Below are 72,089 nucleotides of genomic sequence, written 5' to 3'. Positions count from 1 at the left end.
TATATCAACATACAAAGACCACACCCCTAAAGTGTATGCATAGGGAACATTTATTATTAGTCAAAGGCGGTGTTTCAGTAAATGTGTCTTATTTAAAATGGGTATGAGGCATCAATCTTGAGGGTATTAAATTTGTTGGACGATTTTGCACCAAATGGTCACATTCTTTCCTTACTTTCTACACAAGCTATCATATTTTGGACCAAGTTTTTCAAGAGTTTTGTTGGGGCGGCATAGTAACTGAATAAATTCATAGCCTCATTTTCAATAGTAGTAGTACCACTCCATGCCAAAACAGCCGGTGGCAAGAGTTTTCAGTGGGGAAAGGGTCAGCATAGGGCCTTTGAGGAATTAAAAAATACGAACAATCGAGCATATATTCTAGCATTAAAATACTTGTAGCAATCATTCAAAGTGGAGACAAATGTGAGTGGTCACGCTATGGGAGCAGTCTTGATGCAAGAAGGATGGCATGTATGCTACCATTCTGAAGAATTTCATGGGGAATTTCTCAACTACCCTACCTATGACAAGGAGCTCTATGTCATAGTGCAAACTTTGAAGAAGTGGAAACATTGTCTAATGGAAAAAGAGATAGTAATCCACACAAATCACCAACCACTACAATACATACATGCCCAGAGAAAGCTAACGCAAACCATGCATTATAAGTACATGGGGGTTTATAACAGTTTCATTTAGTGATCAAGTAAAAAAAGACAACACAAACAAGTTGGTCAACATGCTTTCAAGGCCACCCATATCAAAGATCGTAGCATTCAGAACTCTTATGCACATGGGGTCTTTCATTCATGATGCATGCAAGGAGGCATATATAGAGGATGAGAACTTCAAGGAGGTGTTTCGGCAGTTGCAAAGCCAAAGTCATGTGCATGATGGTAATAGCATATTTAACTACCATCTCTAGAGTGGGTTATTCTACAAGCTAGACAAGATATGTGTTCCTAAAGGTAAGCAACTACATTTGATCAAAGATGCTCACACTTCCATGGCTGCAAGGATATCTGGTGTAGTGGAGACAGTGGCCAACTTGCAGAAGTATGTGTAATGGCATAGGATGCAAGAAGTGGTAGTTATTCATAAGAGAATGCATGTTTTGTTGTACCAACAAGCCTAGTAACAGGGAACAAGGTCTATACCATCCCTTGCTTATACCCACTCGTCTTTGGAAAAGGATTTCCATGGACTTTGTGGGAGTTTTACCAACAACCAGGTAGTGGCATAACTACATGTTCGTGGTAGTTGGCAATTTATACAAGATGTGTGTTATAATGCCCTATAAAAAGACTATCAACGAGAAAGAAAAAAAAAATGTTCTTTATACACATCTAGTTGCACTTTGGGATACCAAGGAGCATCATTTCCAATAGGGACAAAATTTCTCAACACATTTTGGACTACATTGTGGGAGAAGATAGATACAATGTTGAAGAGGTCTACAGCATTCCATCCACAAATAGACGCATAAATAGAAGCAATGGGACCAACTTTTGAGGGGTTACAACTGAAAGCATTTGAAGAATTGGGATGGAATTTTTCTTTATATACAAAACTCTTACAACGAAGTAGTCCACACTTCTAGTGGTAAGTCCCCATTTGAAACTTATTTTGAATATTTTCCACTTTCACCTTTAGATATTGCATATGGACAACAAAGAAAACTGAGGAAGGATCTTACAAGGGATGCCTTAGGAGTAGAAAAAATTGTTGACAAGATCAAGAAAATCCATTTATAGGTACAAAAGACGTTCAATAGAAGTCACAAGAGAAATATGAAGCCAGGCATGATCAACATAAAACAAAAAAGTCATTTATAGTGGAAGATCGAGTATGGTTTACAATTGAACAAGGAGAGTACGCGATCTTGGTAAGAAAAACAAGACTCTGCAATAGTCTCTTTGACATAATGGAAAAGGTTGGAGAGAACACTTATAGACTCAATCTACCACATACATGCACATTTACTCAGTGGTGAATGTATAAAATTTGAAACTCTATGAGCCTTCCATGCTAAATCAATAAGAGGAACAGACCCTACTTTCTATAAAGGCTTTGGCACCAGATGCTCAGGTAAAGTTGAGAGAGCATTAGGGGAATTTTGAGGCCTAAAATGGGTCTCTTAAGAAAAATGTACAAAATAAAATTTATAACAACCAATAGGATTCAAGATGATGATGTCAACCATGGGGAATGATTCACCATTTTTGGAGTAAAAAGGTAAAAAGATTAAAAAATAATAAAATAATAAAACTATTTTTTCAACTCGTATTTTCAACTTATCTCCCTAAGTTTTTACTCAAATTTCGAGCGGGAGAAATCGTTGGATGCAAAATTTAATTCCTCACCCAAAGAGTACCCATATTGCATGCTTTCGATGGACTCTGCTACACGAAAAATGAAAAAAACATTATTGCAATCACGTTTTTCATGTATTTCTCATTTTTCAAGCAACAGGGTCCATCGAAAGTATGCAACATGGGTACTCCTTGGATGAGGAACCAGTATTTGCATCCAACGAGTGTCGTCGCTCGAAATTTGAGTAAACCCATAGGGAGATAAGTTGAAAATACAAGTTGAAATAATATTTTTTTTCATTTTTCCCTCTAAAATTTGGTGATGTAATCTAATCTTATTCTATTATTTCCACTATTATTTTATAATTTCCTTAGGATTCCCATTTTAGACCTCAAAATTCCCCTAATGGATACAGTTTTGTAAAAGAGGTCTAAAACTACAAGATAAGGGTAGCATGACCTTTAATAGATTGGGTTGAAAAACGACTTCCAAGTAAGGCTAAATGGTACTTTGGGACGAAGCTAGAGGAAAATTTTCATCACCTCAATCAGTAAAAACTTTTGGAGACCAAAAGCCTCCTAATTTGGGGAGGTATGGTCCGAATTGGATCACTATATTATTTTTCATCCATATTGATGCTTTCAAAGTGGAAAATTCAAAGAAATCAACTCATGGAACCATTTTTACCCATCGGTCCCAATCTGGTGAATTGGGATCTGAAACTTAATGTGATGCATTAAATGATTTTTTTGGGATAAAACTTTTCCGCTTAAACATGGCACCCCTTAGCCTTATTCTACACACACATACCTTTCCGATGACACAAGGAAGACCACAAAACGAGTTCGTATGGAAAAATTATGTCACCCGAAAGTTGACCTTTATGTTTCGACCATCATGATTTGAGAGGATGTCACATCAAGCCCCATTATTCATGGAAAAAGGTTTAGCCACATGATCTTGATGAAGAGCACTGTAAAAGAGTCAATATTGTAACTCTCATTTGTCAGAAAATCAACAGTAAATAGATTTTCTTACTTAGTAATTACTTGGTAATTATTTGTGAGAGTTATTTCTTTCTTTTATTATATTATTGTTTATTTTTTATCAAACAATTACACAAACTATTCTTCCGTGATCACAAAGAAGTAAGAGATAGAAATTTAGGCTTTCAAGCCAGAGAAAAACTTTTCAAAAGGGGAAAATCGAACAATCTTCTTCTTATTGAATCAATTCAATATGAGATATCCAACCCAAATCCAAAGACTCACTTAAAGGTTCCACGTCAACCCTCCTCTCAAGCCAAAGTCCAATATGGTCAACTTCCTTCATTCTGCTCAAAGTATAATCAATCTTCTTCAAGCTTTACTTCAGTTACCAAGGTCTCGACCTTGTCACAAACTTTAGGAAACTCAGACTTTAGGCCTTGACAAAAACTGCAAGATACTTCAAATATTCTCGGCCTTGTCACAAACTTCAGGAAACTCGGACTTTAGGCCTTGACAAAAAATGCAGGATACTTCAAATATTCTCGGCCTTGTCACAGAACTTTAGGATACTAACACGTGTGATTTTAATGAATCGGAATTAGGGTTCGGTCTTCTTGTTCTTTTACTCTCCTTTGTTTCTTCTGAACTTCAGCTTATTCTTCCTTTTATTATCATAGAATTCGGCTTATCTTCTTCAAAACTTCATGGATCCAATTGGTCAAAGTTTCACTTATATATATAGCTATCCATGAGGCATCAAACAACCACACAAGTCGACTTTGACTGAGAGAGGTCCGACTTGAACTTTTTTAACCTTTTAGACAAAAATGAGATTCTTTTTTTTCTAACAAAATGTCAAAAGTGAATCTGACTCAATAACAAATGACTTTGACTCTTTTTTACTTTTAAAGCATGAAGAACATGCTTGGATAAGAATAGAATAAAAAAATAAATGTATTAATATCTTTTATTTCATTCTGAAGACCGACACTAGTTACATTTTTCCAACACTACCTCTTAACTAGGGAGGTACTCATAATGACTCAACATGTCTATCTCAAGTTGAAATATTCACATGAGAAGAGATCCAGATTAATAAGTATCAACAATGATATTATCATAATAGCCAACATTGACACATCACCAAGGCCTTGACTGGTACACTCTATCTTTTCACAAGATCAAAGCACAACATTGGGAGGCATTCCATGGAACACCACACTGCCTCACTAAGATACATACTCCACCCAGGATACCTGAAGGTATGTCCTTCATCAAACCATTTCCCTCAAGGAAATGTTTGTCCATTGAACCTTTATTTATCAAAGTCCATGTACTTGACTTAAGATCTTCATCCTAATCCATCTAGCACATGACTCAAAAATGTATGTCCAAGATGCTTATGCAATCCACCATTCTCCTTATCCATGTCCATGTACTTGAATTAGGATATCAATCCTAATCTGTCACAGTACTTGACACAAGGAGAACCATGCTTATTCAATTCATTCTCCCTATCTGTGATGCATGCACTAGAGTTATGGTGGTTAGTCCTAGCCTAGTACATGGCATAAGGAGAACCAGTGTCCAACCCTACTCCCTCTCAACCTAAGGGGAGAAATCCATGCTCACTTCCTCTCAAACAAGGAGAATTCATCAACAAACCTCAATGTGTGTAGGAAGTACTCATACTTCCCTTACATCAACTACCTATTATAGTTGTAGCTTCCTCAATCATCCCTCTTAATCACTAAGTTTGCTCATACTGCAACTTCTTGAACTAGGGATCCAAATCTACCTCCTAATAGTTCAAGATCTTGTACTCGAGGTCCTCACCAACTACATTTTGAACTATGTCCAACGCTAGTTTTTGCAATGTTTCTTGCCTTGACAATATTCCATCACACGATTCCTTCAATTGACTGATTATCACATAACAAGATTAGCCAATCTATTGCTTAATCTTTAAACACATCTAGGCTGACCTTTCCAATTAGTCTTTTTCAGTCAACGTAACTCCATAGACTCAAATAATTATTCTCTTTAGTTGCTTCTTTTGTTCCTTCAAGACAGCCAACTCTTAGGGACTTCACCAAACTACCCTTTAACAATGAGAAGGCTACTCCAACGTCACTGCGCTTAGGGTCTTCATACTCAACCCTCTTATCACTTTTTTTTCATACATCAAATCAATGAACTAGGGATTCAAGAGTCTGTCCACTAACCATCTCCTTGTTTTTCATAGGATGATAGAACTTGGGGCTTCTTGTCAACTATCCATACAATATTGAATAACCTCTTGCATTCAATGTTCTTAGTGCTTCCACAAATCTTCCCACCTATCAATGAACTTACTAATCTAGGGCATCACCAAATTTTCCCTCTTGCTATCTCTTGGCTGCTTCAAGAATGACAGACCTAAGGCTTGAACAAACAACCCACTAATTGATCTTTGCTACTCCAAAATTATCAATTCTTAGGGCTTCCAAGACTTCCCTCTTAACAGTAGCAAGTCTTCTCCTATGGAAAAAATATTGATGTCCAAAACACTTAGGAGAGACCTACCATCATTTTGCATTTATTAACATGAAAGACAAGACACATACCTTGAACTGAAGTCTACTCCACTCCCACAAGATCTCGGTTCTCTGACAAAAGACTGAGGTTTTGCAGCCCTCTTTAGGGCACCTGCAACAGCGACACATCAGCTCTAACAAATAGCTCCAAAACTCCTCCTCTATTTGTGGTATGGATCCTCCTTAAATCCTCCTCCCTTCGATGCCCCTTGAGCATTTATATGGCATTGTTTCAAACCTTTCGGCCCCTCAAATGAGGGCTACAGGACCCTCATCCCTCCTGCAAGAATATACAGAGACTCAACCTTATTTCTAAGGATTGTTCTACGACTAAACTTGTACCAAGACTACCCAGAACTCTCCTTTAAGGTTCGATCTGTTTGTTTCCAAACTCGGCCTCAAGTCTAATCACAGAAAGATACTCATATAGATTTCTTCCTTGTTCGTTGGCTGCTTTGGATCCGTGGCTCATTTAGATTCCCTCATACTAAGACGAATTGATCTAGGTTGTCTACTCCTCCCTCTTTCCCCTAATTTTGATGAGGGGGCTAACTATCCTTCTAAACATGTCTTCAAGTTTCATTTACACATGCTAGATTATCTTCTAAGCTTTATGTTACAAACCTAGTGCATGATACACCAATCATCAATTCCATGATCTCTCAATAGCAATGATCTCTAGGATCTTCCTTCTGCTTCTTTGAAGGCTCTTCGTCCCTAGATGTTAATACTTCATAGCTTTCCTTCCTTTTATTGTTCTTAGGGCTTTTAGGACAATCTGTTTTGTAGTGTCCATATTCATGCCAACCAAAGCACTGGACTTTGGACATGTCTTTATTTTTGTTTTTCTTCTTTTTATCAAAATTGTTCTTTGATTTAGCTACAAAGTCTTAAGAGATTTCATTGAAAGGTTGAGAATTACCTCCAGCATTTATTCTGGATTCTTCTATTGAACATTGAGCCCATAATTATTCATATCTTGGAGCTTCTTTTCTTTCATAGATACTGCTTGCAAAACCATCCCACTCCTTAGGTAAGGCATTGATTGCTATTGTAATTAATTCTTAATCGGGTATTTTCTCACCGGTTTCTTGAAGTTGATCTTTAATTTTTGATATCTTCATGAAATAATAAATTATAATGTCTTCTTTTGTCATCTTTGATCGATATAGTTGAGCTTTGGGGGTTATAATGTGACCTATTGTACTTACGGATTATAATTTCAACAAGGTATCATAGACTTCAGATGTAAATAATTCTGATACAAAAGTGATGTGGTCTTTGATTGACTCAAAGGGAATTTTTTTAGCCTTAATCTCCTATTTTTCATATTTTTCAATTTCTTGAGCATTTTCTTTATTTGGTACTGGAACTTTCCCTTGAACAAATTTCATGACATCATTCTCCCTAAGGACTAAGTTGGATGCTCCTTCTAACTTATTGTTTTCCTTACACATAAATGCCATTGGATTGGACATAATGACTTGGAGGTGAGCAGTTATCAAAAGATATCTTCAGTTATGGCTACTAAAATGATGATCTTTTTGTCTCTGCCTTGTAATAGTGTCTCCTCTTCACCTTAGCTTTGATATCATGTTAGAGAATCAAAGGTTAAGTAGATTTTCTTACTTGGTAATTACTTGTGAAAGTTAATATTCTTTCTTTTGTTATATTATTGTTTTTTCCTTTATCAAACAATTACACAAACTATTCTTCCAAGATCACAAAGAAGTAAGAGACACAGAAATTCAGGGTTTCAAGCCGAGGCAAAACCCCTGAAAAGGGGAGAGCCCAACAATCTTCTTATTGAATCAATTCAAAATGAGATATCCAACCCAAGACCAAAGAATCATTTAAAGGTTCCACGTCAGCCTGCCTCTCAAGTCAAAGTCCAATATATTCAACTTCCTTTGTTCTGTTCAAAGTATAGTCAACCTTCTTCAAGCTTTACTTCAGTGACCAAGGTCTCGGCCTAGTCACAAACTTCAAGAAACTCAAACTTTCGGCCTCGACAAAAATTGTAGGATACTTCAAGTCTTCTCAACCTTGTCACAAAACTTTAGGTTACTCGCACGTGTGACTTTAATGAATCAGAATTAGGGTTTGGTCTTCTTGTTCTTTTACTCTCCTTTGTTTCTTCTGAATTTCGACTTATTCTTCCTTCTTATGATCACAAAATTTGGCTTGTCTTCTTCAGAACTTCATGGATCCAATAGGTCGAAGTTTCACTTATATATATATATATATATATATATATATATAGTTGTCCATGAAGTATCAAACAATCACACATGCCAACTTTGACTGAGAGAGGGTCGACTTGAACTTGTTGACTCTTTTAGACAAAAATGAGATTCTTTTCTTTTTCTTACAAAAATGTCAAAAGTGATATGACTCAATAACAAATGACTTTGACCCCCGGATGCGAGTGGTTGATGGGAAGTTAATGCGGATACGACGCCGACCTGGCAGGTGGCTGAGCCACATGGTTATCCGCGAGCTCACCTGTGGGAATTTAAGGCAGGGCTCTGCCTCTCGGCCGGCAGCATTAATCCACTGCGCGGATCGAGACCTCCCCGACAAGCTTCAAATTATGGCTTCGAGCCCTCAGCAGACATCCATTCTGCATTTGAATTACTCTTTCCACCCTGCTGCAGCAGAGCCAAGCTCTTGCCCCGCTACAGGGAGGCATTGCAAGCTTCTCTGTTGCGTCGACCTGGGAAATGGTCTTCACTTCTCCCAATCTATCCACTGCACCTTGCAATTTGATGCCTCAGCCCCTGCCTTTGTCCCTGATCTGAATCCCTCTGCCATTTTTAGTTTTAACCTCTGTTGCTCTCGCCCTGCTTCCCGCCTTCTCGGCTCACTCTTCGCTGCGGCATACCTCTCAGAGCAATATGCCTCGTCGTCGTCATCGCATGAGAAGCAGGCGTGGTGGTAGCCGCAGAAGAGCAAATCACCCCTGCGTCGCTTCCCTTTGCTTCGACTTCCCCTTCGGCCTCCCCGCCCCCTAGCCCTTCCTCTTCCCGCTTCCATGGCAGTCATCCAGCGACCCGTAGCGGAAGAGATCGTGCCCATCCATGTGAGACTCTTCGGATTGATGAGGCCACCCAAACGCCCATTCCAGATGATACCACCCAGCCCGCTCATTTTTGTTTCCTATGCTCCATGGACAGACCTGTAGTCATTGCCATAGTTTCGGTGGAATTCAGGGAGGAAGCTGGCATGTGCATTGAACCAGACCTCAACCCAGCGAAGAACCGAGCTCTTCAGCCTCATGACACTGTTCAGAGGGTGTCGAGCACGAGCCATCAGCCGGAAGTTAAGGATCAGTCGTCCACTGGCAGAACGAAGGCGTCGGGAGGTAAGGCCAACAGTAGAGCCAAAGGCGTTCAGGAGGAAGCCAAAGTGCCACACGACAGTATGGGTGGCAGGCAGGTAGAGGATACTGATTCAGGGCAGTATGGGTGTCCAATTGTGGAAGAGAAGCCACCGTCCTAAGACACCTAGCATTCGCATGCAGACAGGTTACGTGGTCAGCGCGGTCTTTTGTGTTTTTGTCTTTTTACTGTGGTAATATTTCGCTGTTATTTTTTGAAAATTTACCATGATAGTAAATGCTAAGTTTTGGAGTTGCAACCCCTGCGTGGGCAAAAGAAACTTATGTTTATCTCGTCTTCGGACTGGTTTCCCCTCCTGGGGCAATCTCGTTCTAGTTTTGTTGTTAACACTGGTCATATGGATGTTGGACTGGTTTCCCCACCAAGGGCAATCTCGTTTTAGTTTTGGTGTTTAAGATAGTCATTTGGATGTTCTAGACTTGCAGAGGTCGGGGCCTCACTGTACATTATGTTTCCATTAATAGAATTAGTTTTACATAGAAAAAAAAAAATTAACAAATGACTTTGACTCGTATTTACTTTTAAAGCATGAAAAACATGCTTGCATAATAATAGAATAGAAAAATAAATTTATTAATAATTTTTATTTCATTATGATGACTGACACTAGTTAAATTTTTCCAACATAGTTATGAGTTGAAGGAGTTAAACATCACTGCTAGTAAGCTATCAAGTAGTGTAATAATTGGGCCATTAAGAGGAAAGGGGGTTCCATTATATTTTAGTGCATTTGCCCCTTTGATACACAAAGTAGTTGAGTGTGAATAGAGAGAAAGCAAACAAAGAGAGCTTGTGTACTGTAGCAGCCCACCGGCCACAGGTCTCACTCATTTCTACTTGCATCCATTCCATTTATAGAGAGAAATAGAACAGTCTCACCTTCCAATTGGGTTTTATCTCATAAGGGTTTCCTAGATTATATCGTGTTATTATGGCTGTGGGTGATTATATTTTTATATATTCTATATTTCTTGCATTTTATGTATTGCGTGCATGAAAATAGTAAATATGTTCTCTATTTCCTACATTTTATGTATTGTGTGCATGAAAATAATCCAAAAGTCTAACGAAAATAACTCACATAATATAGATTTGTGATTTTAAGTATAATTTTAATAGATTTGTTGTAATGAACTATCCAATGGAATATCCACAGCAATTTGCAAATAGCGATGAAATAAAAAGTGTGGTGTAAGTAGGAAATAGCTATACCAACCCCCTTACTTCCTCACCTTATTTTCATCAACATTCTAATTCTTTGTTTTCATACGAGAGCACTTGCTCCCTACCACTTGGCCTTTTTAGCTATTTTTAAAGAGAATAACCTCCTATACTATTGTGATGCAATTATGAACATATTGTTTAGGTGTATTTGTGTATTTTGTAGCAAATTTAGATGAAGTTCAATGACCCTCATTTTTATGTATACCATTTTCCAAAAGCAATGTAATTAATAACGCATAGTCTAACTTACAGACGAAATGGCTTTTTCCATGACACTTTTTTCTAGTTAATTTTCACTGAAATCTGGCTGAGATCTTTAAAAACTTGAGTTTAAGTTGTTTAATCTTTAGAATTCAAGTGCCTTTGGGGTTTTTAGGGTGCTGAATCCGTTTATGCATTCAAAAATGCATTTTAAACAACAAAAATTCACATTCTAGCTTGAAATTGTATTTACCAAATTCTGATGAAAAAGGTTATTTTGTCTATAAGTTAGACTACGCCATCAAAAACCAAGTATTTATTAACAGTAGTATTCCATTTTCCAAAAACAGAGTAATTAATAACAGTAGTATTCCATTTCCGAAAGCAAAGTAATTAATAACAGCAGTAGTTTCCACAAATACAGTAGGGCACTTCATACAAGCCTAGAGACCTCTATTTATTAGATTCCTAGAGGCAACTTGCATATAATTGAAACTTCTGCAATTGCTTATTTCAGTTTTCAAACTCTATGGCCCAATGGCATTTTAGTGTAGCAATAAACATGATGGAACAACAACCTCAATTAGAAGCATATTCTTATATATTGACATTCTAGCATTCTTGGTGAAAGTTCCATTCTGGTATAAAGTTTGCTGCCCAAAATCGGAGCAATTGCTTATTATTTCAGTTTCAAACTCCACAGCCCAATGGCATTTTAGTGTAGCAATAAACATGATGGCACAACAACTTCAATTAGGTGCATCTTCTTATATATTGATTGCATTCTAGCATTCTTGGTGAAAATTCCATTCTGGTATAAGTATGTTGCCCAAAATCCTTTTGCAGATTGACTATGGTACATTTCTAGTCTATTTTAATGTCCTTGTAATGATGGTAACATGGCACATTATATCTGGACCTTCCATTAATACCTGTGGTCCTTTGTTTTTGCATGCATATTAATGATAACATGAGCTATGTTGAGTAAGCACCCTGGGCCTTTGTTTTTGCATGCATATTGATGATAACACGACCTATAGTGACTAAGCACCCAAGCTGATGTTTTGAGTTGAAATTCATGATGTACACGACCATAACAGCAGGTTCCATGCTGTTCAAGTGGACATCTAATTGGTTAAGTGGTAGCTACCTAGTTTAGTTTTGTGTAGATATTCACCCTGATCAATACAAGCACTTGCCTAGGGCTTATGCCTGTGACGTATGATTTGTATCATCACACTGCCACATGCAAAGATAATGGAATTTCCAACCAGGATAAGGACACAAGTAGTAGAGTACTAACCTACTTTGTTATTCTTGCCTTCTTGGTAAGGGACTTTGTGGCACTAAGACATCTACAATTTTAGCTATATGGATATCGGCTCAATTCATTGACGAGCTACTTACCTTCTCAATGGAGGTCACGATGGCAGCGTACATTAACCTTTAAAGGATGGGTTTTCATTGGGAGGTTTGAGATGGTCGCATAGTTTTCCCTATAAGGTGCAAGGAGTGTTCACTGCACTAACAATGCTAGACTCCGTAGGTTTGAGATGGTCGTATAGTTTTCCCTCTAAGGTGCAAGAGTTGTTCACTGCGCTAACAATGCTAGATTTGATGAACACGAGGCTTGAATTGCGCATTAACTGCTATATACTTTTCTTTGTATCAGTGCTTGCAAGTTCCAAACAACAATCTTTGATAGCATGGGCATTTGAGGGCAATAAGACTTTTCCATATCAATGTATTTCGTGCCAGAGGCAAATGTGACAAGCCATCCATGGTTATCACAGTTACCAAGTTCGAATCAAAATTAGCTGTGTTATGAAAATAATCTGGATGAAAATTTTTCAGTTTGATAATTTTTTTAGATGGAAATTTGCTTCCGGATCCACTGCTATCAATATCAAACTCTCATGCAATGGATCCTGAAGCAAATTTCCAAGAAAACTCAAATGGCAGAAGCCTCAAATCTGAAAAAAAAAAATTGGGTATACCTCTGAAGACACTAAATAATCTAGGTTTTCTTCAAATTACAAAGATTTTATACCAACTCTTAGAATAAGAAAGGTTGATGGCTCACTTTGATTTGAGGCCTGTTGAGGGTAAAATAAGCTGAGATGGAAACGATAGCCTGTAGGAATATGCTAGGCCACCCCTCACTGGGTATACCAACTCTTGGGTATACCTCCGAAGACAATAATTTAGGTTTTCTTCAAATTACAAAGATTTTATACCAACTCTTAGTATAAGAAAGGTTGATGGCTCACTTTGATTTGAGGCCTGTTGAGGGTAAAATAAGCTGAGATGGAAATGATAGGCTATAGGAATATGATAGGCCTCCCCTCGCTGACCTCTTCTTCCGCAGAATACCAATACCTACTTCATTGAGCTGCATCTTTTCTCATCAATCAATAAATTGCATTTGTGAGTTCCTTCCCAAATCTCACTTTCCAACCATTTCTAATTCACTGAGCACTCCCCCGTGATGTATAATGCAGAGGTCAATGCACCGCTGCCTGTGCTGTGATCTACTCTACATCGATTACAGGGAGAGTAATCACACTACAGCAGAGATGGAAATGATAGCCTGTAGAAATATGATAGGCCTCGCCCTCACTGACATCTGCTTCTGCACAATACCAATACCCACTTGATATTAGCTGCTTATATTTCATCAATCAAAAAACTGAATCTGGGAGTTCCCTCCCCCAATTTCACTCCCCAGCCTTGTCTAATTCGCTGAGCACTCCCCGGTGAGATCTATAACAAGGAGGTTAATGCACTGCTGCCTGTGCTGTGATCAAATTTGCTGCATGGATAACACGGATAGGAATCACTCTATAGCAGAAATGCTCTTTTATTTCTAGTCTGGAACCCTGAGTTTCAAATTCAACAGATGCAATATGACATGTGCCCCAGACAACCAAATAATTCACTACACAAACTGAATTTGCACTTGCACACTAGTTGGCCTGATAATTTGGTGACTATAGTGGTTACCCAGATGGACATTATAACCAAAGGTTCTGTAGGGCTCCCTACATGCGTCTAAGGCTTCATGAATCGTAGAATTAGTGATCCCATTTCTACTGTGTCACTCACAATCCAGAGAATTGTGATAAATTTGAATAAACAAAAGTCCAAACTCACACCACGACAAATAACTGTTGCTCACAATCCAGAGATTGTGATAAATTTGAATGAATAAGGGTCCAAACTCACACCACGACAAATAACTGTCATTGCATACAATTTTCTTGTTGACAGAATAGCATCAACAAATTAGTGAATTTAGGATTAAAAAAATATGAATTCTGTCCAGTAATAACTTGCATGGAAAATCCAAAATCCCATACAGAATGACCAAGTCAACCATAAGAAACATTTTTAACACTACAAAGGACCACATTACATGCTTATCCTGGTCCAAGTCAAGACCTGCTTCACAACCCCAGGCCTAGCTCTGTAGTAATAGAGCTCATCTAACACCTTTATATCTTCCTCCATTGTTTATGACAAAAGCCTTGGGAAGAGTTTAGTAATTCATATCAACCGTCCATTAGTAATTGTCAGATCTTGCCAACATGTACCTTTTTTGTACCTAACTTTGACTCTTGTAACTCTTGCTTGCAAACAAGTGGCTCTGGAATCATTGCAGCACTTCCTTTTCTCCAATTTTGTAACTGAAACTGCTTCCTAGAGACTGACTCTGTATATTATGTGACTCATGTCACCAGGCTACCATGACGTGCAGAAAACTGTAAAAGATTTCACTAATCAGGTGTATCAATGCTTTTAGTAGAAAATCAATTGTTCCCAGACAGCTCATGGAGATTTCACAATCATGCTCCATCTCAAAAGCATTCAGAAACATAACATTGTATCTCTGAAGAAGGAACCAATACCAAAAAGCGAACCACAAACATTAATTTAGCTTCTACGTACAAAAACATCGCAACCTGAATATTCCAATGACGTGTCTTTCTCAATGTACAATTCTCTGTTTATTAGTTTAGTTATCAAACAAACTAGCATATCAGCAGCAGCCTAATTCTTAGCAACACAACATCCTTAGAAGTAAAAGGAAGCTAAGCCCTCAAAAGTAAAATCATAAAATGAGATAGAACTTTCTCCATTTTCAGTCATATGCTCCCTTGCTTTTCCACAAGTATATTGAGTTATATGCCTTATCAAAGCCTTTAGAGAGGCCCATCGCATTTGCTACCTTAGTCCTCAAATGGGAAAGGGAGGAGAATTTTAACGTATAATATAGGGAAACAAGGTGTACAACACAAACAAATTATGTGCAACTCGAGCATTTTTTAAGCTAGGAACAAAATCTAGTAATTCTTTCTTAATCGGCCATACCCTGGTCTTTTAGGTTTTCAGTAAATTCATCATCAGTTCTCAAAAACCCACACATGTTGCATTCCATGACAGTTGACAGATCCCCCAAAGCTGGAGGCAATGGAGCCATAGTCCCCCCGCAACTGTCAACAGGGCAAAGGTATTTAACAAAGAAATATGCATGAGGAAAATCATCATTTGTGTCATTCGTATTCTCTCTATTTCCATCTGCTTCCTGCATTTCTGTTTCTTCTTCTTCCATCTCATTCTCTGTGACAGCATCTTCTTCATCCATGCTGTCTTTGTCACTCCAGGTTTCCTCAATCCTGCAACGGTCACACTTGCAAGGAAACCCATAGTCTTCCAGTAACCTTTTCTGCCTATCAGAATATGGCCAATTAACTGGGAAGTAGCTTAGGCATATCTCAGATCCCTCAGCGATGTCATGCAGAGCTCTAATGATAATATCCGTATTGTGATCTCCAGGCTTGTCTACGTATTCAAATCTGAAACATGAATCTTCAAACAATGAGAAGGCTTACAGGAAAGGGAAAATTCATAACAATAAAACTTGAGCAGGTTTTTTAAAATACTTAAATTCCTTCACTCACAAATTCAGACCTGAATTTAATGTTCTTACAAACTTTACAATTCATTAATTGCACGTATGAATCCCTGTAAAATCAGCAATTTCAAGGCTTGTAGCAAAGTTTACTATTTTAGAGTGTTAAATACTCTGAAAAAAATTGGGTATATCCATACACACCAAAGGGCAAGGCATGTAGCCAACCAGGTTCTTTTAAATAAATATTATAATTGACTGATTGCAGGCACCAATTCCTGTCATGAACAACAGTGACACCTTATGGGTAACAATGACACCTTCTAATTGAAGGTAAAGCAAGCTAAGCAATCTTCAGTCTGCCTATGGATGGAGGAATAGGCAATTATTCTATGGTCAAAATTGCAGATTTTCTTGCCGGAACAAAGTGCAGGATCTAGAATTGCCCAATAGTTTTGAGGCATGTGCTTCTCACTAAAAACACTGCAGAGACACCAAACATATAAAAATAAAATAAATTTAAAAAAATGAAATAGCATTTATCGCTAAAAGGCTTACAAAGTAAAAGCAAATGGAACTCCAATATCCAAGAACAACCTAAACTTTGCAGACTGAAAGCACAAGTCAAAAGCTGCAACTGGTATATAAGATCATTTTTCCAGCTAAAGTTATGAAAACAGTAACATCGACCTGTTCCCGAATAACAGTATTTCTAGTATCTGAAAAATAAAAATGATCACTGGCAACCTGTTTTCTTTAAGTTAAACCCAGGATATTGCTCCGAATCCAGATACAGATACGAATCTGTCAGGTTTTTGAAAAGCCAAGATCCAGATATGGCAGGTAAAAGGCAAGTACAACAATACTTTTATTAAGAATCAAAAATCATTTATGAACCACAAAGAGTACAACTATACGTTATAAACAAAAATAGAGTTCTCATGCATATATTAGTATTATCCATCCATGTACCATAACTGATAATTTTATAAGTTATAACCATCACTGATAACTGATCATTTTAAAGCCCATGTCAGCATGAGCATGAAGGTCACAAAAAGTCATATCAGCAGCGAATAAAGTGTTTTTCTTGAAGGCTATGGCAGGACTAAATAATAGTGTGGGTGAATTTCGAAATGACCAACAATGTAGAACCTAAACCATGTGACATTGGGGATAGGAAATTTTCAAATTTATCCCTGATAATCAATTTGTTGTGAGTCCAAAATTCAAGACATGTGCCAATTGCCTTCCTTTCTACTACCATGATAATTGGTGATGTGTAAAGGTTGGTACTAGGACATGTGACTCCATCTTCCAACAATTCTCGAATGATCTTTTCTATTTCATTCTTCTATGCAACGAGGTGCCTATAAGGATGCACATTGTGTGGTTGACTACCAAGAATCAAGGGAATACCATGGTCATGCTCCCTTCATGAAGGTGGAAAATCCTAGAGTGTTTCAAATACCTGTCGATGTTTAGCCAATACCAATTGCAAATCAAGGTGAATCCCATGTGGGGGAGTGTTTACTATTTGTATGGCATTGAACTGTGCAATAATGCCTAAGTGACCTTTCTTCAATAACTTCACTTGATAAGAGGTGATAATTTCAAGGGGACTAGATGTAAGCCCTTTGAGGGTATGTTTCTATCCTTCCTTGGTGAAGCTCATGTGTAAATCCTTGAAATCCATGGTGACAAGTTTCAAAATTCATAACCATTAAGCCCCAACAACTACATCACAACCACCCATTTCAATATCAAAAATGTAGAGATTTAAGATGATACTTGCCCATTTGAAATTCCACATTTTCACATCTACCACCACATTTCATCATACCACTATTAGCTATCATAATTTAAAAATTCGGCATGGCACAAACATAGCAATGGGTTTTTTGGCCACATTCATATGAATAAAGTTATGGTATTTGCGTATTGTCGTTGTCAATCAAAACAATCACTTTATGGTGCTTGATGTAACCAAACAACTTTAAAGTTGAGGGTTCCAAAAAATATGATAAGGAATGGAGAGAAACTTGGGTTTCCTCAAAAGGAGCTTGCAAGTTGGTTTCTTCTTACATGGGAGTTGTTGTGTTGTTCAATGTTGGCTCAAGGGTGTCTTCACCTAGGATGTCTCTAAGTGGTCGCAACTAGGGCCAAACTCCACATGGGTCATCTTATTTATGACAGCTGATATTTTTCTTGGATTCCTCTCTCTGAGAGGTGTAGGATTGATCTAAAGATCATCCGATTCTTACATGTACAAATGAAGTTATGAATTTATTTTGATTATGGTCAAATTGTCAAGGTCGACCAGCAAACTTATGTAGGCTCAGAAGCCCAACAGTCACGTCTATTCATTTGGACACACTCATCTTCACACTTCTCTCTCTCTCTCCTCATTGAGGGTACGGATTTCTAGACCTCTCTCTCTCCACATGTCCGAAATTTCAGGAGAGCGAAATTTCAGGAGGCCGAAATCTCAAGAGGCCGAAATCTCAAAAGAGCAAAATTTCAAGAGTGAAATTTCAAAAGGCCGAAATTTCAAGATACCAAATTTCTGGACAGTTTGACCAAGCGTTGACCAGCACGCGTTGACCTCCTTTGACTACATTTTTGTGAGGGCTATCTCTATTTGGGAAAGCCGCATTTCTAGGCACAAAAATCGAGGCTAAACATTGATTTTTGACCAGCGTTGACTGCAGCTAGGGTTGACCGTGGGTGGGCTTTTGACCAAACTTTCACTGGGCTGATTTTGACTGTTTTGAGGGTTGTTTTATCTTCTTGTTTGGAGGCCAAAATAGACTGAAGTTAACCGATTTGCTGAGGGTCAAATCTGCCCTATTGACCAGTGTTGACTTTTCTGGTTATGGCTCTTTTGCTGCTGTTATAAATTATCAGATTTGTAAATTGTACTCTCTCTCTCTGTTGAACTACTGAAGACTAAAAGAAGATTTGATCAAGGGTTTCCCCATATTGGGGTTTGTCCCTGGCTAGTGCCACATCTTGTGTCCTCTTGTCTTGGCTTGCCTTCTACTGTTTATGTTTATGTTCTATCTGCATTTTACTATCATGTTGATGTGATTGCTAATTTGAATATTGATGCTCGGCTAATAAAGAAATTGAAGTAAAATAGAACATACCATTGTCGCCTAAAATTCACATGGTATCAGAACTGAGGTGAAGACAAAGCCCAAGCAAGAGTGAAAGAGAAATCACCAAAGACAGTTGGACAAGGACAAAAGGTTCAATGGATTCCTCATCCTACTTCCGGGCTGAAGACAAGCACCATGATAGATCTGACAATCATGGATGGATGATGTCTCTTGATTTGACCTTGGAAGAAAAAGAAGTGATGGACTGTGTGCAGGGTAAAATCCTTAAACCTCCTTCAAATGCATCGGTTACTGCAAAGGCCAAGTATAATAGGGTTGAAGTCAAAGCAAAGAAGATTATCAGGGATTCCATTGACAAGCATCTGGTGGCCTACATCTCCGAATTGAAGACCTCCAAGGAGATCTACGACAAGTTGGTCGGCATGTTCAAGGTTAGTAATGCTAATCAAATTCTATTCCTCAAGAATAAGTTGAAAGATATTAAAAAGGGCAAGGACGAGGATATTTAATCTTATTTTTTGAAGATTACTGAGATCAAGAATGATCTACTCTCGATTGGAGAAGTCATTCCTGACAGGGAACTTACTCTCGCCACCCTTAGAGGACTCCCACCTGAGCAATATGTATTTAGAACCACCGTCCTCAACAATGATCGAATTCCAGGGTTTGAAGAATTGATGTCGAGATGCATTCAAGAAGAAACAAGAATGGTGGAGCAAGAAATGCCTTCTAATAGAAGCAACCCCACTGCATTCTCCACTCATGCCAAAAGGAGAAATAATGCAAGGGCCTAAAGGTCATTTCCATGGACAGCCTGGATATAAGGAAGGAAGGGCAGGTGCTTTGTTTGCAATAAGTTTGGCCACTGTACAAGGGAGTGTCCAAATAGAAGGGACACATCGCATGATGATGATCACAATCATTCCATGGGCAACTTCAACAACAACGATCAAAGGAATGGCATGTCCAATGGCAAAGGAAAAAGGAATGAAAGACATCAAGGAAATGGTCAACCCTCCAAGAAATCAAGGAACTCCAGGTATGAAGAATCAAATGTTGTTAACAATAAGCAAAAAGAGTACTATCTTATATCGGCCCTCCCCACTGCCTCTCCTCTAGACACTTTGGGAAATTGGTTGATTGATAGTGGTGCCTCAAGGCACTTCACCAGATACAAGGAAGCCCTCTCTAATCTAATAGAAAAGGAGACAAACTTGGAGATCATCCTTGGATACGATGCCACCTATCCCGTGAAGGGAGTAGGGAATGTTACCCTTCAATTGAATGAAAGTAACACTATTCATTTGCAAGAAGTACTATATGTACCTAATCTCAAGAAGAACCTGGTGTCCATTTCAGCGATGGGGAACAAAGGATTCAAGGTGGCAGTCATCGATGGAAAAGTATGTGTTTGGAAAATAAATTTTAAAGATGCTTTTACTCTTGGGTTCAGGGTTGACACTTTGTATCAAGTTGGAGGAAGTCCATTGGGAGCCATGTCTTGCGACACATCTCTACAATTTGAACTATGGCACCGGAGGTTTGCCCATCTTCATTATAAGGCCCTACCCGATGTGAGATAGATGGTGACAAATATGCCCGAGTTCAAAGTAGAGCATGAAAGTGTATGTCCAGGATGTGCCGAAGAAAAACTTACAAGGGGACCATTCCCCTCAAGTAATAGCAAGACCACAGATATATTGCAATTGATCCACTCCAACATATCTGGTATGATGCCCATAAACTCTTTGGGAGGATACTTATATTATCTCACCTTTACGGATGATTATTCTCGCAAGACCTGGATCTACTTCTTGAAGAAGAAGGATGAAGTGTTCACCTGGTTCCGACACTTCAAAGCCTTGATCGAAAACCAATCCGAGAAGAAAATCAAGATATTGAGCACTGATAATGGGACTAAGTACAAATCCAATGAATTCCAAGATTATTGCAAAGAAGCTGGAATTAAGAGGAAGACTACAACGCCATACACTCCCGAGCAGAATGGTGTGGCTGAAAGGAAGAATCGCTCTATTGTAGAAGCAGTTCATGCCATGCTTCATGATCAAGGCCTTCCGAAGTTCCTATGGGCTGACGCTGCAAATACCGTCATGTATGTTCAAAACTGATGCCCTCATCAAGCATTGGACTCCAAGACTCCCGAAGAAATGTTCATTGGTAAGAAACCCGATGTCTCTCATTTTAGAATTTTTGGAAGTCTCATATATTTTCATGTGCCGAAAGAGAAAAGAAGCAAAATGCGTGCATCTGGGAAGAAAGGAATCTTTGTGGGCTATAGTGAAAATTCTAAGGGATATAGAGTTTATGTGGTTGGTCAAAAGGAAGTTGAGATAATTCATGATGTCATCTTCGACGAAGATATGGCCCTCGGGAAGATCAACAACCTTCCTATACTAAGGAAGGACAAAGAAGCTGACACCGGAAATCATGGTGCAAAAGAAGACGAAACAATGCCTGATGTTGAACTTATGGATCCTATTGATCCTCCTCCTTGAGCCCTCCTCCTCCAAAAGGAGACCCTCACGGATTAGGGAGACTCTCGAAGATGCCGAGAGACACACTGCACCAAGGGGGACTTTCCGTGAAAGCAAAAAACTGAACAAGTATCAAGGATATTTGACCGCCATGAGCATTATCATTCAAAATGAGCCTTCATCATTCGAAGAAGTCGTGAAGCATCAAGTATGGAAGGATGATATGAATGACGAATGCGAGTCAATTATGAAGAATGATGTTTGGGATGTGGTCCCTAGACCCCAAGACAAATCAGTTGTCACCTCTAAGTGGCTCTACAAAATCAAGCATGGAGTTGATGGAAGTGCAGAAAAGTTCAAGGCTCGCTTTGTTGCTCGAGGCTTCTCTCAAAATGAAGGTGTAGATTACGATGAGATATTTGCACCTGTTGCCTGATACACCACCATCCGCTCGATCATAGCCCTTGTTGCCTCACAAGGATGGAACCAACATCAGATGGATGTCAAGTCCGCTTTCTTGCATGGTTCAATCAAAGAGGAAGTCTATGTGGAACAACCCGAGGAGTTTGAGGTTCATGATCGGGAATCTCATGTATGCGGGTTGAAAAAAGCTCTCTATGGATTGAAGCAAGCACCTCGGGCTTGGTATGAGAGGATTGATAGCTATTTGATGAAGTTGGGATTCACTAGAAGTGAAGCCGATCCAAACCTTTAAGGTTGAAAATGATAAACCTCTCATTCTGGTACTTTATGTGGACAACCTCTTTCTGACAAGTGCAGACCTTGTCATTCACAAATGTATGAGGGAGTTGGCTTCTGAGACCAATGCACTATTTCCTGGGGTTGGAGGTCTAGCAAAAGCCAAGTGAAATTTTCCTCTCTCAAGGAAAATATGTTGTGAAGATACTGGAAAGATTTGGGATGGTGGACTACAAGCTTGTGACTAACCCGATGGAACTTAACTTTAAGAAGTTATGTGGTAGTGTTGTTGGACCTGAATTGGAAAATGCTTCTGAGTATCGTCAACTCATAGGAGCACTGATGTTCTCGGTGAACTCCTGTCCGGACATATGTTTTGCAGTTAACACATTGAGCCAATATATGGTTGAGCCTCATCATATACATTGGATTGGTGCCAAGAATCTTCTGAGATATCTTCGGGGCACAATCACTCATGGACTGAGATACACTGTCGAAGATGTGAGGCTGCATGGTTATTCTGATGTTGATTGGGTTGGCAATGTGGTGGATCGCAAGAGCACTTCTGAATGGTGTTTTCCTTTGGGTTCTGCTTCGATATCTTAGATGAGTAGGAAGTAGAAATCGGTTGCCTTGAGCACCGCCGAGGTCGAATATATAGCTGCTAGTATAGCCTCTTGTGAAGTTGTCTGGTTGAGGAAGATCTTCAGTGAGCTGTTTGGACATGTGTTGCATACCACCGTGATCCTCTGCAACAACCAGAGTGGGATCTGATTATTAGAGAATCTCGTGTTTCATGATCGCTCCAAGCATATAGATATCAAGTACCACTTTATCCGGGATATGGTACAACGAGGAGCAATAAGGCTCCATCACATTGGGACTGATGAGCAGGTCGTCGATATTCTGACAAAGCCCCTGGGGAAGGTCAAGTTCTTGGCCTTCCAAGAACGACTTGGAGTCGTGGAGAGACCCTCTTATGAGGGTCTTGTATGAGATGGACATTAAGCTCTGGGAGCTCCAAGGGGCTTGGGATACTTCTTGGAGCGATGAGCAACCATAGGGTGAGTGGTTTAGCCTTCCCCTAGTGGTTTGCTATGTATAGGGTGAGTGGTTTAGCCTTCCCCTAGTGGTTTTCTATGTATAGGGTGAGTGGTTCAGCCTTCCCCTGCGATACCCCTTGGCAACATGTAGGCAGGATGAGTGGTTCATCCTTCTCCTGCTGAGACATCCTACCTATGCAGTCTGGGACTCATGGGAAGTACCTCTCATCTGACCAATGAGTAGGGAAATGAGGATAGGGACCATAGTAGTACTGATGGACGCATCGTGTAATACTGTACTCCCTATGCTAGGATGACCAGTATTGATCTGGGATCAATTGGAACTGACTTCAGGTCAGTAAGAGTGGTATGAGACACTCTCTTTTGATTGGAACTGACTACGGGTCAGCAGAGAATGGTATGATACATTCTCAATCACTTCTTCTTCTTCATAGTTCAGCAAAGCAGAGCAGTGCATTGATGGCAAAGATAGTACAGATTGGCAGATGGATTAGCAGATGGAGTTCTCCCTAGTTGAGAGGGAGTGTCAAAATTGGCAACTAGGGCCAAACTCCACATGGGTCATCTTATTTATGACAGTTGATATTTTTATTGGATTCCTCTCTCTAAGAAGTGTAGGATTGATCTAAAGATCATCTGATTCTGACATGTACAAATGAAGTTATGAATTTATTTTGATTATGGTCAAATTGTCAAGGTCGGCCAGCAAACTTATGTAGGCTCAGAAGCCCAACAGTGACGTCTATTCATCCTCAACATTGCATATAAATAGAAAGTGACTTAGCCTCATTTGGACACACTCATCTTCGCACTTCTCTCTCTCTCTCCTCATTGATTGGGTACAGATTTCTGGGCCTCTCTCTCTCCACATGTCTGAAATTTCAAGAGAGAAATTTCAGGAGAGCGAAATCTCAGGAGGCCAAAATTTCAGGAGGCCGAAATTTCAAGATATCGAATTTCTAGACAGTTTTGACCAAGCGTTGACTAGCATGCGTTGACCTCCTTTGACTACGTTTTTGTGAGGGCTATCTCTGTTTGGGCAGCCCACATTTCTAGGCACAGAAATCAAGGCTAAACATTGATTGTTGACCAATGTTGACGGTAGCTAGCGCTGACCACAGGTGGATTGTTTGACCAGACTTTGACTGGGCTGAATTTCACTATTTTGAGGGTTGTTTTATCTTGTTGTTTAGAGACCAAAGTTGACTGAAGTTAACCAATTTGCCGAGGGTCAAATCTACCCTATTGACCAGCGTTGACTTTTCTGGTCAAGGCTCTTTTGTTGCTGTTATAAATTATCAGATTTGTAAATTGTACTCTCTCTCTCTGTTGAGCTATTGAAGACTAAAAGAAGATTTGATCAAGGGTTTCCCCACATTGGGGATTGTTCCTGGCTAGTGCCACATCTTGTGTCCTCTTGTCTTGTCTTGTCTTCTACTGTTTATGTTTATGTTCTATCTGCATTTTACTATCATGTTGATGTGATTGCTAATTTGAATATTGACACTGGGCTAATAAAGAAATTGAAGTAAAATTGCTCTAAAGCATAGAACATACCATTGTTGCCTAAAATTAACAGGATGCATCCATTTGATATAATTTTTGTTTTTTGCATTGTGCACTTTGAAATAACGCTCATCACAATTATAGCAAAATTTAATGCATCAACATTATGTCATCTCTTATTGAGACAACTTTTGGACTCTCATGGGCTAAGAAGTGGATGAGTTTGGCATAGTTGCCGCTAGAGGGCCATAGCAAGTAGGGAACGGAGATCTTTTGGAGTGGGCATTTTCTTTCGCTCTTCATAAGCTTCCAACCATGTAGATAGGTGATGCATCATGATTTGTGCTCTAATTGTCAGTTTGAGACGACTCATGAAACATTCTTAAAAAAAGTATTAGATATCCCTTTGTACATATTGCCAATTGCTCAAAAGTTGCTGAAAAGTATCTGATTGTATTGGTTTGAACTTTGGTGCAAGTTTGTCATTTGCCCCAACTAGTGAGTGTCTTGTTCAAAGCAAGCATAAATAGCCTTCAAAAAATTACTCCAAGAAATGTAGTGTCCATGGGATTTTTTATACCATTGCCATCACTATGTAATGTCCTCTCCAAATTGATGGGTTAATGGAGGACGAAATAGCCTATCCGACCCCATAGGCTAGTCTTGATAAAGGGGTAAAAGCCCAATTTTTCCTATGTTGGGGCAACATTAGGCAAAAGTTGGGTCGGTCGGGGCAAAAACCCCAAAATTGAGGGTTGCACCCACAACCTCTCACATTTTGGATCCCATGGAAAAATCTATAATAGAGAATAGTTGAGATCAAATGGATCATCTACATCTGTTTTCTTGAGTTGTGGCTCTGACGGTTGTAAGACCCCTTGTATCTCTCTACTAATTTTGGTGGTGAAAGATTCCATGCTAGTTAGAAATCCTATTTTGGTTTTTTTTCTATTATGTTCTGGCACGGCAAGGTTATCTATCTAAATAGAAAAGTTGGTGAAGAAGATGACACAAGGAAGTCGAAATCTCCCAGAAGCTAAACGAATTTGTTTTGAGGCATAGCAGAGGCAAACTTTCTAAAGCAAAACGAAGTGCCCTGAAGCTAAATCTATGTGGTTTTCTCCTTGAAGTTCATATAAAACGATCCTTCTGAGGCAGGCCGAATTATTTCTAAGATTGGACAAGGGTTTCTGAACCATTTTTGGATCGTTCTAAGCTCACTCGAGAGAGTTCATTGTAGTTTGTTATAGATCCACGACCATAATTGAGACCATACCAAGCTCTACGGTAGATACGGAAGAGTTAATTCCTCTTTGGCAAAACCCGAAGCCTTAAGAGAAAGTTGTGCTCCTGAAGCAGAGTTTAGAGGGCATCCAAAATCAATTGAAGAGCGTTTGAAAGCATTCAAGGTCAATTCATTTCCTGAACAATCTAGCTATCAAATCAAGGTAATTTGACGAATGATCCTAAAGAGGAAATTCTAGCAGTTTGGTTATCCTGAGGTCACTCGAACATTTTTGTGTCTCAATTTGACAAAGAAGTGATAAGCTGATAATTGTTTGTTTAGTCTGCGAATATTATAGGGAAGCATTAGCTCAACTTAAGACAAGTGGGAAATATTTGTTTATTGCATAAACTCTGTTGGACCTGGATCGTATTACTAAAATTGTGGTTGGATTTCTCTATGATATTGAATGCCATGTTATCTTTCTGATCAATGAGTAGTAGTTATACTTATTGTAGAAAGGAAGTTGTATGGTTTAATCCTATGTTGTGTCACTGAATGTTTTGTTCGTTTCATCATTGAAACAAGCAAAGAAAATAATTGTTGAAACCCTAGGGAAGAAATCTCCCTAGGATAATACATCACTACTAACATTCAAGATCTAAATATAGAACCTATTCTTTAAGTCTCAAGATCATCCATAATTCCATAGAGAGATAAATGGTGTTCCATTTGGGTAATGCTACCCATGGGATCAAACATGTTCATGTCACCTTTGGATAATGGTGCCATGAAAGGTAGTCTTGAGAGGGTGTGCAAGGGATATCTGTAAAGAGTTTGTATGTGTTGCTATCCATTTCTTGAAGATTCCCCCTTGGATGATTCCATATGTTGTTCTAGCAACTTGATACCGAAGTGTGAACATATATGTCCTAGCATGCTATTAACTATAGCTTCATGTCAAGTAATCTTGATAATGTTAAATGCCTATTGGTCAAACCTTGCTATGAGATGGAAACTGAGTCATGAAGCTTATGGCACTTAGAGTACAAATCTTTGATTTCCACTCCTTTATTTCCCCCCCTCTGGCTTCCTTGTTAAAATTATGGGCGATGGGACTGCTTAAGATCCATCAAGGTGTTATCCCAAACATATCTCAATACGACAAGTGGCTTGAAAGCAGTTTCCTTTAAGCTATATTAGTGTATCACTAATGTTGTAATGTTAGATCTATTGAGATGTTATACTTCAGAGATAATCTCAGTCAACACGAGTTTATTTAGTTGACTAACTGGTCGAATAAGATAACTAGGAATGAACCTCAACAAGTCTACTTGAGAACAATCGACTAGGATAGCAAGTCGACGGGATAGTCGAAGTCAAGCCAATGAGAAAACAAGTTGACAATCATCGATAAGGCCACGATCAAGTCAAGAGCAATTACCCTAATCAACATTGATGGGCAGTGGAGAAACTAATAGAAGTCGATAATCAATTGTAGCAGTCGAAGGGATCATAATTGAAACACGTGCATAGTTGATCAAGACTAATGGTCGACTGGTGGTCAAAGGGGAATCGACTATAGTCAAAACTAGTCAGAAAATAGTTAGGAAGCCCAAGATTCCCAAGGCCTTAGCCAATGATTTTTAACCACCTATATTAATTCGAGAAGCTACGAATTAGGGTTTTTTGCTCCTATAAATATAGTGTTATGGAAGGCTAATGAGAGATGATAAGATAATGAATATCCACGATCGATAGAAATAGGGTGATGTATGAGCACATTAGTCTTAGGTGTGGACCAAGGTCAACTTTGATATTTGATAGAGAATATAAAGGGAGTGAAGGTCAAAGGTTGTCTAGTTTTCCTAGTTAAGGATTACCAGGGTAAAATTTGTATGTGTTGTGTGAATATTTATGGTGTGCCATTGTTTATTTTCTATTCTTTAAGTTCTCTCATGTTCATTCAAAGGTTTGTGTTAATTGAGCTTCTAGTCCAGTTTATATGTCTAGTCAACTTTTGGTATCTTAAGTGTAAATCAAGTGCCTTAAGCCCAACATCTTGTATTGGAGATCATTTTGGCTACAAAGGGACACCTTTGAGGATTTCGAAGCTAGATCTATTTAAGAATGTCATTCTTGATTAGATCAAAGATAAGCTTGTTTGAGAGGGAGTCTTAAAATAGAATTTTGGTTAAAGAAAGATGGCTAGCAATATAAGAATTGAGATCGAGAAGTTTAATGGCTAGATTTTTAATCTTTGGAAATCTTAAAATTAAGGATCCCCTTGTATATCAAGAACAATGGATCGTTGTGCACCCAAAACACCTCCAACTAGCATGTCAACAAAGGATAGGGAGAAACTCGAAAGAAAAGTGAGTAGTATGATTTGGCCTTGTCTTGCAAATTCGATGTTGCTAAATGTCTCAGGGGAAGACACTACCAAGAAAATGTGGGATAAGTTGGGAAACTTATACCAGTAGAAAGCGCTAGTTAATAAATTGTTTCTTTGGAAGAAACTCTACCTTCTCAGGATGACAGAGGGTGATTCAGTCACAGAACACCTACATACATTAAATACTATGATTAGTCACCCACTGAGTGTGGTACAGAAAAGGAAAAGTGTATCAATTTGTTGTGTTCTTCGCCAAACTCAAGGGATAGTCTACTTGTGGCTATTAGGAGTAATACAACCACAATGACTATGGATGATGTGGTGCCATCTCTATTATCAAAGGAGATGAGACGAAAAAACATGAAAGCATCAACCAAAGATGCATTGTTGGTAAGAGGTCAACCAGTGGACAAAGGCAAAGGAAAGTTCCCCAAAGAGAGGTCTAGGTCAAAAGGAAGATCTAAGTCTCCTACGAAGTCGATAAGAAGATGTTGGAAATGTAGTAAAGCAAGGCAATGTAAAAGACAGTATAAGGCAAAGGTTGTTGAACAAAGCAGTCAATTGAAGGGAGAACTTCTTCAAATGGAGGGGATGTATTTAGCTTCGACAAGTACACAGTCAAATCACGAGACATGGTTGATCGACTCGGGAGCATCCTATCACATGACACCCCACAAGGAGTGGTTCTGTGAATATGAAGAATATGATGAAGGGGATGTCTCCCTAAGGGATGACTCGACAACTAGGATAGTCGATTGAGGTCGAGTTCGACTAATACTAAAGGACAATCGAAGTACAACATTGCCAAGGGTACTACATATTCCATGTTTAGCCATAAATCTAAAACTAGTGATGCAAGAGTGCATAGCTATTTGAGAAGGATTCATTTAAGATGGTTCTTGGTGCGATGGTGTTGATCAGAGTTGTTCAGATTGGGGCATTGTACAAGTTGTTTGGGCATATTGACCCAAAAGGTTGCAACAATACATTGGTTCCTAAAACCGATAGGTTGGCCTCTTGTTTAATCGATGAAACCATGTTATGGCATCAAAGGATTAGACATACTAAAGAGAAAAGACTTCGAACTATGCAAAGAAAAGGCATGGTCGAAGGCTTACCTGGTAACTCAGTAGAAGTATATTTCTGTGAACATTGCATTTGTGGGAAATATAATCGTGTTAGATTCCCATCTAGCATTACAAGGGCAAAAGGAATTTTGGAGCCAATTCATAGTGATGTATTTAGGCCAATTCCAATACAATTGCTAGGTGAATCTATTTATTATGTTTCCTTCATTGACGATTTCTCCTGGATGACATGGTTGTATTTCCTAGGGAAGAAATCTGAGGTTTTAGAGAAATTTTAGGAGTTCAAATCTCTTGTGGAGAACTAACCATATAGCAAAGTAAAGGTGTTGAGAACTGACAATGGAGGTGAATTATGTGGTAAAGAGTTTGAGCATTTCTACAAGCAACATGGGCTAGTACGTCAAATGGCTACTTTCATACACCCCTCAGCAGAATAGAGTTGTTGAAAGAATGAATAGGACGTTGAAGGACAAGGAAAGGAGCATGCTCAGTAGTGTGGGATCGACACAAGAGTTATGGGCAAAAGCAGTCAACACAGCATGTTACCTCACTAACATGTCTCCATCATCAGCGTTGGTTGACAAAACTCTATATGAAGTGTGGTTGTTCACACATCAGAGTTTTCAGCTGCGACGCATTTTTCCATGTTCCAAAGGAGAAGAGGACAAAGCTAGATAACAAGGTAGCAAAGTGTGATTTCATCGACTATAAGGATGGAATGAAAGGATATAAGTTGTGGGATCCAATGACAAGGAACACAGTTTATAGTTGAGATGTGATCTTCGGGGAAGTTAAGTGTACTTCCAAGACTAAGAGACTCCAGAAAAGGAGAAAGGAAAGCAAAAGTTAGTAATTGACTTGAAGTCGGAGGAAAGTGACTTAGATGAGTCGACTAAGTCAAAGGAAGAGGTGGAACAAAAAACTTTGGTTCTAAGGTCTAGTCAAGAAAGGAAAGAACTTGAAAGGTATACCCCACCCAATATTTGGTCTGCTTTTGTGTTAATTTCCACTGATTAAGAACCCAGGCAGTCAAGAAGGAAATCAAATAGACAAAGGGTAAACTCTAGTCGAAATCCATGAAGGAAGAAATGGATTCTTTGCACAAGAATGAGACATGGGATTTGGTTAAATTACCTAATGGAAGGAAGCATGTTGGTTGCAAGTGGGTGTTAAAGAAAAAGTTGAACACAACAATTTAGGTCAAGAAGTACAAATCTTGATTAGCAACGAACTTTATTTCCAAGTCGACAAAGTCGACTTTGGTGACGTACTTTCCCGTGTTACAAAATTAACTTCCATAAGAATACTAGCGTCTATGGTTGCAGCTTTTGACCTAGAGATTAAGCATTTGGATGTAAAAATAGCATTCTTGCATGGTGACATGGAGGAAAAAATCTACATGAAACAACCTGAAGGATTTGTAGTAAAGGGCAAGGAGAAGTTGATTTACAAGCTAAGGAAATCCCTTTATGGTCTGAAGCAATAACCTAAGATGTGGTACCTGAAGTTCGACACATATATCCAAGGATTGGGATTTGTGAGAAGCTAAACTGATCATTGTGTATATATCAAGTCGGAAGGCAAGTGCTTTAAGCATGTAGTGTTGTACGTCAATGACATAGTGCTAGTTGGAAACAACATGCGTGCAATCAAGGAGGTGAAGTTGTAGCTATCCTCCAAATTCAACGTGAAGGATCTCGATGGTGCACATTACATTCTTGGAATGGAAATCAATAGAGACCACACAATTAGGAAACTCTAGATAAATCAAAGGAACTACATTGAAGCAATTCTAAAACGTTTTAATATGTAGGATTGTAAATTGGTACCAATTCCTACTGAGGCAAGACTAACCATTGATCAGTGTCCAAAGACATGAGATGAAAGAGCGGTCATGGCCCCTGTTCCATATGTAAGTGTTGTAGGTAATCTCATGTATGCAATGGTTAACACATGACCGAATATATCCCATGTAATGGAAGTACTTAGCAGATACATGACAACACCCATAAACGAGCACTAGTCCAATGTCAGAAGAGTATTAAAGTATTTGCATGGCTCCAGTGATCAAGCAATTTGTTTCAATGGAAGGCCTGAGGATGATAATAAAACAATTGTACAAGGATTTCTCAATGTCGATTGGGTTGGTGATCTGGACAGAAGAAGGTTGACTAGCGGACATGTATTTAAGATGTTCGGCAAAGCTATTAGTTGGATAAGTAAGTGGCATTTGGTCATGGAATTATCAACAACATAGACTAAATACATAGTAACCACTCATGCAAGGAAGGAAGGAAGCAATCTCGTTGCAACGGTTGTGTTCAGAGATCAGGTTTTCTCTACAAGCAGTAAGGATAGATTGTAACAATCGAAGTGCAATCTTCCTGGAAAAGAACCTGGCTTTGATGTCCAATACCATTTCACTAAAGATATGGTGGAAAGCAAGAAGGTGTTGTTGGTAAAAGTAGACATGGTCAAGAATGTTGCAAACTTTCTAACGGAGGCAATGAGTGCTAGAAAATTCTCTTGTTGTAGAGCGGAGTTGGGTTTGGGGACCTTGGTTCACTAAAAGCACAGTAGTAACAGTTCATGCAACGAATACAAGTGGGAGAATGTTGAGGTGTTGTACTCTTTACAAGGAATCTCAGTCGACTATAGTTTAGTTGGTCAACTAACTGGTCGGGTAAGACAACTAGGAATGAACCTCCAACAAGTCTAGATGGGAAATATCAGCTAGGACAGGAAGTTGGCAAGATGGTCAAATTCAATTAAATGAGAAAATAAGTCAACAGTCAAGTCAATAGGGAAACAATCAAATCAAGAGCAGTTACCTCAATCGAAGTTGACCAGCAGTCGAGCAACCAATTGAAGGGATTGCAGTCAAGCATACAACATAATAATTGAGACCAATTGTCGACTGATGATCGAAGGTAAAGAGACTACAATTAGAATTGGTTAGAAAAAAATTAGGAATCCCAAGATACACTAGATCTTGGCCAATAAAGCCACCTATACTAATTCAAGAAGCTACAAATTAGGATTTTCTATGCCAACCAAAAGAGCATGATGTAGACTAGTGAGAGATGGTAAGATAATGAATATTCACGATCGATAGAGATCGGGTGATGCATGAGAGCATTGGTCTTAGGTGTGGACCAAGGTTGACAATCATTGTAATTTGTCTTTGATATTCAGTGGAGAATATAAGAGCTATGAAGCTCAAAGGTTGGTTGACTTTCCCAATTAAGGGTTTCCAGGGTAAAATTTCTATGTGTTGTGTGAATCTTTATGATGTGCCCTTGTTTATTTTATGTTCTTTAAGTTCTCTCATGTGCATTCGAAGGTTTATGTTAATCTAGTTTATCTAGTTAACTTTATATTGGACTTTTGGTATCTAAAGTTCTAAACTGTAAATTAGTTGCCTTAAACCCAACAAGATCCACCAAAAATGTTTGTTAGAGAGATATTTCCATAAAATCAACAGAATGTGAGGAGTATTTTGAGATTGGTCTTCCACAATGGTGTCGAAAGGGCCCAAACTCCTTTTTTAACTCCTAATTGAGTATTTACTAAATTGATTAAATTCCCAAATTCCTTCTAGATGCAAAGTTGTATGAATTTCACTTGCAAACTACAGAGGTTGAGGTTTGCAAGGCCTGAAGGGCAAAGGAGTGTCAAGTGCTATAGCTCTCTAATAAACCAAAGGGTTTCCAAAAATAGTACTCAATCAAGTCTTTTATGACAATAAGGACGGAAGATCATACATTAGTCATACTACCTAAATCCCTAATACACAAGAGTGATGTCCCCAAATGTTATCGGTGTACCATAGCAATAAATTGGTTGCAGGTTTATGTAAGGCTAGTTCCAAGTGCACCTAAAGGGCACTAATATACCAAAGGGTTTGTGAAAGACAATCATAAACTGTTGTTTGATGTAGATCAACTTAAATGGGTACCAACAAGAGTTACAAAGGTATCCAACCAAGGGACACGGCTTGTATTTCTTGTGTATATTCTTTTTTGACCATAGGTTTTGTTTTAAAACTCCGACTCCGACTCCGACTCGGCCAAGGGTCGACTCCGACTCCGACTCCGACTCCGACTCGGTATCGACTCGGCCGGCTCGATTTCAATGACTCGGTCATTGTAAAAAATACATTAAATATTTATTTTTTATAAAAACACATAATTTTAAAGATTTTCATTCATGTTTCCAAACACAAAGCATTAGAATATAGATAGAAGACAACATATGATCAAAGTAGGCTCATGAATATATCCATTATATCAAAATGGCAACCAATGCATTGTCCAATACATACACGATGATGATATAGAGATCAAAACAAAAACACATAACCAAGGAGGCTATAAATGGCGTCTACAACAAAAGTATGTGACCTGTACTACTGGCTACTGCTAGAGTTGCCAACATCATCTGGCTCAGTGTTACTTGGAAGTTGGGAGCAGGAGCGAAAGTGGGGAGCGAGAGTGAAAACGGGAGCAGGAGCGACATTTTCAGAAGCTCCTGGTTTGGGAGCGAATCCCAGAGGCGTTCGACAACCAATGTCACTAACATCAAGGTACATAGAGGGATTGGTTCTCTTGATTAAATACGAGTTCCATACCCTAATACATGACAAATTCAATGGAAATATTGCAATCCTCCAATCCTGAAATCCTGAAAAATTGATAAGTCTGTTGGATTTTGAATGAAATCTAAAATTCTACTTTCTCCATATGAAATCCAATGAGGCCGAAACCACTCTCAAACATCCTGAGTCATTTCATGGTAATGTTAAAAATTTAAGTAAAAGGACGAAAATGAAGATTAAGGAGAATGTCACTTTTACTTTAAGAATTTAACATTACCATGAAATTTGAATAGCATATCAATAGTAGAGAGCATTTGAATGTGTTAAATAGGGTCTGGGAGGGGGAATGGACCCCAAATAACATTTAACTAATTCATAAAACACATTGGAGTTCAAACCAATCAACAAACACTTCAAAATTTCATTAAAAAAATGTCAAATCGCTGTTTTGATGGGGTTACAGGCCACTGGTTATGACTCGGCCGAGTCAATATAGAAACGGCCGAGTTGGCCGAGTCAGCCATGACTCGGCCGAGTCATGGCTGACTCGGCCTACTGAACCGTTTCCTCCACCGAGTCACATTTCTGGGCAATGAAACGGATCAACTCGGCCGTTTCCGTTTCGAATCGGCCGAATTTTAAAACTATGGGTTTACCCACCAAATGACAAACCTTTATGTTATTTATAGAGTTGGAACATGTCTCTAGCCTAAAAGAATCTACTAAAATCTGAAAGTGCATGGTTCAAGAAAGAGCTCTAATACTACCACTTGTATTGTTCCTTAACCCTTATATTGTTAATTTCTCAATACCAGATTGGATTTAAAATTCTCAACGATTTATTAATACCCGAAAAATTATATTCACCCCAACAAATTAATTTGTCTAAAAGTTGTTGAATAAAAAATGCATTGGCATTTAACTTAAATAATTGCAGCAAAAAAAAGAAAATCAGTCACAAAACACAGCAGAAATTTCCCCAACAAATTCTCCTTCACTTTTCTATTACTCAATAAAATTAGGGAAACTGACCCTTAGAGAATAGACAAAAAATACAATATAATAGAATCTGGATTTTTGACCCCCTAGAAATCCTCGACTTCTCCACTTACAAATCAACCTCCTCTTCTTTGCTCTGCACGGCCCCTTGCGCACTAGTGAAAACTCTACTCCTACCTTTGTGCAAACCTAGCCAGAAAATCTCAACCCCTCACAAATTTCAACCTCCTCCAAATCTCATCCCTTTCTCTCTCCACAAACTCGGTTCTAAATTCTTCTCCCAAAATACCTTGTTGCACACCTTTCTCTTCTCTTCAATCTTGAGTCTCTGACTCCCTTGATAAAATCTCTCTCCCAAGAATTTGATGTGCCTTCTTCCTCTCCCTTAGGCTTCTTTTATAAATTTCATTAAGCCAAATACCTAATCCTAATTTCCTATGTAATGAGTGGCTAGGATTAGATCCTAAGCCTCACTTGAGATCAATGGTAGAGATTAGATCTAATTCACTAAAATGAATTAAATTCATTTTTCATTAGAAATCTTAGCTTAATAGACAAAATTAATTAATTAATGTGTTTTTCCTGAGTTAAACTTAGGAAATAAATCATAAAAGTCACTTGCTCAACATAAGCAAGTACCTAAAGATGCTTTTCGACAAATTTTGCATGCTTGACACAACCTATTAAGAAACACATGTCCAAGCTACCACATCAAAGCTCCCTCCTAGTGAAGGAGGTATTCTACACCATCCCTAGCTTATCCCTATAGAAAATGAACTTTCCCTTGATTCGGATTTAGACAGGAATGCAACAAATTACAGATATAACCATACATATAGAGATGCAACAGAAATAACACTTCATTTCATTACTGTAAAATACTGAAATATGCTTACAAACAGAAATGGAAATAAACCAGCTAGGGCGATGGTAGCTTATCTCTGAGAAGAGATGTGGCGGCTAAATGCCTCTGAACTGTGTTACAATGAGGCTCGAAGGCCTATTTATTGTTGAGAAACAATGGAAAACCCTAAACATCCAAAAACCTAACCCTAGAAGATGAAACGCCAAACTGTGGGCCCCGTTTGGGTAAATTGGTACATCAACTTCCCAGGGTCGTAACTTTGGGATACGATCTCTGTTTGATGCGCACAATATCTCGTTAAAAAGATCTATCCGAGAACTACAACTTTGGGAAGAGCAACATCGGTCCATGGACCCATGTTGCTCCCAGATTTCCCAGAAAACGTCGTTTAGGGCCTCAAAATGGCTCCGGAAGTTCAGGACTCGAAAAACTACTAAAAATAGTAAATTGTGCTACAATTAAGGAAACTGAAAAACTGAAAGAGACAGTTGTGGGGGTCCAAGTCGGATAGGTGGGTGGCCACCAACATCCACCTGGATCATCCCTTCACTAGAGGCTTGGTGACAATATATGTAACTTGCTCATCTATGGATATGTACTAAAGCTTCTCAACTCCCCTCTAGACCTTGTCTCTAATGAAATGGTGTCTAATCTCTATATGTTTGAACATGTCATGAAACACTCGATTCTTCGAGAGTTTGATGCAACTCTAATTATCACAATTAATCATAGTGGCAACCAACTCTAGACCAAATAACCATGTGAGCATCTTGTGAAACCAAACGACCTCAGAGCTTTCCAAACTCGTTGCCATGTAGTTTGCCTTTGCTAAATTGAGCACCACTAAACTTTGCTTCCTCCTAAACCATGAAATAGTTGTTGATCCCAAACAAAACCAGCACCCTAAGGTTCTTTTTCTGTCCACTGCACTCCCAACCCAATCTCGGTTTGTATAGCCCTACAACTACACCCCCACCCCTAACATATCTCATCCCATACTCCATTGTACCTCGCAAGTACCTAAGCACCCTCCATCCAATGCACCCTCCTTGGCTCCACCATAAACTGGCTCAAGGTATTCATAGCAAAACATATCTTTGGCCTAGTGTTGAGTCGATACATCAAGGAACCCATCAGTTGCTTGTACAAAGTGGGATCCACCAACTTTGACTCAAAAGCATTCAACGTCCTCGAATTGGTGATCAAAAATGTAGACATATGCCTACAATCCACCATATCAAATCTCCTCAAGATGTCAACTGCATATTTTCCTTGTCCTTGGAAAATATCACCTGTCTATTGCCACAGCTCTAAACCCAAAAAGCAGTGCATCATGTCGATGTCCTTCATCTCAAACTCTATTGCAAGATCATGCTTGCACATCTCTATGAGCTTGTTTAACCCTATGAGAAATAGATCATCAACATACAACACCAAGATAAGTGGATCATCTCCAACAAGTGTGTAATATAAGTTGGAATTCGCCTCGCTCTCGGTAAATCCCATACCTAGCAGATACCCATCAAACCTCAAGTATTATGCTCTAGGTGCCTGCTTAAGTCCATGTGGTGCCTTTTTCAAACGGCATACATGAGATTCTATCCCATGCACCTCAAAACCCTGTGACTACTCAATGTACACCTCCTCCTCAATTACCCCATTAACGAAGGTTGTTTTCACCAGTGTTGCACAACTCGGCAATTACTCGCCGAGTGGGTTGAGTATGGCTAAGTTGGCCACCAAACGAGGCACTCGGCCATGCTCGGCCCCTCATACTCGAAACTTGATGAACTCTGACAAACTCACCCTGACTTGCCATGCCTCACCTAACTCGGCATACTCGCACTTCCTGCCATTTTTCTTGTTAAAGAGGGAATCTGCTCGTTGAAGGAGTCACTTCACTTCACGATCAAGCGAAGACGAATGGATAGTGGCAATCCAACAACTCTCAAGTCTCCTTCAGCATCCAGAAACCATCTGGCAGGTAGCGATCAAGGTAGGCATCTTTCAATCATTTAAGTTTGAATTTTTTATTTTATTTTTTAATTCGTTTTTCAGGGTGTCTTCTGTAGCCCTGAGACAAGCCCGTGAGTGCTTGTGACAACCGGAGTGCCACCACTCCGACTGTTACACAGGCCCGCCGGCCTATATTTAAAAAAATAATAATAATAAAAAAATAAAGCTTTGTTATAATTTAAAGATTTAATTATTTTTTATTTTTTTTATAATTGGTTATTTATTATTTTTAATTGTTAGACTTTAAGCTTTTGTGGTAGATTTTTGGAAAAGTATGATCTGGCTTATCCATAGTATTATGTTCAATATGTCGATGTTTCGAACCCCAAAGGGGGTCCATCATCAAGACAGAAAATGATAGATTGATTGAGAGAAGAATCTTCCGACCAAAACAGATAAATAAACCTCAAGTATGATATATTCAAGTAGAAGCCGACTAATTTAATTCAAGAGGAAGCCGACTAATTTAAAGACTAAACTACATATATTATTCAATGTTCCATTATTTTTTTATTTATTTGTTATCATGTGGGACCCCCTGATAACAAATTAAAAAAAAAAAAAATCAAATTAAAAAAAAATAAAAATAAAAAATGAATTTTTTTTAAATTATTTAATATTTAGAATTCTTATGGGCCTGTAAAAGTGGACAATGGCCTACAACCATTGTATTCAAAACCAAAACCGGTGACCAAATTGGTCCAACTATCAAATTAGGTTTCAAACCGGGACTGATCAAATCTCAATGAACCGGTCTTTAAAAAAATACATGAAATAATTAATTTTTCATGAAAAAATATTTTTAAGAATTAAAACCATGATTCCAAACCAAAAGAAACAAAATATGCGAAGTTTGCTCATTTATATACCATGTAAAAGTGAATATATCAAAATGGCACCAAGTGCAATACATATCAGCGACAAAATACATAATCAATGAGGCTCTAAATGCCACTAGAGTCCAAAAACAATGCTACAACCTATGGGGTCACTGGCCTACTACAAGTCTACATATCAGTGATCAACATGATCACTCCTCATTATGATCAAACTCATCACCACTACTAGACATGGGATCATCAACATGAGCTACATAAATAATCTGGCTCAGAGTTTGAGGACTCCTAAAACTCCTCTGCAACCTCAGTAGTAGTGGTAGTAGTAGCAGCAAAACTAGACATCAAAACTACAAATCACTGATCAACATGATCACTCATGAAACTCATCATTGATTCAGTGCTACTAGAAATGGGATCATCAACAAGAAATACATAAACATTATGTAGCTCAAAATCTTCAGACTTGGATTGCTCAACCTTATAATATGATAGGAATTGAAAAAGTTTAACATGTCTAACCAGTGATTTTGGTTTGAGTTAAGGGTACATCTCCTCAACTTTATAATGTGGTAGAAAAAGCTTAGCATGCCTAACCAGTTATTTTCCTTTCAGTGAAGGGTACATTTTTGTTAAGGCCATGGTAGATGAGTTCAACAATCAATACCGCCAACATCAACAAAGTTCAACAACCAATGACACCAACATCAAGGTACTTAAAGGGCTTCATGCTCTTGATCAAATGCCAATCTCATGCCCTCACGCATGATAGAATCAAATGGAAACATTGCAAACCCCCAAACCATGAAATCTTGAAAACCACTAAGGTCGTTGAATTTTGAATGAAATCTAAAATTCTAGTTTCGGCATATGAAATCCAATGAGGTCGAAACCACTCCCAAACATCCTAAGCCATTTCATGGTAATGTTAAAAATTTAAGTAAAAGGATGAAAATGAAAGATAAAGGAAATGTCACTTTTACCATTGATTGTCAACATTGCTAGGGTTGAGATGTGTGAGGCAAATGAGAGGGGAAGCATGCTATTCTAGGATGGGTTGTTTTTGGAGGGAAACAACCCCAAATTTCCCTCAAAACCGCTTCAAAACTCACAAAATTGCATTCTATGGGGTCTGCGGCTGGCCTGGCAATAAACCGATCAGTTTATGACAGAACCAGCTAGTTTATGGGAAAATCAGCGAATTCCATCATAGATCAGTCAGTTTATGGCCGATCAAACCAAAAATGGTGGGTTTGCTCATATAACCTGTTTTTCAACTAGTTTGATGACCTAGGCTAATGAACCGATCAGTTTGACTAGTTTACAGTTCGAACCAGCAGATTTTGAATATTATGCCTGCAACAGCACCAGGTAGAGGACCAACATGTTGTAGGCCTCTATGGCCCTGAGATAGGCCCATAGAGGCCTGTAGCAACATTGTGCCTCTGTGGGTCTTGTCTCAAGGTCACAGAGGCCTGCAATGTTGATTTTCTAGTGCAATAAGGGTTAGCAAAATATTTCTTAAATTTAAATATTTACTTTTGATGTAGATCTTCTTTTATCTTATTTCAATATATCATTCAAAAATTATACTTCAAATATTCAACAGTAGAACAATAGAGATCACAATGCACAAACGAGAGAAAATATTCACCCTGGGAAAACCCACTAAGGGGAAAAATCCCAAGAACCCTTTTAATAGAGAAATTCTTCATGTTCAATAAGAGACACACCTAGGCTCTTGCCAAAATCATAAGAAATTAGTATATATGCTTGCAGGTTGTTGGATGTAATCTTGATGTTATAGTGGCAGCGACGAGAATTGATTCTGGGTCTTCCTTAGATTAGGTCTGGCAGTTACTGATTCACCATGTTGTTAAAAAAAAAAAAGAGACACACCTAGACCTATGGTCAAACTTAGTCTTCTCCAAGTCAAGTCACCCAAACTGATACTACACTTCATTCTACCTGCTTGATCCAGATATTTCGACTCCTAGCAACTGTCCAGTAGCCTAGAATTTTGGCCCACAGAAACTGCCCAGTAACCCAGAAATTTTCGGCCCCCCTGCAATAGAATGCCCAAAAACAGTGTGAATCACAAAGACAGACTTCTATCCATATGTGCGAGTTGATGAGAGAGGACAGAGGGAAACTCGGCCTTCTTTCTTTGTCCTTCTTCGTCCTTCTTGACCTCCTTCACTTGCCCAAAAGTTATCTTGAGTGAGGAATCTGAATCTGACAAATGAGGAGCTCGAGCTGACTTTATATAGTAGTCTTTCTAGAGTGAATCGACACGTATCTTGGCTAGGGCCAACTTCACTTGGGGGGAAGCCGACTTGTCACTTTTGGAGCCAAAATTTTCATTTTAAAAGTTCAAATTTACATCTTTCAAAAGTCGCAATGGGACTTTGACTCAAAATAGATTTTCTTGTGACTCGAGCATTTATAAATATGCTTTACAATGATAAATATAATTACATCAAGTGACCACAAGTACATATGAAGACCAACCATAGTTACAAATTCAACATGCAACAGGCCCTTTGCTCGATGTTGTTGCAGGTCTCTGCAATTAAAAAAATACAATTTTGTAATATATTTTTTGTCTGAAATCAGATTGTCATCTTGATTACATGGCTCCTAAGGCTAAATCCAAGTCTAAAAGGCCTCTTGATGAAGCCTAGGAATATGGCACCTATGAAGATCCCAACTCTGACGGGCGAGTCAAATGCAACTTTTGGCCCACTGCGGTGTCTGTGGGGCCAGCATAAATAGATTGAAATACCACTTGGTTAGAATAGTGGGTCAAGATGCGGTAATTTGTGATTATTGCCCTCCAAAAGTAACAATGCAAATGCAAGCTAATTTGGATGCCATTCAGGAACAAAATGCTAAGAGAGCAAGAATGAAGTATGAGACTACAATAACGAGTGGATCTCAAACACAGTCACGGGGTCAACACGTTCCTACAGGTTCAGCACATCTCATTTCTTCCTTCCTCGCACTGGTCCAGGATCTCAGCCAAGCTTGGAAAGTTTTGATGAAAAAGGAGGTCAATATGGCAATGAGGAGGTTTTGGTATCATGATAGCCTCCCATTTAACTATGCAAAGTCACCTTTCTTTCAGCCCATGGTAGATGCAATTGCATGTGCTGGCCTTGGCTACAAAGCACCTTCCTATAATTCACTTAGGGAGAAAGACCTTAATGAGGAGTTTGAATGTGTCAAGGCACAGTTGGACAACATTAAAAACTCATGGAAGACCACTGGGTGCACAATTATGTCAGATGGGTGGACAAATCAGAGGGGTAGAACAATCATCAACTTTATTGTCGCTTGCTCTAAAGGAACCATGTTCCTAAAGTCCATTGATGCATCTTCACATGTAAAAGATGCAAATCTGATTTTTTCAATGTTGTCAAAGGTTATGGTGGAAGTTGGGGAAAAACGTTGTCCAGGTAATCACAAACAATGTTGCAAATTATGTGGCAGCTAGAAGAATGTTAACCAAAAAATATCCTACCATTTTTTGGAGCCCATGTGCTGCCCATTGCATAGACCTGATTTTAGAGGACATCGGAAAGTTGTCGTGGGTGCAAGATGTTGTTGTAAAGTGCAAACAAATAACCAAGTACATTTATAACCATGCTTGGGTGTTGAGTCTTATGAGAGAATTCATAGAGGGTGAGCTCAGTCGGCCCGTTGTCACACGGTTTGCCACTAATTTCCTCTCCCTCCAAAGCCTTTTGAATGAGTACCAAGCTTTGAGACAAATGTTTTGTAGCCAACAATGGTTATTTTGGAAAGATTGCACAAAACCAAATGCCATGGCTATGAAGGTGTTTGTCTTCAAAGAGGACTTGTGGGAGAAAGTCACTGAGATTGTTAGCTTAATCGAGCCCCTTGTGAGAGTCTTGAGGATCATGGATGGAGACAAGCCTCCAATGGGCTACATTTATGAGGGCATGGACAGGGCCAAAGAGGCCATCAAGGCTTTTTATAGGGGAGATTCATCTAAATATCTCCCTATATGGGAAATTATTGATTCCAGGTGGGACAGGCAACTACATTCATTGTTGCATGCAACGGGAGCATATCTAAATCCAAGCATATTCTATAATGAGGGGTCTAATATTCAAAGAGATCCTGAGGTGATGAGAGGTGTCATGATATGCATTGAGAGGATGTTCCCGAGCCAAGAAATTCAAGACAAAATCAATTTGCAACGAGACATGTACAAGGAAGCATTTGGCATGTTTGGATTTAGCTCAACCATACGGCTGAGGGACAAGAAAATGCCATGTAAGATTCAATTTTTAAATTCTATAAATTCTTTAAGTTTGGCATTGCAATTTGCAACACTCTAAACTTTTTTGTTGTTTTTTACAACCAATTGGTGGATAGATTGTGGCACTGAGGCACCAGAATTGCAAGAATTTGCAATCAGAGTTCTAAGCCAACCTTGCAGTGCTTCAGGATGTGAGTGCAATTGGTCAGTGTTTGAGCACATCCATAGCAAAAGTGTAACAAGTTGGAGCATGAGAGGTTGCAGAAGTTGGTCTACATCTATTACAACCTACCACTGCTCACTAAACAAATGTGTCCAAAGAATTTTTATCCAATTACATTGGATGACATTGATCTAGCGCCCGATGGGTTGTGGAGAAGTTGCCTACTGATGATTTGAGTTGGCTTGATGAGAAGACACGAGATCCCTCTGGCCTGCCATTTTCTCAAATGGAAACTCCAAATACACCAACCTCATAGTTATTGTTTGAGCCCACTGTTGAAGAATCAAGGGCAATTAGGTGTAGTGTGATTCTTCTTGACTTGATAACAAATTGTGGATTCTTTTTACAATTTGTCTTGTTAGCTTAATCTTCTTCTTATTATTATTAATGCATGTGTGTGTACTTCATCAAACTGCTACCAAAACCATAAGAACAAGAACACAAGATGTTGGCTCTCTCCCAGGGTCAAAACCTCTCTTCTCTTGAGAGGAAAACCCTTCGGTAAATTTCTCTTATTGAAGCTTCTTATTGATCAATGCCAAATCCTAGACCCCTGACCAGAGTATCCTCCAGGCACAAGTCAAGTCCTTCTCCTTTCTGCACTTTGTCTTCCCGACACTTTATCCTTCTCCTTCAGGCACTTCGTCCTTCTTTTAACTGTTGATAGACCTTGTTTATGTGAGCTCTAGATGAGATGCTTATCTTCTGTACTTAGTGATATCCTTCACTTATGTAGACACCTTCCTTCTTTCAACCAAACGAGATCCTTCTTGAGATGTAGATGTAGACTTGGTGTGATTGTACAGTAGCCCTAGATCTTCGCACGTGTGGAAGGTATCCTTGTGAATTAGGGTCCTTTCACCTTTGCTTCAGAGAGAGTTTTCTTCGCTTGAGTAGGAGGCCTTGTAGGCCTAACTTTCTAGCCCAAACAAAGATAAATATAGGATTGTTATGTTGTTGCGGTTATGATTGTAGGGTTACCTTTGTTTCTCGCATGTGTGACTGTTTTCCACCCTAGAAACAATCATTTTGACTTCGGCCTAGACTTTTCTTTCTTTGCTACACTAGAGGCTCCTTACACTTGTCTTTTCTTCACCTTTTCTCGACTGCCCTTCTTCGTTGAATGCTTGACGTTACGAGGGAGTGGACAGCCTTTATATATAGAGGATTGTCATTCCTTTAGGCCAACTTGCTAACTGTAGGCTGACTTGACTTATTTACTTCAAATGGCTTCTTTTGATGGTGCCATTGCTTGGAGGTGTCTTCCTTGGCTCTAATACATAAGTATACCTAGTGTAACATGCCCTTAAGGTCTTCAACATAAGTCTTTTGAGTCTTTGACTCACATATAGCACTTTAACATGTGCTAAACCTATTTCAATGAGCAAGAAACTCATTGGCAAATATAATAAAAATAATATTTCATTTTCTTGAATAAATACAAATATCAAAAGTACATTTATGAAGGCCAAACCTAGTTACATTTCCTTCAACAATCCCTCTTAACTAGGGAGGTATTCATACAACATTACAAGGTGTTTGGCTATTTTTCAATCTTGAAAAATTCACATAAGAGAAATCGGATTGGCAATCCATCTGTTATAGCACCATAGTAACCAACATTGTTTCCACAACAAGGCCTTGACTAACAGTTCTATCTCTCAATAGATCAAAGCACAATGTTGGCGAGACCAATGACTTATAAGTACCTTAGTCATTGTCTCTCAAGGTACATACCCACCCGGGTGTTCACTGAGTATGACCTTCTAGAACAATTCTTATCTTGGGTTCCCAGCCCTCAATGAATATCGGTCATCTTCCCTACTCTTGTCTTGGATGCCAAATGATTACCCAATCCTCCCATTCTTTCTTCCCAAGTGAAGACAAGAATGTTGTGTCTATCTCTTCCTCTCAATTTTGGAAGACATGCCCAAGTATCCTCTGACAAGGTACTTGTCCAAGTTCCTTTGTAATTAGGAACTTGTTATAACTCCCAATTAGCTAATAGGGACTTGTCCATTCATCAGTAACTTCTTCTTCATGGGTTCTCCAGCTGCTTGATCTCCTTCTTTCCTTTGATGTCATGAAGTCTTTGTTTGAATCTTCTTCTTGGTAGGGCATCATCCATTGATCACTTTCCTACCTGGTTTGTCATGTCATTGCTTCCTTCGTGGAAAGTGGCCTTCATGTCATATATCATGTTCTCTTGTCATCTAGCTACTCCTTTGTCATCTTGTCTATGCTTCGGAATACTTTTTCATATGGATGCTTTGTTGTACTTGCTTGTTTCCATACTTTGATCTAGTAGCCCTTCATGACTTCATCCTGATATTGCTTCAACATTAAATGGTACTTTTGCTGGATGGCTTCTTCATCATGACATCTTTGTAGAGTAGAATCAATTATCTGCACCTTTCATATCTCCAAGGCCTTTATAGGTGTCAAGGATCCTTTGATCTTTGTTAGAGTTGTCATGCCTTCTTTCAGGAGATGTTTTCAAAGTATCTTGTCAAATAGTGATTCTTCGTAACCATGGTGTTCTTCACATGCTTGGTCTCTTTCTTCATTTGCATCTTCTTTGATAGATTGGTCAACCACCTTATGCTCCTTATGGGAGCACTTCTTTATTGCTTGCTTCTAGGACTAGTTAGCATTCCTTCTCCACTTGATTCTTAGTCAGCAATCTTATACTCCTTATGTGAGTATTTCATTTTGTTGACCTTCATTACATTGTAGTACATGCCTTCGAGCATGTCATTGGTGAAAGAGATTCTTTCATACTTGATCATGTCATAGAACTATTCCTATGACTCAATAATACACATATGATGACATGACTTAAATTTGATGCATACATACCTCATCTTGATTCTCCTATGGTCATCTTAGCTTCATTTGGTTGTCCTTGGCGTGGCCCTTCTTGCTTCATCTTAGCTTGCCTTGCATATCATCCTTTTCTTGAATCCCATGGATGGGACTCCTAATGAGACATCTGCTTTTGTTTATGAATCTTCTTTTGGAGATTCCATCAACGGATCTTGAAGACCCTTACCTTGCAAATGTTTCTTTCTTTTTGATGATGGAGGTCTTCCCAGATTCTTAGGCATGATCAATTTCCTTTCATTGTGGATGAGGTCCTATACTAGATATGCTACTTCTACATGGATATCTTGAGCTATATCTACCATGCTCCTATATTCTAGAAGATATTTCTAACCATGCATTTTGTTCTATTTATAAATGCTCCTTCTACATGAGTATTTTGAACTCTATGTACATCATGCTTCTAGATTCTAGAAGATGTTTTTAGCCATGCAATTTTATTCTATTCCTACATGCTCCCATGCTACTCAAAACTTTGAAAAAAGACTTTAAGTAAAGAAGTAGACTTAGTCATAGTAGAGATCCAGAGGATCTTCCTTCTTTCGCTTCTTGTCTTCTTCTTTCATTTCTTGAGTCACATGAGCTTCTTCCCTTTTTCTTTTGTGGTTGTTGTCCTTCTTTAGTTTAGGACAATTCCTTCCGTAGTGTCCATATTCTTGGCATCCAAAGCATTGGATTTTGGACATATCTCTATTGTTTGTTCTTCGTGGACCAAAATTGCCAAATTTTTCCCTTTTTCTTGGCCATGGTAGTAAATGCTTACTCCTTTGATCCCACATCTTCCTTTGCTTTGAGTCTTGTTTCCTCTATCTTGCATAGAGACCACATTTCACTTAGTGGGGTGGCTTCCTTCTTGGCATATATGCTTGATGTGAAGTTGCCCCAATCCTCAGGTAGAGCATTGAGTACTACAATTGTCATTTCCCTGTCGAACATGACTTCCCCTAGCTCTTGAAGTTGATCCCTCATCTCAGAGATCTTCATGAAGTAGGGAGCTATTCCTTCCTTTGATATCTTCATTTTGTACAATTCATTTCGTAGAGATATCACTTCTCCAGTTGTGGTTACCGAGAATAGCTCTACTAGTTTATCATAGATTTCTTTTGATGTTTCAAGTTTGGAGACATAAGGAATGAGAGAGTCCTTGATAGATTCTATTAGAATCCTTTGAGCTCTTGTCTCATCCTTATTGTACTTGGCTAAGGCTTGAGTTTGTTCCTTAGCAGGAATAGTGATATTCCCTTTGATGTGTTCTAGAAGTTCATTCTCCTTGAGAAGTAAATCAGTCCTCTTCTTCCATGCAAGAAAGTTATTGGTACCTACCAATTTGTTGCTTTCCTTGCAAAAAGACATTGATGTATATTCAGAAGGGGACATATACTTACTTGATAGATTTTGAGATGTAGTGGACTTTCTTTCTCCTTGAAGACTTGATGGCTTGCCTTCCTTAGATCTTGATGTTCTTCAAGTTGCTTTCTCCAAGTGGACTTGCTTGATGATGAGATTTGCTTGATGACTTGTAGCTTGATGTAGGTCCTTCTTTGATTTGCTCTTCTTGTAGGTGCCTTTATGTAAGGCTCTTCTTCTTGCTTTGTAGTCTTCCTTGATGAGTGATGGATGGTAGACCTTCTTGTCCTTGATGTGATAGAGACTTCTTGGCTTGATGCTTCAACTTTGTAGATGTCCTTCCTTGATGAGTGTTCTTGAGATGCCCTTTCCTTGATGTGTCACCTTAGCTCTGATACCATGTTGAAGAATCAAGGGCAATTAGGTGTAGTGTGATTCTTCTTGACTTGATAACAATTTGTGGAGTCTTTTTACAATTTGTCTTGTTAGTTTAATCTTCTTCTTATTATTATTAATGCAAGTGTGTGTACTTCATCAAATTGCTACCAAAACCATAAGAACAAGAACACAAGATGTTGGCTCTCTGCCAGGGCCAAAACCTCTCTCCTCTTGAGAGGAAAACCCTTCGGTAAATTTCTCTTATTGACCAATGCCAAACCCTAGAACCCTGACCAGAGTATCCTCTAAGCACAAGTCAAGTCCTTCCTCCTTTCTGCACTTTGTCTTCCCGACACTTTATCCTTCTCCTTCCGGCACTTTATCATTCTCCTTCTGGCACTTCGTCCTTCTTTTAACTAATGATAGACCTTGTTTATGTGAGCTCTAGATGAGATGTGTCTCTTCTATACTTAGTGATATCCTTCACTTATGTAGACACCTTCCTTCTTTCAACCAAACGAGATCCTTCTTGAGATGTAGATGTAGACTTGGTGTGATTGTACAATAGCCCTGGATCTTCGCATGTGTGGAAGGTATCCTTGTGAATTAGGATCCTTTCATCTTCGCTTGAGAGAGAGTTTCTTCGCTTGAGTAGGAGGCCTTGTAGGCCTAACTTTCGCCCAAACAAAGATAAACATAGGATTGTTATGTTGTTGTGGTTATGATTGTAGGGATACCTCTGTTTCTCGAACATGTCACTATTTTCCACCCTAGAAACAGTCATTTTGACTTTGGCCTAGACTTTTCTTTCTTCGTTGCACTAGAGGCTCCTTACACTTGTCTTTCTTGACCTTTTCTCGATTGCCCTTCTTCGTTGATTTCAAAGTTGAATGCTTGACGTTATAAGGGAGTGGACAACCTCTATATATAGAGGATTGTCCCTCCTTTAGGCAGACTTGCTGACTGTAGGCCGACTTGACTTATTTGCTTTAGATGGTTTCTTTTGATGGTGCCATTGCTTGGAGGAGACTTGACTTTGCTTGGAGGTGTCTTCTTTGACTCTAACACATAAGTATACCAAGTGTAACATGCCCTTAAGGTCTTCAACATAATCCTTTTGACTCTTTGACTCACCTATAGCACTTTAACATGTGCTAAATTTCAATGAGCAAGAAACTCGTTGACATATATAATAAAAATAATATTTATTTTTCTTGAATAAATACAAATATCAAAAGTACATTTATGAAGACTGAACCTAGTTACATTTCCTTCAACACCCACTAATGTTGGCACTAGCTCCTCGAGGGCTTGTTCTAGGCATCCTCATGCTGATGCACGAAACATGACATTGCACATGGAGACACTATCTATTTTTGGTTTTCCAGTTATGCTATGAGTCATGGAGAATTTGTAATTTGCTACCATATGTTATTTTGTTTATGAAATCATTTTTCAATTTGCTTTTAAAAAATTTAAATACAAATCTTAGTTGTGTTATGTTATAACTTATATGATCATATTTTATGAGATGATGATATGAATTCTTATGTAAACCATGGTTTTATAACTTGCATGTATTGGAAATGCCATCAGTTTATCTTTTATGCAAAAAACATGAGATATTTTTTTGTTTGTTGCTATTTGTCGAGTCTTTCCCGAGTCTGCTCCCGAGTCTTCCCAAGTCAGCAAGTGATCTGCTAGTCGAGTATTTTTCAAGTACAATTCGTGCAACATTGGTTTCCACGTCCATCTGATGTATCCTCCACCCCATCTCTCAAGCAATAAATATAAAAGCCCTCATAGAACTATACCTGGCGATTAGAGCAAATGTATCCTCATAGTCCACTCCATCCTTCTAGGAGAAGCCTCTCCCCACGAACCTAGCCTTATACTTCTCAATACTTCCATTTACAGCATCCTTGATCTTATAGACCCACCTCAAACTAACCATTGATTTCCCCTCTAGCCTAGGCACAATGTTACATCATTCTTCATGATGGAGACACAATCCTACACCATGGGACCCCTCCAAACTTATTGGCCTTCTTCCTCCTCATAATTTCTACGCTCAGAGTCAATGATGTCACTCATTAGCACCATAACTAGGAAACTATCTCAATGGTCTACTCTCGCCAAAGGTACTCCTAGGAGTCTCCACATGCTCTTAAGCATCTCAGCCTCCTCCTGACAGAAGCAGGAGCCTCCAACTCCTCTTGATATGAAGGTCAGGTCCCAGCTACTGCTACTGTTGATCTCTCCTCAACCTTTGGAGCCTCTTGCTCCATATCCTATGCAATTATTGGAAGGGTTTCATGTGACTTCCTAAATGGTCAATTGCCCATCGAACCGGACATCCCTGCTCACCACAATCTTCCCCAGCAATGGAATGTACACCTTCTACGCCCTTAAAGCCTATTGTAACCCCACCAATATGACCTTCTATGTTGAGGGCTCCAACTTCATCCTCTTCTCTGAAGGTACATAGATATATACCAAACACCTGAAGATATGAAAATGCCCAACCTCCAATCTCACTCCTATGAATGCCTCCTCAGGAGTATTGTCCTCCAAGACCTCGTGAGGACTCTTATTTAGAATGTACAGTCTCATGTGACAAGTTTTTGCCCAAAGAAACATGGGCAAAAATTCATCATGTATCATAGCCTTGGCAGCTCCAATGATGGCCCTACTCTTCCTCCCTGCAACCCCATTCTATTGTGGCTTGTAAGGCATTGTCGTCTCCTTCTTGATTCTTGCCTCCTTGCATAAATTCTTTAAGTCATTGGAGGTATATTGGCCTCCATTGACCAACCTCAAAAGTTTGACCTTCCTCCTTGTTTGGTTCTCCATGAGAGCTTTAAACTCTCAAGACCAACTGAAGACTTCATCCTTAGCCTTCATGAAGTAGACCCACATTCTACTAGAGAGGTCGTCTATGAAGATCACGTAGTAACTATAACCACTCAAAGATGACATTGACATAGGTCGACACACATCTGAATGTACCAGATCCAATATGCCCTTGGACCTGTTGTCACTGTTAAGAAAGGTTGTCTTGGCATACTTGCCAAATGCACAACCCTTGCATACACCCAATTGCTCTACATTGAACTCTAGAAGACCAGTGACCATCTCCCTCAATATAGGTAAGGCTTTGTGGTGCAAGTGACCCATCCTCCTATGCCATAACTCGCACTAACTATCGTTGTCGTGAACCAGGGCATGTACAGGCTGACCCCTAAACATGTACAACTTCCCCTCTCTCCTCCCAATCACTCGACCTGTGCTCGAACTTGAAGATCTCATCCTTACAAATACCTATCCATCTCAGGAGAAAACCTCATATCCCTTGTCCTCCACGGCTAAGATTTCTTGAAGTTTCTTAGTTAACCCTGGAACATACAATACCACTGTCACCTCCAAAGGCTCTCCTGACTCTGGTTGAAACTAGATAGTCCCAACCCCCTCTATTGCACACTCAACATTGTTGCCAAGCTACACATGTAACTCTAAGTCTCCCTTTCAAATGTTGGTGAACAAATTTTGTGATCCCATAATGTGACGAGAAGCAACATTGTCCATGAACCACGCACCCTTTGTTATGGTGCTAGAAAGGCAAGCCACTAACGAGAAATCCTTCTCGAACCTCGTGGCAAACTCGTTGATCTGCGAATCTCCTGAAGCTGCAACCATGCCTTCCGCTTGCCCTTCTTCTTGTTCGAACATTGACCTACATAGCAACCAAACTTGTGACATGCAAAGCACTTAACTTAGCTCATGTCCTTCTTCTTACCATCCTATGAAGTAGCTTCCCCACTCACATTCTTCCCCTTGCCCTTCCTTACCTAACTCACAAGGGAAAGGTTCTCATCATCACTTTTCTGTTGAGCACCATGTACAAACTCCTCTCAAATCTCCTCCTAGATGAAGTCATCCCATAACCCCTCCGAATCTAGAAGCTTCTCTCGTGCCATAATACACTTAATGAAGGGAGCCCATGGTTTTGTGTGTTGAGAAAACTAGGGCATCATTAGTAGGTGATTTCTCTTTGATTAGTAATTGCTTGTGAATGCTTTTTACATCGTTAGATTAGAATCTTCTTCTTCTTAGATTATTAGTGTTCTTCTTCATCAAATAGTAACCAATGTATGAACATAAATAGACAAGAGACACAGAATGTAGGCTATCAACGAAGGCCAAAACCTCTCACTCTTTGAAAGGAAAACCCACACAAATTCTTCTTATAGAGATTCCAATTGATGAATACCAAGACCAAGATCCTTGACCCATTAGCCACTCCAAGACCAAGACACCAGTTCTCTTGAATGTCTTCTCTTCTTCTTGACTACTCTTCCTCTTCGATCTTCTGAGCATTGAGACATTGACACCATTGAGTTCTTATCAAGATCTCTTCTTGTGAGACCTTCTTATTGTCATCATCAACGAACTGTGGTTGTACCGAACTGTTACGTCCTCAAGACTATATCTCTAATCCAAGACAGAGAGACCCTTGAGCTTGTCTCTGCCATCTTGTATCTTAGACCGAGCTTCTGCACCGAGACAGTCTTCGCACTATTCATCCGAAATTCCAAAGTGATTTCCAAACTTCCTTATTGTGATTAGCCCATAAGATATCCTTGTTGCCCCTCCCTTCTCTATCCGAGTTCCATCAAAACTGTACCTTCTACACTGAACTATGGCACTGAAACTTCATACAAATCTCAGAAGGTAATCCGAACTTGTCTCTTTGTTAGGCCACTAAAATCCGAACTTGTCTCCTATTATTGTCACCCGAAAACTCAAAGAGAGATATCCGAACTTCATTCTGTTGCCATCCATCCAAAACCACAGAGAAATATGCAAAATTCTGACTGTCCTAATGCGAGGACCCTTCACGCCTATTTACAGTGGTTTCCCTTCATAAATAAGCCAACCTGAGTATATGAAGGGTTGTGTCTCCATGATTGTGAGCCGACATGAGTTCTGCTTCATCTTGAGGCCGACATACGAAAAGGAGGACTAGTGCTTCTCGTTGGAGGGCTTCTAGACAACTTTATAGACTTATATACATTCCATACATGACATTAACAATATGACAATTACTAAAGGCTCACAATGGGAGCCATCTAAAATAAAATCCCTTGCTCATGAAACCCATGAAGCAAGTCTTACAATCATAATTTTATTTTCCTTATTTACATCATTTACAAAAAGTCACAGTTACATGTCATTATGAAGACCGAACCTAGTTATACTCTTCAACACTCCCTCTTAACTAGGGAGGTATTCATAATGGTACTTGGTCATTCTCAATCTGAAGCATTTCTCATAAGAAGAATCGGATTGGTAATCCATCTGTCTAGCATCATATTTAACAAGCATTGTCACATAGCAAGGTCTTGACTAACAGTTATATCCTCATGATCAAAGCACAATGCTAGCGAGACCAATGATTTATAAACACCATAACCATTGTCTCTCAAGGTACATACTCCACTCGGGTGTTCACAAAGTATGACCTACTTTGGACTATTCTTATCTTGGATAGCCAGTCCTCAAAGAATATTGGTCCTCTACAACTACTCTTATCCTGGATGCCCTATCTCATCCTCAAAGAGCATCGGACGCCAGATGTTTGCCCAATCCTCCATTCTGTCTTCCCAGGTGAAGACCAGAATGATGTGTCTATCTCTCTCTCTCTCTCTCAATTAGGGAGGACATATCAATTCCAATAATGGAATGTACTCATTCCTACGGAAGGAATGTACCTAAGCTCCCTCTTGGCTAAGGAATTTCCAAGTTTCTTCCAAGTAAGAAACTTGTTTTCAAGCTCCCTCTTAATTAGGGACCTACAGCAACTCCAACTCCTTCCTTCGATGTTCATGAATTTCTTTGTCAAGGAGTCTTCATCTTTTGGGGCTTCTTCATAAGGCACAGACCATCCATCACTTTCATCCATGAGTCAGTCATGTCATCACTCCTTTCATTAGAAAGTGATCCATCAGTCTACATCTAGCCTTGCTTCATGTCATGTTGCCTTCTTCATACCATTCTTCGGAAGGATCTTACATCCTTCTACATGGTCCTCTGGGAAGACATCCACAGTTCTTCCTTTGGCAGTCCTGCATAAGCCCATCCAGATATTTGTTCAAAAATAAGAAATGAACACTTAAATCAAAATTACCTTTGTGATGGTCTTTCATCATGACATCTTCCAGTTTGCATCAGCATCTTGCATACATGTTGACATATCTCCCAAAGATATCCATTGTCAAGGGTCTCCATCTTTTTCAAACTTCCATCAGAGTCTTCATATCTTTCCGGGAGATTTCCTAGTCAAATCTTCTTGGTCTTCCGGGTGTTGATTGCTTTTACCATGGTTGCATTATCTCATAATCTCTTCCTTCATTTCTTCACACATTTCATTCCATTCCCAGGAACTTCCAATCAGAGTTCCTCAAATGTAATCAACCACCTCATACTTCATATGAGGACATATTATGTTGATTTCATCTAGTGTGACTCATGCCTTCTGGCATCCTTTCATAGGAGGAGATTTCTTTCCTTTAATCATGCTTCTCAAAATTGAGCAGTGATCCATGTTACCTGCAACCATACAACATGACTTTATAATATTGAATACAAGCATACATACCTCATTTACCTTTAGGTCATCTAGGCTTCTCTCAGCAGCTTCCTTGATTGAAAAGAGCTTCAATCCCTTGATCTACTTCATCTCTCGTGTCATCATACCATCATCCCATGAATTCCACAAATTGGAATTCCTGATGAAACACTTGCTTCCTCTCTAGATTGGTGAACCTTCCAATGAAGATTCAATCAGAGAATCTTGAGGATTTTACATATCCCCATCCAGTAAATGTTTCCTTTTGATGTATGATGAGCCTTGTCCTAGATGACTTCTTCCTTTCCTTAAGTTTCCAATGAGGTTCTCAAGAGCTATATCCTTCATATTTGACAACCATAGATTTTGTTCCAGTTGTCTTTCATGTTTCCCTATGGTGATGTCACAAGCTCTTGCTTCTAATGCTTTTCCTCTTTCAGCTTCCTCCACTTCTTCGATGAAATGGACTTCTTCTCTATCTTCCTTGTTATTGCCCTTTTTGCACTTAGGACAATCTTTCATATAATGCTCATAGCATTGAATCTTAGCTATGTTCTTCTTTGCTTTCGACAAAATGTCTAAATCCTTTCATTAATCCTTCAACACTTTTTCCCTCAACCTATCATCTCCTATAGAAACCACAAGTTGTTGAATGGGATAGCTTTCTTATCCTCATATTCATTTGTTACCTTGTTCATCAGTTAGTGTATTCAGAACAATGAAAATTATCTCTCCCAGATCTTGCAATTGAGAACTTATGAAGATAATCCTTTATCCTTTGATACCTTCAAGTTGTGTAGATCAGATCTAAGTGATGTGACCTTCTTTATCGCATCTTCAGAGAATAGTTCTACTAGTTTATCATATGTCTCTTTGATGTCTCCAATCCTGCCACATAGAGAATGAGGGGACCTTTGACTGATTTCATAAGAATCCCTTGAGCCCCTTGATCCCTTTCCATGTATTCAAATCATGCTTGACCTTCGAATGGTTTGGAGGCCTTTTCATAGATATGATCAATGACTCCACTTTCTTCGAGGACTATGTCTATACGCTTGACAAGTGAAGCTGAAATCTTCAACTTGATCACTTTGATGGTGGTTGAAAAAGATGTATCAGTGCCCCTTTTGAATGATCTTCCGAATGAAAATCCCTTCTTCAATGAAAGGAGATTGCTCCTTTTGTGATGACAACGCCTTTGATCTAACTCTTCTTTGATGATGTTGATTTGATGAGGATCTCTTGATGCTTCCTCAGATGATAAGGAGGAGATCCTTGCTTCAATGAGGGAAGACTGCTTTGGAACCTTTTGAAGATGATGGCAATGCCTTTTAGCCTTCTTGGGATAACTAGCCTTCAAGATCCTTCGATTTCTTCAGTGGTGAATGAGTGTTGATCAGAAATGCTTCTAGGGTTTCCACTTTCTCTAATATGATGTGATCTTAGTCCTTGAAGTCCTTCGCTAGGATGTCTATCCTTTGGGCTACCTTGCAATGTAGATTTCTTCGACTTGATGAGGGTAGTTGTGGCCTTTTGACGGTGACTAGAGGATCCAACACTTTTGCTGGTGTAGACTTCTAGTTGCCTTGATTTGATTAATGATCCCGAGACTTTCTACTTCAATGTAGATCTTGATTTCACTTTGATATCCTTCAACTTGCTTTGATGCCTTCCTTGAAACTTGATCCTTGAGTGTCTCTTTGATTAGATGCTCTTCCTTAACTGTCACCTTAGCTCTGATGCCATGTTGAGAAATCTAGAGCTTCATTAGTAGGTGATTTCTCTTTGATTAGTAACTGCTTGTGAATGCTTTTTACATCATTAGATTAGAATCTTCTTCTTCTTAGATTATTAGTGTTCTTCTTCATCAAATAGTAACCAATGCATGAACATAAACAGAGAATGTAGGCTATCAGCCAGGGCCAAAACCTCTCACTCTTTGAGAGGAAAACCCGAACAAATTCTTCTTATAGAGATTCCAACTGATGAATACCAAGACCAAGACCCTTGAACTATTAGCCACTCCAAGACCAAGACATTAGTTCCCTTCACTATTTGCTCTTCTTCTTGACTCATCTTCCTCTTCAATCTTCTTAGCATTGAGACATTGACATCACTGAGATATTATCGAGATCTCTTCTTGTGAGACCTTCTTACTATCATCATCAACGAACTGCGGTTGTACCAAACTGTTATGTCCTCAAGGCTGTATCTCTGATCCAAGACAGAGAGACCCTTGAGCTTGTCTATGCCATCTTGTATCTTAGACCGAGCTTCTACACCAAGATAATCTTTGCACTATTCATCCGAAATTTCAGAGTGATTTCCGAACTTCCTTACTGCGATTAGCCCAGAAGATATCCTCGTTGTCCCACCCTTCTCTATCTGAGTTCCATTCAAACTATACCTTCTACACTGAACTGTGGCACTGAAACTTCATACGAATCTCATAAGGTAATCTGAACTTGTCCCTTTGTTAGGCCACTGAAATCCGAACTTGTCCCCTATTACACTCACCTAAAAACTCAGAGAGAGATATTTGAACTTCATTTTGTTGCTATCCATCCGAAACCACAGAGAGATATGCGAAATTTTGATTGTCCAAATGCGAGGACCCTTCACACCTATTTATAGTGGTTGCCCTTCATAAGCCAAACTAAATATATGAAGGGTTGTGTCTCCATAATTGTGAGCCGCATGAGTTCTGCTTCATCTTGATGTCGACATAAGAAGAGGATGACTAATGCTTGTCGTTGGAGGGCTTCTAGACACCTTTATAGACTTATGTACATTCCATACATGACGTTAACTCTATGGCAATTCCTAAAGGCTCACAATGGGAGCCATCTAAAAGAAAATCCCTTGCTCATGAAACCCATGAAGCAAGTCTTACAATAATAATTTTATTTTCCTTCTTTACATCATTTACAAAAAGTCACAGTTACATGTCATTATGAAGACTAAACCTAGTTACACTCTTCAACATTGTGAAGCCATTTAGGGCCATCCTTACCAACTCCTCATCTAACACAGCCTCACCAGCTACAATCAACTCATCATGAACTTGAGTGATCCTACTGAGATAAGATGTTATGGTATCTGACCTAGACATCTTGGTGATGTTGACCTTTGTTAAATTTGGACAACTAGGTCCAAACTCCATGTTCTGATGCTCAGATTAAGAGGCTAATATTTTTGTTGGATTCCTCTTTCTGAGAGGTGTAAAATCCATATAAAAATAGTCTTAATCCGATGAGCAGAACTTATATTTTGAATTTATTATTCTTAATAAATTATATGTGCAAGGTCAGCCAATTTTGTAATGTAGGCTCACATGCCCAACAGATGTGTCACACACCCTCATTGATGGATATATATACAGGAAAAGTTGGAGAGAATTTGAACACAACACAACTCACATCTTCCTCTCTCATCCTAAAAAGTACGAGCTACCTGGAAGACGAATTTCAGCCACACGTGGGAAGGACGAAGAGGATTCTTTCTGCTGCTAGGGTTTCGCAGAAGTTTGACCAGCGTTGACTTTGGTCAACGCTTGGTCCAAACAGGCTGAAAACTTGTGGGAGGTTCGATTTTTGAAGGCCGTACTACCTGGCACAAAAATCAAGGTCAAAGGGTTGACCGTTTTGCTGCTGCGTTGACTTTTAGCTTGCTGCCCCTGCGTTGACTTTTCAGGACAGCGTTGACTTTTGTAGAACTGACTTGGGTTGACTCATCTACTGGTTGGAGGGTTGTTGTGACACATGCTGGGCTGGCTGACCAAAGGAGACTTTGCTGGTTGAAGCAACCTGTTGACCGCCGAAATGAACACATACATTTTTCTTGTTTCTGATTTGTCTTCTGTAAGATCTGCTTATATGTTCTATCTGCATTTTGCTTATCTACTTGTATGATTGCTGTGAGAAAAGTGAAATTGCTCTTAGCATAGAACATCTACAAAACTTTACATGGTATCAGAGCTGAGGTGAAGACAAACTCTATCTATAGCAATCATCATCGAAGGAAATGGATACCTCTAAGCTTGAATTCAGGGAGAATGACAAGCTGACTGGAAGTGATGACTTCCATGCCTGGAAGATGTTATTAGATCAGCCCGGTGAACAACAGTTTGTTACTAATCCTCCATCTAGCGGGAAGCCAAGGTAATTTCGTAAGATTCAGACGTGGTTTTATGGTCGCGTGGTGGGGATCCGAAAGATCTAACGCAGCAGTTACCTGAATATATGACTGCGCGGATTATCTCGGGTAAAGACGCAGGAGTAAAATATATGACCGGCGGACTGTTGGAGTAATCAGAAGTTTTGTTCACAAGTGCAGACATATGGTAATGTGCAAGGGGCTTGCGCAATCGTACCGTGGTGTAATCTTGTGAACAAGAAGAAAATAATACGACGAGGGAATGAGAACAGTTTGATTGTTGCGGGCAAAGACTGTTCTATAGTCTCAGATACGGACAGCGGCTGGATTATACCCTTGCGCAGAGCGGGTCACGCGCCGAAGGAGTATATACTTAGCGGACTAAACGGATAGAACGATTAAAGCACTATCGATGGTCTGGTTATAAGCTGGTGGCAATTAATATTCAAACAACCGGACGTTGTAACGCCCAGGTTTATAGAAGGCGTATAAACCACTCGGAGGTCTACACGTATGCGGGATTGTCAGAATAAGTATATTGGGCTAGCGGTGGAATAAGAGACTGTCACATGGTTGAAACCGTGGATCAACTCGTGGATAAGGATCTACAAATAGTTGCAGGATCGTCGGCGGACGAACGCGTGGGCCGTAATATATATACGGGGTTATATATATATATATATATATATATATATATATATGCTGGGGTATTTCTGCTGAAACGACGCGTGGAAGGGGAATCTTATGTGCAGGTATATAAACGTATATACGCTGGTGCATTGGATAAACCGGGCGGAAGTTGACATAGCAGAAGGCTGGCACGTGGCAGAGAGAAACAATAGTCGTGTGCAGGCCTTTCAATGATCGACTCGTGGGCAGAGGACCATAGCACAGCTGCGCAGGTTTGTCTGGTTGTTGGTACGCGGATAGGGACAGCACGATGATCATGCAGAACGGTATTGGAGAACAGCGCGCGACTGTGTCTACTGCAATCTAAGCAGTGACAATCAAATCAAGAGTTGCAGTCTCGGTATACTCAAAGGGAGAAGTATCTACTCTCTCGGATCATCGAAGGTCATGTTGCATATTATCTCTATTTCATATATATTACTGTCTCAGCATAACCAGATCAATGAAGTATGTTTCGGTGATGACATTGATTCTCGGCATCCCTGAAAAAGGAGAAATACCAAAGAGTATGATGCGCTAGCTGCAAAATGATGCCCTAATTCTACGTAGGACAAGAAGACATCTATTCGCTGGCAAATGATGAATTTCTATGTTGTTCATCTCTATATGCTGTTCAGGAAATTTGATGCAAGGTGAAACCCTATACGCTGACACATGGGAAACCATATACACTGTACGTTGGTCATGTATATATATATATACATATACGCTGGTAATGAGCCGAATCGATGAAGTGAACGCAGTCATGATACGCTGCTCCTGGAGGCTTATACTCACATCAACGGAGTCATATATGCTGATATATATATACGCTGTCATGAAAACATTTCTCACGCTGTTTATGAAAACATATAGTGATGCCCTAGCAGCTGTGGTCGCAGTAAGGAAGATAGCTGCCGTAGCCGCAGTGAGGAAGACATAGCCGCAGTATTTAATTTCATACGCAGTTATGGTGACAGTTAATATGTTACGTAGCGATGTGATACGCTTTTCATATATATGTTGATACGTTGGTTAATCTCTGGAAAATCCATGTACAGCGCAGTTATATATGGAATGTTGTTAGTCGCAGAAGCCCGCAATTGGATTATATATGGAACGCTGTCAGCATATACGTAGCAACTATCCTCTATAAGTTGTTATCTATACGCACAGAAATTGAATACTACTTACGTGCAGTTCTTGAAGACTCACAATCTGTCCCTGAATCTTCGGGTGATGAAGGAGCAGATTTATGTATTACAATGGGGTAGGGTTTCCGCAAAACAGAAGATACACATTATTGTGGGCTAGGGTATCCGCAAACAACGACTCAATTCTTTCGTGTGATCCACACTATAGGAAGGATGGTACAGACCTCTGATAGCTGTAGGATCTAGATGCTATCGTAGTGTTTGGATAAAGGCAGACCAGATCACGTATGACATGATAATGCCTTCTCACCTCAGGAACTAGGCATACTTGAAGAGGCATGAAACAGAAAGACAGACTTGGCATAATGGTGAGACACAGTATAGTATGATATTGAGAACTGTGACCCCTTACTATTCTCCCTGTCTTGGATTAATGGAGATCACAATGATACTTAAGAAGCAACCTTAGTCTCTGCATATTAGCACAATGAGAATTAGTGATAAAGGTCTCAAGCAATGTCAAGTGTTGTTGTAGTGATGACAGTGATAGTTACATTCTCAGCATAGTGGAAGAAGTTGTGTCAAGAATGATCAGTGACAAAGTCATGATCTAGTTCTTGTAAAGATCTTGATCTCGTTGAAGATTCAGAGATCACCTTTGTGGTAACTTCTAAGGGACAGGCATGGGCAACACAATGTTGAATGAGATCATGAGCAGCATGATGGATAGGATCATGAGCATGGGCAGCGTGATCATGGACAGCTTGATGTTGAGAACAACTCAGTGATACTTGGATGCAACATTACATAATGAATTGGCAGCATCAAGACACATGGGCAGCATAATGTATGAGGTCATGGACATCATGATGTGTGGGCTGCACAATGAACCTCTGGGATTTGAAGTTCAAGATCGAGACACTTATGTCTGCAGGTTGAAGAAAGCCCTCTATGGGTTAAAGCAAGCACCCAGAGCTTGGTATGAGAGGATGGATAGTTACTTGATGAAGCTGGACTTCACTCGAAGCAATGCTGATCCAAACCTTTACTTTAAGGTTGTGGAAGGAAAGCCTCTCATCCTAGTGCTGTATGTGGACGACCTCTTCCTAACAGGTGATGACCCTCTCATTCATCAATGTAAGAGGGAGCTTGCTGCTGAATTCGAGATGAAAGACCTAGGACTGATGCACTATTTCCTAGGCTTGGAGGTCTGGCAGAGACCTGGAGAGATTTTCCTTTCTCAAGGAAAGTATATTGTGAAGCTTCTGGAAAGATTTGGGATGATGGACTGTAAGTCCGTGTCGACACCAATGGAACTCAACTTTAAGAAGTTGAGTGGCAGCGCTGCAGGGCCTATCTTGGCCAATCCTACTGAGTATCGTCAACTCATAGGAGCTTTGATGTTCTTAGTGAACACCCGTCCGGACATATGTTTTGCAGTGAATACTTTGAGTCAACAGATGGTTGAGCCTCATCATTTTCACTGGGTTGGTGCCAAGAATCTTTTGAGATATCTTCGGGGCACAATAAACCATGGGCTGAGATACACTGCCGGGAGTGTGATACTCCGGGGATATACTGATGCCGATTGGGCTGGCAGTGTGGTGGATCGTAAGAGCACATCTGGATGCTGTTTCAATCTTGGTTCTGCTTCGATCTCATGGATGAGCAGGAAGCAGAAGTCGGTGGCTTTGAGCACCGCGGAGGCCGAATACATTGCTGCTAGTATGGCCTGTTGTGAAGCAGTTTGGTTGAGGAAGCTCTTTAGTGAGCTGTTCCAACATGTGCTAGATACCACTGTAATACTCTGTGATAATCAGAGTGGGATTCGTATGACTGAGAATCCTGTGTTCCACGACCGATCCAAGCATATTGATATCAGGTACCACTTTATCCGGGATATGGTACAGCGAGGCGCCGTAAGGCTCGATCATATAGGAACTGATGAGCAGGTCGCGGATATTCTCACTAAGCCCCTGGGGAAGGTCAAGTTCCTAACCTTCCGTGAGAGTCTTGGTGTCGTGGAAAGACCCTATGATGTGGGTCCTGTTGGACGATGAGCTCTGGGAGCTCTGGGGGGCTTTGGGGATAGCTTCTCGGAGCTATAAGCACTCATAATGCTTCTGCCCCACCCTTGTGATTATTGAGCTGGTTCGCCACTCATTTAATCTGTGCCCCGTATGCATCCTACCCATTGAGTTCAGGGCTCATGGGAAGTACCTCTCATTTGGCCAATGAGGTGTGGAAAAGCTAGAGACTATTAGCAAAGACTGATGGACGCATCAGAGATTGCCGTACTCTCTATCTAGGATGGCATGGTCCAACCACTTGATCTGGGATCAAGATTTGTGAGGTCTGGGACCTCTGGACTGATTATGTCAATCGGGGAATGATGTCTTTGTGACTGACCCACTTCTGTTCTGAAATAAAGAAGCCAACAAAGCAAGTTTCGGCGGGATGACTCACGATGTTAATTGCACTAATAGATGGAGTTCTCCCTAGTTGAGAGGGAGTGTTAAATTTGGACAACTAGGTCCAAACTCCATGTTCTGATGCTCAGATTAAGAGGCTAATATTTTTGTTGGATTCCTCTTTCTGAGAGGTGTAAAATCCATATAAAAATAGTCTTAATCCGATGAGCAGAACTTATATTTTGAATTTATTATTCTTAATAAATTATATGTGCAAGGTCAGCCAGTTTTGTAATGTAGGCTCACATGCCCAACAGATGTGTCACACACCCTCATTGATGGATATATATACAGGAAAAGTTGGAGAGAATTTGAACACAACACAACTCACATCTTCCTCTCTCATCCTAAAAAGTACGAGCTACCTGGAAGACGAATTTCAGCCACACGTGGGAAGGACGAAGAGGATTCTTTCTGCTGCTAGGGTTTCGCAGAAGTTTGACCAGCGTTGACTTTGGTCAACGCTTGGTCCAAACAGGCTGAAAACTTGTGGGAGGTTCGATTTTTGAAGGCCGTACTACCTGGCACAAAAATCAAGGTCAAAGGGTTGACCGTTTTGCTGCTGCGTTGACTTTTAGCTTGCTGCCCCTGCGTTGACTTTTCAGGACAGCGTTGACTTTTGTAGAACTGACTTGGGTTGACTCATCTACTGGTTGGAGGGTTGTTGTGACACATGCTGGGCTGGCTGACCAAAGGAGACTTTGCTGGTTGAAGCATCCTGTTGACCGCCGAAACGAACACATACATTTTTCTTGTTTCTGATTTGTCTTCTGTAAGATGTGCTTATATGTTCTATCTGCATTTTGCTTATCTACTTGTATGATTGCTGTGAGAAAAGTGAAATTGCTCTTAGCATAGAACATCTACAAAACTTTACAACCTTTTCCCTCAACACCATTTTTCTGTTGTGATTATCACTCTAGAACAACTTACTTAGACATTCTCACATTTCCCTAGCTGATTTATTTCTGGAAAGATAAGGGATTACATGATCTTCCACCTCATCCAAAATGATTATCTTCGCTTTCATATCATTTTGGTTATGGATAGCCAGTTGTGTAGCATCAATAGGAGGGGTGAGTTATTGATCTACAAACTTCCAGATCCTATTCTCCATCAATACTAATGATATCCCCTCCTTCCAAGGACTGTACTTGAATGCACCCTCCAACCGTCTTCAAACCTTAACCTTGTTGCAACCATTCTCACAATTTTGAAACCGAATACTCAAAACCTAGAAAAAATATAACTGCTAGAAAATTATTTTATTGTTATAAGCCCTATGACAAATTGATCTCTCTCTTTAGAGTTTTAATGCTCTATTCTAATCAATTTATTTTACCCAAAAAATTATATTCACCCCAACAAATCATTTTATTTTGAAATTGTTAAATAAAAAATATGTGGGCATTTCACTTAAATAATTGCAACACAAATTTAATAGAAAATCAAACACAAAACAGAACAAAAATTTGCTCAACAAATTCTCCTTCACTTTTCTATTACTCAAGAAAATTAGGGCTCCCCTAACAGGGAAAATGACCCTCAATACACAGAAAAATACAACTCAATAGAACCTAGATTTTCAACCCCTGAAGAATTCAACCCACTAGAAATTCTCAACCCTATAAACTCCCGACTTCCCCACCTACAAATCAGCCTCCTCTTCCTTGCTTTGTATGATCCCTTGCGCACTAGAAAAAAACCTCCTACCCTAGCGCAAACTTGGCTAGAAAATCTCAACCCCTCACAGATTTTGGCCTCCTCCAAATTTTGGCCGTCTCTCTCTCCACAAACTAGGCTCCTTTGAATTATTCTCCCCAAATCACCTCACTGCACACCATTCTCTTCTCTTTAGTCTTGATTCTCTAAATCCATTGAGAAAACCGTTCTCACAATAATTCAATGTGTCTTCCTCCTCTCCCTTTGGCTTCTTTTATAATTATCATTAAGCTAAAACCCTAATCCTAATCTCCTAAGTGATGAGTGGCTAAGATTAGATCTTAAGCCTCACTTGAGATCAATGGTAGAGATTAGATCTAAAAATGAATTAAATTCATTTTTTATTAGAAATCTTACCTTAATAGCCAACATTAAGTAATTAATGTGTTTTTACTAAGTTAAAATTCAGAAAGAAATCATAAACATCACTTACTCAACACAAGCAAGTACCTAAAGGGGCTTTGGAACATCTTTTGAATGCTTGACACCTAGCTTATGCAGAAGGACCTATCTAAGCTATCAACATCAACATAGACTTGAAACACAAATGAGATATATAAAGATTATATATGCTACAACCATATACAAGAGACATGTAAGAGGAAATATACGAAATATACCCTTGTATTATGATAATCAGAAGAAAGAAAACTATGTTCACTTACCTCTTAAGATGGGGTGACCTTTCACTAAGCAAAGTTCCAAATACAACAATATTCAACAAAATATTCCATAACCTCTCAGTTCTTTAAATAGATTCTCAATAGCAAAACCCTAACTACTTGTGGTCTCATCATTAATGAGTAACAACTATCTACTAGACCTCATTTAATATAGAAGACCATTTTACATTAAATAATTACCCACTACTATCTAAAGAGATTTATTCAAATAGGATGGTCACATACATCAATTCATTATCTCCTAGGTATCCTAAATTGGGGAGGTTAAGGTAAGACCCCAATGTTGAAAATGTAGCAAGTAAAGGTCTTTTGACTTGTGCCTTAGCCAGTGAAGACCTTGATGTGTCTTTCTCTCAGAATGAGTGTGAGCTCATGAGTTAGACTTCAATTAGGATGAGTTTATTTCTAGTTTACTGGAATAATCATCAACTTAGCATGTGTAGTGTTGGAGCTTCAGTTAAGTGGAGTCTTCATCAGTTTGACTAGAGAATGGGATGGCCATTATAAGTTCAGTTAGAGAGAGTTAATCTTCAGTCTTGATTGAAAGAAGGGCGAGTTAGTCTCCAATGTTGATTAGAGAGAGAACGAGTTAAGAACTCTAGTGTTGATTGGAGAAAGGACGAGAAGAACTCTCAGTTAGCTCTCAATCAGGACTCAACTTCTAAAATATAACTGGGCCTCCTTGCATGTTCAAATTGGATCTATAAAGAGGAGGACAAAGGCACAGGAAATCATATGTTTTAAGGTTTGTGAGATAAGAGAGTTCACGAGTTTGTGAGAGTATATTTGATTGTGGAGAGAACAGAGCTTGTTTCCTTAGAAATACGAGATCACAAATGCGCTAGAAATTAGAAGATTGATTGTGGACAGATTTGAGGAAGCTTGTGTCCTAAGAAATAGGAGCCACTAATGTGCTAGGAAATAGGAGACTTGTGGAGATTTGCGCAAGAGAATAGGAGCCACAAGTGTGCTAGGAAATAGGGACTTGTGCGCTAAGAAATAGGAGCTCCTTGTGTGCAAGGAGATAGGATATTTGCGCAATAAAATAGTGTTGCCAAGTGCGTAAGAGAATAGCAACTAGTATAAGGAATTGCAAAGGCAAGTCAAGTATTCAGCAAGGGAACAATTGCAAGTTAGAAGGTTGAGATCAATCAGTGATCAAGGCAGATCGAGATCAATTGTATCAGTTGAGATTAGTGAGAAAAAGCATAATGCTTTCTCATAGACAGATTGCTTTATAATAGATCCAAATTGCTCAAGAATAGTTAATAAAATACCACAACCTAGGAAGCAGGTTTTCCCTATTGAGTTTCCTGAGAAAACAAGTGTGTCAATTTGTGTGCATGTGTTCTATTATCTGGTGTTTTATTTTGTTGCTTCTAATTTGTTAAGAAACCCTATATCTTGGCAAAAGTAAATTTGGTTTCAGCTTTCGGTAATTCATTAAGTAGTTGCAGAGTTTCATGGAAATTTAACACCCAACACACCTTAAGGCTAATTCTACCACAAAATAACCAAACATTAGTGGAATTTTAAGGACAAAAATAGACCTCAAAATGAAAAATGTACTAACAAGAACCAATAGGATTCAAGATGATAATGTCGAACCAATAGGATTCAAGATGATAATGTCATCCTCAAGGGGTGAGGTAGCATTAGGAGAATTTTAAGGTCTAAAATGGGCCTCCTAAGGAAAATAATAAAATAATAGTAAATATAATAAAAATAAGAGTTATGAATTTTTAAAAGAGAGAAAAAAACTACTTTTAATATCATATTTTCGATTTATCTCCTTATAGGTTTACTCAAACTTCAAATGTGGGAACTTGTCGGATGTGGAATCTAATTTTACATCCAATGAATTCCCACACTTGAAAGTTGAGTAAACCTGTAAGGAGATAAATCGAACATACTATTAAAAAAAAAAAAAAAAAAAATTATATTTTTTTCCTTTCAAAATGCATCACTCTCATTTTATTATTTTTACTATTGTTTTATTATTTTCCTTAGGAAGCCCATTTTAGACCTCAAACTTCTCCTAATGTTACCTCAATCTGACACTATGTTTTTATCCCATATAGCCTTAATAGATTGAAACAACTAAACACTTGAAACTTTAGCAAGATGAAATAAATAACAAATCTAGCTCCAAACAACCCCATTCTATCTCAAACACAATCTTAATTAGCACCAATTTCCTCTCCAAAGTCTCCCCTGAAAAGAATGAAACCAGTGAATTTTAAAACAACAAGAACCAAACTTCCAACCCCAAGCCTTGAAAATCAGAGACTGATGAGGAAAATCCATTTTAAAAGGCTACCGTTTAAAAATAAACCTTGAGAAAAATTTCCACTGATGACAGATGAAAAAAAGGTTTTACAATGACTGACCTTGACATAATAAACTTACTGAAATTCAGAGACTGAGAAAACTTATTTTTATTTGCACACCCTAAAAGAAAATCAATCATGCTAACCAAAAACAGTTTTTCCGTGCTATTAAAAACAGAAACAAACAATGATGTGTAAAGGTGCCCATTTATTGGATTCCAGGAGCAAGCTCCAAAATGTCCAGTGGTGAGGATTCCCACAAGCAGACGCAACATGATGAGCCAGAGGATGATTGCCAGACAAGTGGCTCAGATGAGTAAGCAGCAAAAGCAAGAAACATCAGTGACCAGACCCTCTCATGTAATCCAAACAAAACAATGCACAAGTCATTTCCTTTGTAGCTTCAGTTTCTTACACATTATATTTAAGGTTTGTAACTCCACCAGTCATATTATCCACCTTCAAAAGAAAAGCACATTCTACCCAAACTTTTATTATTGAAAAAAATGCCATCATTTGATTCTTATTCAAACTTTTTTTTGGATAAATCACTTTCTAAGCATTTTATAATAATAAAAAAGGGGCTGTGTAACAACCACCACAAGCTAGAGTTAAGTACCCTGGAGTGCGCTAAGCATTAACTAAAACGCCTCCTTTCGTACTGTTTTTTTTTTCATTTATCTGGATTTTTTCTACGGTATTGTTTAGCCTAGATTCCAAACCCAACCCTGTGCAATCTCGCCCAGCTAAAACTGCAAACTTATCGATTCAGAATTTTGATCGACGGGTTTGTGGAGTCTCCTAATAGACCCATTCTATCAAAATTGCCAAACTACAGAAATCAAAACTGCCACTTGAACATGCAATAACATTAAAGGCAGTTGAAATCACATGGGGCCATAATTAGCAATAAAGTCCCTGCCGCAAACTTCTTGTCGGTGTATTGTTTTAAAAATCATAAACACCAGACGAATAGTAAGAACCCTAAAAATCAAAATATCTATCAAAATATCTGGACAAGTCGCTAGCTAATCGATTCATTCACTTTGGTCTGGCCTTTTGCTGAGTCCACGTTGGGTATAGCTTTAAGATTTGAATATCTAAAAAGCAATAAGAAAAACAATAGATGGAGAGACTACCTGCAGGCATTTGGAAGGCAATCATGGTTGAAGAAGGAAGCCTGTGCATATATTGCATATGCTCTGACCTGTCTCTCCCCATGTTGCTGGACAGGTGCCATCAGTCCAAATGCATTATGCTTATCCTTGGCCAGCAGGGAGGCAGTTAGTTCGGGAGAAAATCCGGGCAGCTGTCCTTGTACAGGCCAGAATGCCATAACACTCACCATAAATGAATGCAACATGTGAGCCTGTGAATCAACAATCCCATCCCCTTGCAGAAGCAGCAGGAGTTGAAAACTAGCTGGAGAAACTATGGCCAAATTGTAAGCTGCAACTAGAAATCGGGCCTGTGTTTGGGTTTCAGGGTCTATTGAATGGGAGTCAAGAATGCTCAATGATTTGCATACCCATTGCGTGTGTGAGGAGGCCTGAGCCTTCGAATAGCAATCAAAAGTGCAGAAGAGGAGAGGTTGAATGCATGATGGGCATGAAGGATAACTGGATGGGGAGGATGAAGAAGGCAATGCCCTAAAGCAATGGGCACAGAATGTAACAGGTGTTTTTGTGTTTGGGTTGTTGGGATTCGTATTTGGGTTTGTATTTGGATTTATGGGATTGGACTGAGAGTATAGGAGAAGTGGGGTTTCTTGCAGGAGTACCTGACCTGCTTTTAAGGGATGAGTTGCAACGAGAGCTCTGCCTCTGCCTTCAATCTCCTGAACTCTCACCAGTGGCGGCGCCTTTGCCGTTGCTGTTTCCATGATAATTGATCAGTCGAGATACTGCCCAAAACTCTGAAGAGTACTTCGGTGAGTGTTCATTGTGCGCGTTTTTGAAGAGTTGTAATGGTTATAGATGTTCAATGTCTCTTCACTGATCGTGTAAGCTCTTTCTTCTTTGTGCCATATGGATATTAAAGCTTTCATTCGTGTCATGTACGGATGGTTGATTGTGGGTTCAATCCGCGTATTTTTGAATGCGGTGTTTTAACGATTATGTTTTTTTTTTTCCCAAAAAGTTAGGGAAATTTTGGTTTTCAAAATATAGCAAGGATTTTTTAAATATAAGTAAAAATTGTTAAATTTCATAATTTTAGGTGTTTTAGAAGTTTTTGATGATGCTGAATCTATTTCCACCGTTAAAATATGATTCAAATACTGCGTCTACAAAAATTTTGAATTTTTTTGGTTAGATTGCCGTCTGGGCAATTCCTCCATCTCCGTAGACGACTCCTTTTTGAATTGTTTCTATGGCGATAGATATTTGTTTACTCTTCTTTTAAAATTGGTTATTAGGTCTAGGTCAAAATTAAATTAATCCGTATATATATAGCCCACATTGATTGGAGATTCATCGTTATAAGATCTCTTATATGTCATGATTCTCATAAAATGTTAATGCACATGAGTTTATAATGTATATATCTTAGGTTCGGGTTGGTGTAACAAATATGTATCTTCTCCCTTTGTTCGTGTTTGTGTGATGGGATGTGTATTTTGTATGTATGTGTATTTATTTGATTATGGATGGATGTGTATGTATGTGTATTTATTTGTATGATGGATGTGTATGTAGTTGAATTTATGTTTGTGTGACATGTGTATTTTTGAAATCTCCTCATTGCCTATGTGTATTTCTTTCTTTCTTTATGTTTTTCTCATGTTTGTGTAATGGGATTTGTATTTATTTGATTATGTGACGGATGTGTATGTATGTGTATTTATTCGATTATGTGATGGATGTGTATGTATGTGTACTTATTTGTGTGATGGATGTGTATGTAATTGAATTTATATTTGTGTGATATTTTTCTATCTTTGAAATCTTCTCCTTGCTTATGTGTATCTCTTTCCTTCTTTATGTTTGTGTAACGGATGTGTATTTTCTTCATTTTTTATGTTTGTGTTGTGTATTTTCTTCATTCATTATGTTTGTGTGAAGATGTGTATCTTATCCCTTCTTTATGTTTGTGTGAAGGATGTGTATCTTCTCCCTTGGGATGTGTATCTCATCCCTTCTTTATGTTTGTCAAACCGATGTGTATCTTCTCCTTCTTTATGTTTGTGTGATGGATGTGTATCTTCTCCCTTCTTTATGTTTGTGTGAAGGATGTGCATCTTTTCCCTTTTTTATATTTGTGTGATCTATGTGTATCCATGTGTACGTGTTTGTGTAAGGATGTGTATGTAGTTGAATTATTTTTATTGAGTATTACACTCTATGTATAGAAATCATTGTATGTATATAATCATTTTTATATTTATCTTTTTCCTTCTTTGAGTTTGTGTCATGGATGTGTATGCATGTGTGGTTGAAAATTCGAATTATTTTTATTTGAGTATTAAACTCTATGTATATAAAAAAAAAATTATAGATATAATCATGATTTTAGTTTTTTATAAAAATATCAATTTTATACGATAAGAAGTTTATGAGTTATTTTTATCGTTTTTGTGAATGATGTATCTTCTCCATTCTCTGTGTTTGTGTGACAAATGTGCATGCATTTGTACTTGAAAAGTTGAGTATTAAATTTTATGTATATAATTTCTTTAATATATAAATTAATTATTTTATTTTTTGTATAAAAAAAATCAATTTTATACAATAAGAAGTTTATGAGTTATTTTTATTGGTAAACCATAGGGTGGGGTATATGTTCCATCCAATTCATCTAGAACTTGCACCCAACCATTGCTACTTTCACACGCATATGCACACAATGATTATAAGTTGTGAGTGGTCAAATGTGTGTTTGCTCCTAGAGAGATTATATTAAATGATATTGTGACCCTTGCACACATAAGTGGATCAAATCCCACCCCCATGTTCTTCAATTTAATAACCCATTAGGTTAGGCTAAATGATGGGTGTCTAGCACTGAAAAGTGTTTGCTTACCAATATTGGGGCCCTGCCTTGGTTTGAAATTTGGTTAACCTACTTAGTGTGGCTTATGGGTGATAGTGTTAGGATCATGAGTATAGGCGTAATCCATGTGACTCGACCTCGAGCCTCCTCGGTGACAGATGGCAAATCTACCCATTCTCTTAATACCAAAAAAGAAATAACAAATAAACAAACAAAAACAAAAACAATCATAAGTTGTATCATCATCAGGGAGACCTAATTCCTTGTGAGGGTGTTAGAAACACACCAATTTCACCAATTTAGTGAGCTAATCTTAATAAAGTTGGGGTTTTTGCCATTTTAAATATGAATGAGAGTTACGCTGGATTTTTCACTCTTGTTATTGTTTATAAAAATGTTAAACTAAATCTTAATATGTGGTTAAGAATGAAATATAATACAAATGTGATATCCCCTAACTTAGATTTTGTTTATAAATATTATATATGTCAAGTTTCTTGATGATGTTACTTTAAGACTTGAATGGAACCGGTTATCAGTATTTAGTTACTGATAATTACTTTATGTAAATATGTTTTATTAATTCATTAATAAATAAAACTTGGAAAATATTTATGAGGTTGTAAATGGCTAAAGAGAAAT

General features: G+C 38.9%; 1 protein-coding gene across 1 annotated transcript; it reads right to left on the bottom strand.

Moving 5' to 3' along the window:
• Positions 1–14,813: 14,813 nt before the first annotated feature.
• ASHR2 (ASH1-related protein 2) lies at positions 14,814–69,484 on the bottom strand. Its single transcript, XM_089403076.1, has 2 exons — positions 68,597–69,484; positions 14,814–15,563 (listed from the first exon to the last, which is right to left on the bottom strand). Exons 1-2 carry the CDS (start codon positions 69,337–69,339, stop codon positions 15,065–15,067), a joined length of 1,242 nt encoding a protein of 413 aa, XP_089259202.1. The 5' UTR covers positions 69,340–69,484; the 3' UTR covers positions 14,814–15,064.
• Positions 69,485–72,089: the final 2,605 nt, after the last annotated feature.

Source organism: Pinus tabuliformis, chromosome 2_1, assembly GCF_031772625.1.
Source record: "Pinus tabuliformis cultivar Carrire ecotype Pingquan chromosome 2_1, CPIR1, whole genome shotgun sequence".
Taxonomy (NCBI): Eukaryota; Viridiplantae; Streptophyta; class Pinopsida; order Pinales; family Pinaceae; genus Pinus; species Pinus tabuliformis.
The sequence above is the reverse complement of the archived record's forward strand: the minus strand, read 5'-3'. Positions and strand labels throughout refer to the sequence as shown.

Excerpts from the sequence above, each read along its gene's own strand:
- ASHR2 (XM_089403076.1), bottom strand. The coding sequence starts at position 69,339 with ATGGAAACAGCAACGGCAAAGGCGCCGCCACTGGTGAGAGTTCAGGAG. Across the intron at positions 15,564-68,596 it reads TGCCTTCCAAATGCCTGCAG|ATTTGAATACGTAGACAAGC; the intron begins GTAGTCTCTCCA and ends TTCATGTTTCAG.